The sequence below is a fragment of the Nipponia nippon genome, unplaced genomic scaffold (genome assembly GCF_047370975.1).
Source record: "Nipponia nippon isolate SJK-2023a ecotype South Korea unplaced genomic scaffold, ASM4737097v1 scaffold_3, whole genome shotgun sequence".
NCBI classification, from domain to species: domain Eukaryota; kingdom Metazoa; phylum Chordata; class Aves; order Pelecaniformes; family Threskiornithidae; genus Nipponia; species Nipponia nippon.
Genome location: NW_028262347.1, coordinates 105,304,486 through 105,365,902, shown reverse-complemented (window position 1 = coordinate 105,365,902; position 61,417 = coordinate 105,304,486). Strand labels below are relative to the sequence as shown.

The 61,417-nt window shown below is 42.8% G+C and overlaps 3 protein-coding genes across 4 annotated transcripts; all 3 read left to right on the top strand.

Annotated features, from left to right (window-relative positions):
• Window positions 1-1,503: 1,503 nt before the first annotated feature.
• Window positions 1,504-18,726, top strand: LOC148054818 (uncharacterized). Of its 2 annotated transcripts, XM_087767170.1 has the most exons (11): window positions 1,504-1,638; window positions 6,685-6,818; window positions 7,409-7,462; window positions 11,128-11,603; window positions 12,563-12,601; window positions 12,707-12,820; window positions 13,733-14,358; window positions 14,598-14,736; window positions 15,338-15,476; window positions 17,416-17,594; window positions 18,610-18,726. In XM_087767170.1, exons 4-9 carry the CDS (start codon window positions 11,318-11,320, stop codon window positions 15,469-15,471), a joined length of 1,338 nt encoding a protein of 445 aa, XP_087623296.1. In that variant the 5' UTR covers window positions 1,504-1,638; window positions 6,685-6,818; window positions 7,409-7,462; window positions 11,128-11,317; the 3' UTR covers window positions 15,472-15,476; window positions 17,416-17,594; window positions 18,610-18,726. The 2 variants fall into 2 exon arrangements, with proteins under 2 accessions (XP_087623296.1, XP_087623297.1); XM_087767171.1 differs by lacking the exons at window positions 1,504-1,638; window positions 7,409-7,462 and having other exon boundaries at window positions 6,575-6,818.
• A 1,833-nt stretch (window positions 18,727-20,559) lies between these two features.
• Window positions 20,560-33,317, top strand: LOC148054817 (insulin-like growth factor 1 receptor). The gene is made up of 7 exons (XM_087768123.1): window positions 20,560-20,603; window positions 21,389-21,407; window positions 28,162-28,356; window positions 29,001-29,116; window positions 29,682-29,835; window positions 30,685-30,848; window positions 32,555-33,317. The coding sequence occupies exons 3-7, from the start codon at window positions 28,222-28,224 to the stop codon at window positions 32,898-32,900; spliced, it is 915 nt and encodes a 304-aa protein (XP_087624249.1). The 5' UTR covers window positions 20,560-20,603; window positions 21,389-21,407; window positions 28,162-28,221; the 3' UTR covers window positions 32,901-33,317.
• Window positions 33,318-47,092: 13,775 nt separating this feature from the next.
• Window positions 47,093-57,326, top strand: LOC104013389 (cytochrome P450 2H1). The gene is made up of 9 exons (XM_009465891.2): window positions 47,093-48,427; window positions 50,588-50,750; window positions 51,626-51,775; window positions 53,589-53,749; window positions 54,159-54,335; window positions 54,773-54,914; window positions 55,204-55,391; window positions 55,872-56,013; window positions 56,493-57,326. Exons 1-9 carry the CDS (start codon window positions 48,248-48,250, stop codon window positions 56,672-56,674), a joined length of 1,485 nt encoding a protein of 494 aa, XP_009464166.1. The 5' UTR covers window positions 47,093-48,247; the 3' UTR covers window positions 56,675-57,326.
• Window positions 57,327-61,417: the final 4,091 nt, after the last annotated feature.

Below are 61,417 nucleotides of genomic sequence, written 5' to 3'. Positions count from 1 at the left end.
TTGAGTGTGCAGCTTTGATGGCCAATATTAGCAGTCTGATTCAACTGCAGGAGAGGCTGTGGAAACAGGTAAGGAAGTTAAAAGTAACATTGGCATCAGAAAGGAAGCAAATACACACAAACAGTAAAGTGCTTATTCTTCCAGGGGGTCTGGGCACATGTTGCTGTCCCACTGCCTGCTCCCTTTTCAACTGGTCACCATCCACCAGAAAGTCACCGTCCTGTGCATGGGCCATGAGTTCCTCCCCTACCTCTTTAGCCATGAATTGCACAGAGGTTTCCCCTAAGTCATGCAATTAAGGTAGAGTGTCCACTCACAGGATCACTCCTAGGTGGAAATGAAAGGATCAGCTCTCTCTGAAGTGAGTCATGCACTCAGCTTTGTGATAGATATTACTGTTCGTTGTGCATCATCCCATATCTAATAGGGTTTCACAGCCAATGGCATGTGTCTTGGCTGGATGGCTGTTGCTGCTGGCCAGTCCAAGGGAATTTAGCCTGTTTTTTCCAACTCGAGCTTTCTTGCTGTCTTTTCCAATTGCAGTGATTCTCAATCAGCTGGAAGACTGAACTGGGAGACGTCCCCTTCAGAGAGCCCTGGCAGTAACTCTGGAGGCTCTGGCATCTCAGCCCTTCCTCTTGGCATTTGGTCACAGAAGAGGGCACTTTAGCTGTAAAAATCCATTCATGCTAATGAGAAAGAAACTGGGAAGAGTTGTCCTAAAGGACTGTCACAAATAGAGGAGAGACCCTAATGTTTTCTCCCCAAGCAGATTAAAAAAATCTCTCCTTAAGGAGAAAAAGAGGCCTTGAGACAGAGAGACCATCAACAAGGGGACAGGGCAGCCATTTCCCTGTTGAAGTCTCTGACTTTTGGGGTTCATCAGCAGCACTGAGGATTTAGCCCTCTGCAGCCAGCCCAGCTCTCATCACTGATCTCCCATGCTTTCCTCTTTTTGCAGGGTGAGTTTACCCCTGTAAACTCTTTTTGGTACATTCCCTTCACCAACCCCCAAACATCCCTTGCAATAATATCATGATTCTCGCTGCGCCTGGAAACAAAGAGCAGATACTTCATAGTCATCCCACATGAAGTAAGCTACCCTTTTTTTTTTTTTTTTTTAGTCAATCCTGATTTTACTGGTGGGGAAATGGAATAAGAGCAATGAAATCCAGCAGATCAGCTCTGATTTGAGGTGCTTCCTTTGTAGAAAGATTATGAGAAAGTTTTTTACCTACAGCACGCTAATTTTAGCCTTCTAGAGAGTAGACAACGTGTTCTGGCTTGGCCACTCAGAATTATTTGCTCTGTTGTATGTAGGGCAGAACATGGAATAGACCCCAGAAGACCTGTTTCTGACTAGAACATTTTAATCAGCAGCTGGCCTTTCATGCCACAGTAGTAGCTACATGGTATTTAGGAAGTAATTGCACACACTGAGATAGTAGCACAAAGTGCTTAGTTTGCTTTATTTGTACTATAAACAGGAAAAAATATTGCACAATCAGACACGGACGGTAAATTCAGAGGTTAACTGAGTCATGGTTTTTTATGGCCAGAAGATGCGGCTATGATTGCTTCGACTGAGCTCAGCGTCACACAGGTCTTTGGATTTCCCTGAAGCGTTTCCTCTTCAAGGTCAGTATGAGGATGCTTGATCTAGGACACTATCATCTTCTGTGAAAACATGCACTCATGATTTACTAAAATACACCGTTCACCCTAGTGCTTGAGTCACTTGTCTCACTGGTGAATCCCTCTTGCTGTGAAAGATATGTGCTGTGTTTCTAGTTCTGCGTGCATTCAGTTTTTGCTTCTTGCAACAGACATCTTCTTGCAGTAGCTTTGTGTGACTGAAGATCCTTCTCTGACCAGTTCCCTAATACATCCTTCCCCTTTCTTTTGGTAAACTGAATTAATTTCCTGGAGCCTTTTGCTCTAAGACTTTCTTTAAACCTCTTATCCGTTCCCGCTGCATCTTTATTAACACTGTGTGGACAACATGTGGGTAGTTGACAATGACCATGATTCAATGGCTATTTCAGATGTTATTTCATAGGCTGCATTTCCTCCTGCCTGCAACTACACGTCTGCAGTTTGTCAGTAGATTTAGGTCTCTGACAAGTAAAAACAGAACAGGTTGTTTGCTTGCAATCAGCAGCTCGAGATTCAGACTGGATGCAGATCTCAGTGGCCCAGCCTTACTGCTTCCAGTTACTGGAGGACATGGGTGTGTTTCTGTGGTTTATCAGAAACCTCTTCATTGGACCAGCTTTGACATTCAAATTTAGCTGTGTTGCCTCCCCAAGTCTGTGATCTCTGCTAAACGGGTAGGTGGTAGGAACCAAGTTTGAATATTGCAGCTAACACAAGCATTGGCCTCTGCAGAAGGTGTGGGGAAGCAGGATGGGCACATCAAGAGCACAAGTCTTAAGAGGAGCGACTGAGGGAACTGGGGTTGTTTAGCCTGGAGAAGAGGAGGCTGAGGGGAGACATTATCGCTCTCTACAACTACCAGAAAGGAGGTTGTAGCGAGGTGGGGGTCGGTCTTTTCTCCCAAGTAACAAGTGATAGGACAAGAGGAAATGGCCTCAAGTTGCGCCAGGGGAGGTTTAGATTGGATATTAGGAAAATTTCTTCACTGAAAGGGAAGTCAGACACTGGAACAGGCTGCCCAGGGAAGTGGTTGAGTCTCCATCCCTGGAGGTATTTAAAAGACAGGTAGACGTGGTGCTTAGGGACATGGTTTAGTGGTGGACTTGGCAGTGCTAGGTTGACAGTTGGACTAGATGATCTTAAGGGTCTTTTCCAACCTTAACAATTCTATGATTCTATGATCAAGGAAGCCTTGTCTCCAGGGTCCTGCCAGGGGCAGACACATGCACTCACACAGGTGCTGTCATCACTGGTGCAGCCAGTGTACAGGGGAAGGGAGGAAGTAGCTGCTTACCAGCTTCACTTAATTACATACACACAGGTACATGCATACAAGGATATAAATATATCATAAGGGCACAGGCAGGTGATATGACTGGAAGTGCGGAGTAATGTGGTAAACCATCACAGACACAGGAGGAACTTCAGCTGGGCAGAAAGTTGTCACCTGCATTTGGGTTTTGGCTGGAGAGCCGTCTGAAAGGCTTAATAAAAGGTTAGCCAGGCCCTTTCACGACTGTGAGAAATTACTGCCATCTCAAAAGGAGGTGTCTACTGTGCTAGTAGACATCACAGAATATATGTCAACTATAGGAACAGAGCGAAAATATAATCTATAGAGATTTGTCCATAACCACTCAGAAAATTAGAGGCAAAACTCAGAAAAACAAGGGTGTCAGTTCTGTGATCTGACCACAAGGCCTGAATTTCCTTCCCTTACTGCTAGAGTTTCTTTGCAAAGCAAAAGCTGATGTTGCAGTTGTCCAGATAAATGGCAAAAGAGTGGATAAGATGCTGATTGTCTTCAGCAGTGGCAGGGGAGAAGAGCTTTACCAGTTAAAGAATTTAATTCCAGCCTGAATATGCCTTTATCTGGCAAAAACTGGGAAGGTTAATTGCCCTATATAGTGAGATGGGGATGCTGGAGAAGGTGTTGCTGCTTTTGATAGATGTCTCCAGAGGCTGGAAATGTACAGTTTTCATTTTTGTGAGGTGAGTTGTAACACAACACATTTTTTAAATGAATGGATACACAATAAATTGCTTTGGAAGGGCAGGGGGGAAAGGTAGCTGCAGTAGTAATTTTGAGCTGCTTCTCACAGACCTGTGCTATCACTTTTAAAATCAGAAGCAACAGAGTGGTTTAAGTGTTTGTTCATTTGTTGGTTTTTTTTTAAGCAGATGTGAGTAGAGATTATTCTGCACATAGCTTATTTTAATGACCTTTCTTCAGCCACAGAACAGGAGCAGCAAAGGCAGAGGTATGTGTATTTTGAAGCCCATGAGGGATGTTCTGACTGCTGACCTGAAGTTGTCATTGAGGTCAGAAGATAATTTAATATCTATAATATATTAGAGTGTCCCTGTACCATCTATCAGTTTTAGTGTCAAGAGCAGTTTTAGGTGTTGTAGATTATTAGCCATTGCCACCTTACCTTCAGCAACTACCAATCTCTTGATGAAAGCCTTTGCCTCAATATACAGTAAAGGGAAGGCAGAAGACCTATTTGTTGATAGTCTGTTGATACTGGAAACAAAAATGGTCAAGATTCTAGGGATGCTCTACACTGATGTAGCTAATTTGAAATAATGGATGGCTATATGGATTTATACCCACTCAGAGCTGTCTTTAATCTTTTCCTTTATAGATATTGCTGACTATTTTGATCCTTTCCTGTTCATTCCTGGAAATGGCATGCTTCCTTTACCTAACGTCTGTTTATGGCTAGTAATTGTGGGCAGATTCTTTTCCAAAGCACTAGAGGGTGGCAATAGTATATTAAAAATAAATATCTTTATTTTTAATAAAAATATTACATTTAATAAAGATATTATATTTAATAAAAATATGATATCACCCTGGACGGTACCAGTATCACAAAGATGAGCCCTGGTTTCTCTTTCTAGCCCTCTTCTCCAACAGAGCTGGTAATCTTGTTGAATCACAATTCTGATTGCTAGGGCAAACACCATATCACTGATTTTTTTAAATTTCTTTTTAATGAATTTTAATTTTAATTCATTAAAATTTTTTTTAATTCATCCTTTGTTGTACTAAAGCAGACTTTAAGCGTGTGAAGTCTGCCACTTGAGTATGGTGTGCTGGCTTGTGCTCAGTACCTCTGCCCTTGCATTAGACAACTGGTTGGTTTAGATACATGCTGAGGTGGAAGGGCATGAAGAAGCTCCTTCTGTGCACAAGCTGCTGTACATGAGATCTGCTTGTCTGAGGCTTTCTCACTGTTCCTGCTGGCCACCTCCTGGCACATGGGCTCTCTTAGCAGCACTGTTAAAGGACAGCCCTTACTGGTACTGAGCAAGAATGTCATAACTGGGCTGTTGCTATCTATTTGGCCATCTCAGACATGACTGTTGCCTTGACATATTCAGTACTTGTGGTTTTGCATGTAGGATTCAGTTTTACTTGAGGCAGGAGGTGGGTGATTCTGACCAGGGTGTTCACGTGTCAGCTCTTGATCTGGAGGGAGTAGACTCTTATCCAATGCTTCTACTCTTGAGATTTCCCAGGAGGAGACTAGATGCTTTTCAGGTTATTTGTCATTACTCTCTGGAAAGCAGACCTTTGAGAGCTTCAGCTTTTTCTATTTCTTATAAAACAAAGAGAGATCTCTTTGACGCAAGGCCAAAGCAGTAAGAGTTCAGCATTTTAGACAGAGAAAAGTGTATGTGATTAGAGTTCCTAAACACTGCATGGGTCTGTGGATAATTGTAGTAGGTTTCATAAAGCCTGCACTTACACCACAGTCAGTGAGAGCAGGAAAAATCAAGTTGGATTAAGTCCTTTCAGCTTCAACAGATGACTCAACATGTCTACCATTGTAACTAGCAACAGGCGTTGGTTCAATGGGTCAGGGGCCAAACCCTCACTTTTTTCATTTAAAGGAGGTATGTTTTCTTGGCTTGCAGGAGTAGTGCAGCTAGGTGATGTCAGGGCAAAAGGCTGGATAAGATTAACTGAATTTAAGTGACTAATAAAAAAAGCAGAAGCATGGATGAAGGCCCTAGATCAGAACTGTCATGGGCTTTGGGTAATTCTGTCTCCAAATCCAGAGAAAGTCTTATTTTCAGGTCCATCTCTAACTGTCTACTTATCTCCAAGCTTCAGAGCACACGAGAGTCCCTACCTAGGTAAAAGAAAATCATCATGTTGGTAGGATAGCAATGTATCGGCTCATAGTTTTTAGTGCCTCCTTTGGAGCTGTCCTCTACTGTTCATCTCAGGGATTGTGTCCTGCGCTAGAAAGACGGTTAGTTTTGTTTCACAAACCACACAGCAATTATCTGTGTTACTGAACAAATTTCCTGTTTGTGCATATGCAAGCGGTAGACAACGCTTGAATACATTCAGTGCAGTGAGAGAAATATTAAGTAAGTAAGTAAGTGAGCTGTTTTTCAGATGTTTCAGATGTCAGAGTTGAGTTGGAACCTAATAACCTAGTTTTAACATCTGGCCTTTGGTAGGGCTCTTTCCAGCTTCAGCTTTTCTGGTGAGCACAACTAAAACTGTACATCCAGAAGCCTTTTAACTTTAGTTTTGTGGTGTTTAAAATCCAGTACTTGGTGATTAGGCCCAATCTGTAATTATATAGCTGAGTTATCACCTCATTAAAAAAAAAGAAGAAAAAGTTATGTAAGAAGTCAGTAAACTCAATTGTTCATAGGCTTCCTTTTTGGAAGACCTCTCCCAAAATCAAGGAAGTGCCGCCAGACAGCAAGTGGGCCTGCCACGATTTGTTTGCCTATTGCAGGAAGAAACAAGGCACTAAGCTTCTTGATGTGAGAGTGCAAAGTTTGTATCTCCACCTATTCCAATAATTAGCTGGACTGATGCCAAGACTAGGTGAAAAAGCTTGAAATAAGAGCAAAGCCATGCCTCAAAAGAGAGGTATGCCCTGAATACAACACAACCCAGGGCTGAAGCCTCCAGTGGATTTGCTAGCAGACACCAGCATTTTCTACCGCATTCCCAGACAGCTGCTGACATAAGAGGGATTTGGCTTTGTACAGGGAAGAAGCAAAGAAAAGGAACTGGCAATGGGAGAAACCAGGAAGGATGTTTCATTCTGTCTATAAAATTCACATTCAAGACATAAGAAAGGGAAGGACCAGACATTCTGGACCAGATTTGCGAGCACCATGTGGTAAGTCATGTCACTTTTCTTTCTTGTGGAGGCAGTAAAAGATATATTTCTATCCTAATCACTGAATTACCCAGCGATTTTATAGAAAAGGTGAGTTTGTCTCTGGCTTTGCCGGCTTTTTTCCTCCTTTCCTTCCTGACATACTCCCTGTGGGATGAACTGCACTGTTTGGCTTAGCTCCCCAAATCCAGGCAGCTTTTACTGTTGTATTTGTTTGGTAACTGCAAGACAAAAGTGCTTGGGAAGAATGTCACCAGGCAAGACTCCTTGGCAGGTTCAGCCAGAGATCCTATTTTAATTAGATAGGCATTTGATGGTACAGGTTATGCTTTTCTTTCTTTTTAAACCTTCTAGCTGCAGATGGGTTACTAGTTACTGCTAATAGTGTATTCACCTACTCAGAATTATCTACTGCTAGATCTATTTTGCAGGTGTTTCTCCTGCAGTTTCTTCTCCTTTCCATAAGTAGCAGACCTTGCGTCTGCTGATTTCTTCTTTTCTTTTTGCTTACCTGACTAGAAACAACATCTAGAAACAGAAAATCATGAGAAAAAGCAATTAGTACTCCCTCATGTTTTCTGTGTTTCCAGGCCAATAATGAAATCCAGTTGTCTAGGAGAAAGTGAGAAGAGGGATTCGATGTGGTAAGAGATGCTCTGGAACACCTGGGGTCTTCTTGATGCTCTCAGGGTCTTCACCCTTACTAATATTTTCTCATTCCAGACTGGGCTCAGTGAGACAACACACAGGAAACCACCATGGTTTGGGTTGCAAGTCTTTATTCTCAGAAGTGATGTGTGTATCTGCTCTCGCATATCATGGTTATCTTTCACATATGCCCAAGCAAACACACTTGTAGAAACTAATGTATCATCTATAATGTTCTTGATTTGCCTGTAGCAGAAGAAGCTCTCTGCCTGACCTTGTTATATCACCACGTCAGAGCAGTTGCATGAGGACTGGTACTAAAGATTGACTGCTTAGGCCAGGAGTATATGTGGTGGTTAGGACCGGAGCCTGCATTTGATGGGATATTCTCCAAAGCTCAGTGATCTTGGGATGCATATTGGTGCTCAGTGGCAGGTGATTTGTGTGGAGTACAAGGATGCAATATATTGCTCACATTCAAAAACGCCACTACAAAATGTGTCCTTCTTGGAAGCCACCCGTGTTTTATGTCTCTTGGCTTTTCACAAGTTCTATGGTGGGGACTCAGAAATGCTAATAGAAATGATTCATGTAGTGTTGGTTCCTGAGCAGAACTCTTTATTCATCTACTGGCAGAACAGGATTGTTTCATCTGCGAAAGGGCATTAAGCATTTAGTACCCACTAAGAACTAGCGGGAACTGAAATTTGGTAAATTTTGCATATAAGGACTTGTGGAAAATTCCCATAGACCCAAAGAGGGCCCACACCAACACAATCCTACTGAAACAACCAATCACCTACAAAGCAGGAATTAGGGTCTACAGTGATTGGTCTGTATTTCTGAGTTGCTGAACATGCTAGACAAATATCGGCCTTTTAAATAAATCTTCAGTTCAGTTACTCCTGTAACTAGTCCTCTTCTCTATCAAGAAGCTGTGTGGTGCAGAGAGAAATGTAGAGACTGAAGAGGTGAGCTGTGGTACGATATAGCAAGGCAAATCAGCTTTTCTAGACAAAGCGTTTGTGGTGGTGTTGGCCACAGTTTGAGGAAGCTTCTCTGGAGAGGCTGGAGAGAAGTGCCTGGTGGGGAGGGAATAGAAGGTGGCTGTGAGAAAGTCCTGTGCACCAGAAACTGGGACCCAGCAGGAAGCAGTTGGATAGTTTCACTATTTAATTTTGAGCTTCATGTTACTAAACCGTGATCCTAGTAAGAGGAGGACTACTGGAAAAACCCTTTCAGGCTGCAGCATGGCTAACAGTTGGAAAAGAAAACAGGCAAAGTAGCAAGCATACCTGCAAATGTAGCAGTGATACATCCTACTATGATGATCAAAAGGAAAAGGTCCACTTTGCTATGTTCTGTTCTGTAGCTTTTCAGTTGCTGGAAGAAATGTGGATTGTTAGATGTGAATGAAAACAACAGAACATCGTTTTCTGAGTGTTTTGCACTGATGCATGCTGATATCCTCAAGGACATGAAAGTTACCACCCGGATATCTGCAAAGAAATACTTGCAAAGCAAGGGAGAAGAACAACTGAGACTACCCTACCAATGCTTCTAGGGGAAGGCAAACTGAGCCTCCTATGGCAGTGGAAGCTGCCATAAATATTTGTGGAACCTGATCTTATGTTCCCTCCATAAAGGCCTCAGTGATATCATGGTGCAGGAGCTAGAACGCATAGAAAAGGTGATAGCCTGGAGCTGAAAGGACTCTTCCTTGATCACTACTGCCTGTTAGGGTCTGAAATCCTGCAAATTATTCTTGTAAGAATTCTTCAGCTCCTAACAATTACTGTCTGACCTTCTCCTTTAACCTGTCTGATCTCCAGGCTTGATCCTGATCCCTGGCTCTGGCCTGGCCATGGAATATGAAAGGTCAGTCCACAATGACCTACTTCAGCTTAACAATTGTGCCTGATTGAAAACAGCACATGTGAATGCCCTGTCCATTTGCTCTGTGACTCTACAAACACCCTGAGAAGGATGAATACCAAGTGTGAGACAGAAACCTGCCAGCAGTGTGGAGAAAGAAAATGTGGTAAAGGTCTCCAAAACCAGTCTAGCTAAGCTGCAACCCGCAGCTGGTCTGCAGGGTCAGAGCATTGTTCTCTGAACTGGGATCATCCCTCAAGCCCTCTATTAAAAGGTCAATGTTGTCCCCGGTCTGTGGAGGTAGATCAGAGGAGATGGAGAAAGGGAAACTCTTGGAAGTGATCATTCTCTCTAAACAAATAATAAGCATGGAACTTTAGAGCAAACATTAATTACTCAAGTCTCAAGGCCTCAATGGCAAAAATTACAAATGCACCAAGTCTAATTTTCAACAAGAACCAAACGTGAGAGTGACTTAAGTGAGTAAAGCCGTACCCTGAAATACAGGTCTGTTTTCTTCCAACATTGGAGTGTGTGAAGAACCTGAACTTTGCTCGAGGCTGCTTTGGATTGCTGTGTCACTGCTCAGATTTGCTAGTAATGACATCAATGCCTCTTAGATCAATGTTCACTGAAGGTAGCGAGTATTTTTACTTTAACTTCAGTTAATTTAACTTTGGAATTAGTCTTTTGAAGTCCCTTCATAAAGCACCAAGAGGAAGCCATTTTTCTCTCCCAGAACATTATCTCAGTTTCCGGTTAAATATTATGAGTGTATAGAATAAAATGGGAAGAAAAGAAAATGACCTACTTCACCAAAATCAGATCTTGGTCCATACTCAACCTTTTTGCTAAGCTAAAACATTAGACAGTCCTGAGAAGAAATGCAAGAATCTCAAAAGCTTATCCAGAGACTGTGATCTTCTAATACGTATCTAGAGCATAGTGTGGACTAGCAAATACTGTATACAGTAACAAGGACAAGTGCAAAGTCCTGCACCTGGGATAACAACCATATCCCATTCTACTTGGTGCTAGTCAGGCCACGCCTGAAGTACTGTATCCAGTTCTGGTCCCCACAGTTCAAAAAAGATACAGACAGGCTGGAGATGGTCCAAAGAAGGGCCACAAAAATTATCAGAGGGCTGGAGAACCTGCCTTTTAAGGAAAGACTGAAGGAGTTAAGCCTTTTCACCCTGGAGAAGAGATGGCTCAAGGGGGGAATCTCGTCACAGTATTCCAATACTTAAAGGGCAGCTACCAAGAGAATGGAGGCTCTCTTCACAAGGAGCCACATGGAGAAGACAAGGGGCAAGTAATGGGTACAAATTGTACCAGGAGGGGTTTCATCTTGATATAAGAAAGAATTTTTTACAGTGAGAACAATCACTGGAACAATCTCCCCAGGGACATGGTAGACTCCCCTTCACTTGAGGTTTTCAAGGTGCAATTGAACAGGGTGCTAGATAATCTCACCTAGGCTCCCTTTCCCACAAAAAGGCTGGACCAGGTGATCTTTCGAGGTCCTTCCAGTCTGGGCTGTTCTATGATTCTATGATCTTTTTCTTTCATTCAAAGTACAGAATTTCACTGAGACCCTAATACCTGTTTATACATTGCCCAAATATATCTGCAGTAGGCAAAACTAATGCTCTTCTTCCTAGTGAAGGAGCAGTCATTACACTGTGAAGTCAACTGGATTTCCTGGAGGGATGTTCCCATGTGGAACCAATATTCCTGACTGAGTGGAGTGACCTGTACTACTACTCATCTTGTATCATTTCAGGTGACCTCATTTGTCATAAACTGTATTGCTATGACCTCTACATCCCATCTGCACCTGCACACGGAACAAGGAACAGATAGCCGTTGACAGCTTTATTAACGAGAAGATTGTGGAAGTCCTGGAGAATGATGATTACTGCTGTTACCATGGTTACAGGAATTTTCTTGGTGGAGATACCATCATACATGCCATGCAGAAACCCATGAAAATTATCCCTGTTACACTTATACCAGTCTACAAAGACCAATACTTCCGAACTCTTTTAGACATGCTTGTAACTGAAGATAAGCTGAGGAGAATTGTACTGCTTTTGTTTGATGCTACTTATACTTTTCCCAATCTATGGCAGTGTTGTTTTTCAGTAGAAGTCAACGACCCACAACTTTTGTGCAAAACAAAGAAAACCACAGATCTTCATAGAAGACTGATTCCATTGAGCAGAAGGAAACAGATAGTATTGAGGGAAATAGACACAGGTAAGACCACAGGTCTTGTCATGGCTGACTGTTGGATCCACCTTACTTTAAAATGTCTAAGGCTATGTCTACTCAATCAGACCCCATGATGAGACAGAACTGTCTAATTTGGGCACAGTTCTATGCTCATAAGTGATTTCTAAAGTAGACATAGCTCATGTTGCATCAACTAGAAACACAGGCAGAGCAAAGTCACGCTGTCTGCACTTGGTGATGGTAATATATCCTGAGAGTTTTACCAAAATGATCCTGTGGCAGTTCTTTCAAAACTCTTCTATCTGTGAAACCTAGATCTTTGGTCCCAGAGGGAGAGAAAAAAATATATTCTGCTTAAAGGTAAAACCCTTCTAATGCAACCTGAAATAACATATTTAGTTGGCCTAAAATATCTTGCCTAAAGAATGCCAAGAAATCTTAGTGCTCCAGTGAGATTTGCATACCTTGAGGAGAAGCTGAAATAATTTCTTTCCAGTAGTACGAAACTCTCGAGATAGATAGCCAAGGGGATGTAGGACATTCAAACCACTGCTGTATAGAACTGATCGGAACTTTCTGGCCACCAGTTTGGTATTCAGATAAAGGACACCTTTCTTGTGATAGATTTTCACTATCTGACCTGGTTTGTCAGTAGTGGAACACAGGCGTATTTTCTTCAGTGCCCTTCACTGTGCTGAACACTTCACAAAACAGATGGATAGGCACAGTTTCTGTCTCTAAAATCCTAAACATTCTATGACACCTGTGTGTCTGCATACTGATAGAGAAGCAGATCTGCACTGATTTGGGTCTATGCACCCAGCAGCAAATACACACATAGGGCCAGATACTAAACGTCAATCACAAACCGGCTTGTTTATTCCATGTCAGATTAGACAGGATTGTGCCTTTTGGTTGTTTATATTTTGTCTTATCCTAGAGAAGAGCTTGCTCTCCTTAACTGTCCTGCCTTCTCTTTCCAGAGTCTGCTTCACCCTTCTCGTTGTCCACAGGCAGAGACTGTAAGTGATACCAACATTTTTGAGTATGCATTACTGCAGAGTGTCTGCAGGATAACAGGTGAATTTAGCCAACTAATGTCTCTGTGCTCCATCTTTGTATTACAGCCCCTTTCAGGAGGTCAGATAGATCAAGGGAGTCATTCAGACCGTACTGGAGACATCACTACACCTCTTCCTTCAGCAACTCATTCTTGCAGCACAAAGTGCTTCCCCACAGAGGTACTGCTCCTGCACATACAGTCCGTACACAGACTGCTCCCACACACTGGTGATGCTCTCCCAGCCAGGGTACTCACACTCATGTAATAGTTCCACACAGCAGCAGCTGGGAGGACTCTGTTGCAGTAGCCTTTAGGAACTTCCATGTCCCACACAACAGACTCCTGCATTTGTAGTTGTGCTCTTGAGCTGCAAAATAAAGACTATATTTATCTGCATCAGCGTAATTACTGGAAGATGATACTGGAGCTGCTGCAAAGGAAAGAGCTGGTGGGGAAAGCAAGCATGAACTGCATGTCCCTTGCTTATGGCATTAAGTGTACGTCTGATTTCCTGGTGAAGCTAGCTGAACTATAAAGCACAAGCAAGATAAGAGAGGTGTTACAATTCAGCTTGAGTCTCATAGGGCGGTATAATCTTAATGGGCAAGAATCAACTAAAATATGGATTGCCATTCATGTCTGTGCAGCATTGCTTCTGCAATGTGAGCCAATTTCAGTTCTTACCATAGTCAATAGTAAGACTTCACCTCTTCCAATTTATCTCTTCAAGGGGGCAATAGACTAGCTGTTTCTTTGAAAACACAAGCTGTAGTCAGGTTTTGACCAGTGCACCTCTTTCAGAGTATGTATATGGCTTTGTATTCTGGGATATCTTCAAGGAGCATTATGTGCAAGGTTTGGTTAGGATGCCTAACAAAATAGTGAGGAGTGACTCACTTCTTTTCCTTTCAGATTTCTGGTAGATTGTATGTTTATTAGTACGTTCATAGCACCATCTCAAACCACATCCTCTTCTCTGAGGACAGACAAACTGACTAATGGTCCCTGTAGGCTGTGATCCAGTACAGAAACCAGCTAGAAACTCTGTGAAGGTTCCAGCTGATATATGTTTATTTTGTTTTCTGTCCAGAAACTGAAGACATCCTGAAAGAAATGTCCCACCTATCTTTTCAAGAGCTGGATGATTATTATATGAGATACTGGGATGCTAGCAATGAGCGGATCAGACAACAGATCTGTCAGGTTTTGGTCAAAGACATCAAGAGGGACTTTCTGACTTTCTCTAGGTTGGCAAACCTGGAGAACTTAGAGCTGAGAGTAAGAAATCTCATCCAATGCAACAGCTCTGCTTCCAACCAGGAGCTTTGCGTTCAGCAGGAGAAACTACACTGTTGGATTCTGGCAGCAATGTTTGTTCATGTCTCCACAGCAAACAATGGAAAGCTGAAGGCTCTGTTGAAGGGAATGGTCTTTGCAAAATGCGCTGTCCCTTCAGACGAGAGAAATTACGAGTATCTGTGCTTTAGTGCCTACCAGAAAATCAGAATGGCCATCTCCACTGCTGTGAAAAAACAAATACCCTGGCCAAATTTCATAGAAACGTACCTGAAGCGCTTGGAAAGTTTCCTTAAAACACTGGAGAAAAGAGTGACTTGTGCAAACCAGGGGTTCGTGCAGTTCCAATTCATCCAGAAGCAGCTTCAGAGAATACCCTGGATGATAAGACATATCTTTATCCTTGTTCTTACTGAAAAGGTGCGTAACAAACTGATCATGCTATCCTAGTATTGCTTTTGTAACTCCTGACTTGTCCATCTCTCACTGGTGTGACATTACTATGTGAGCAGCAAATACACAACCCCTGGGCAAGAGACTTGTTTTATGCATCCTTTTAGTTGGATGTGCAGTCAGCTACTTAATATGAAAGTAAGCAAACACCATCAATGAAGCTCACAGTAAATGTGAGCAAGTCAGTTACTCTGTGTATTTTCCAGGTGTTTGCAGAAAAACTGCTTGCAGTCAGCCAGCCCTTCTTCTTCCATGTGTGCACAAAGTTGGGGAAAAAGCACTGGGAGATTCTACTGGAAATCACTGAGCGTATCACTGAACATATCCAAGCCAGCCACACACAAGGTAAGGAAATGCAGGACTGGCCTGAGGCATAGGCAAAGCCAGTACTTGCTTTGGGCATCAGATTTCAGACAATGGCAAAACAACCACTGCTTGGCTGGTCACTATTCCAAAAGGCCTCAGCTGCTCTATTTATTAGACTGTATGTCCAGTTATTATCCCCTTTTGTCTAGCGTTCACCCCTGACTGACTTGATTGAAGAAGGTGATGACGACAATGGCAAAATTATAACCTTTCAGAAAGAGGCAGGACTGGGCTTTCAGTGTTTTACATAAAGCAGTGGAGATCTTCACTGTCTGATTTTTCTGAGCTGATTGCTTTTCTATCCATTGAACTGAGCCCTGTGCTGCTGAGACAAAACTCTCACTGGAGATGTAAACCAGCACTCCAGTTGGCTACAGATGTCCAACCTGGCACGGCTTTGTCAATGAGATTGTGGTGACTTGGCTCTGCTTAGTCAATGCTACAGCAGATAAACAGTATTTTTCTTCTCTTCCTGTCTCAAATCATTGTACCATGGTGCCGTGTTCTTTTTAAAAGTCTGCAATGTATAGTTATGGTGGCTCCTCTGCAGTGACGTTAACAGAGCACTTCTCTGTCACAGGGGCAGTAAAAGAGTGCCTGCATCTTCTCCAAAGCCTGTGGGAATGGTGCATGAGAACTGCCATTAAAGAGACGAAGACTTTGGCAATGCTCATCCTCAATCATTTCTTCCAAAAGTTGCTTTACAACCGCTGAGTGAGGTGAGACACTGCATTGCACCATTACTCTTTAGCAAGGATGGCACTTACACATGTGCTACTGAGCTGGGAAACAAAGTGATCCCATCTGATCCCAGCCATGTGGAGGCAGCTCTCCGAGAACATCTGAAGGTCACCTTCCCTGATCTTACCCTCAAGGGACAGATGAAGACAAATGCCGGTAGCATTGTTGTGCAAGGTATCACACCTGTAGGGAATGCAAAGATCTACATAGCCAAACAACAGACCCTGAATGACATCTTGCAGACGAATGCCACTGACAGTGACTGTGAAAGGTTTCAAGAGGTGATCAAATTAGTGGCTCTGTGTCAAGACAGGGAGTCCATTGCCAAGCTGCAAAAGTCCAGTGCCTGTGGAGTGCCTCCGCTGTACATGATGGAAGATGGGAACCTGCTCTTGGCTTTCCTGCAAGAAAACAGAAATAAGCTCACCCAATCCTTTATAATAGATGTTTTAAAAGATATTGCCAGAGCTGTTGCGTCATGTCACCAGAAAAGGGTCTTGCTTTGCAACATCACTCCAGCCAGTTTCATTATGGTCACAGGTGGACGACAAGGAACCAGAGCACTTCAAGTGCAGGTCAAGCTGTCTGATTTCTTCCAGGCCAGGCTGGCTCCCCCAGAGGATGACAGATAGTATTCAGCTACTGATTGTCCCTATGAAACCATCAAATCTCTGCAGCTCAGAGGTACAGACATGCAGAGCTGGTGGGGTGAAGACAGGCTTGGGAAAAGTCTGTGATTTTCACCGGGCTGCTATTCACTGAACAGCTCTTCTGTGACTCATTTCTCTGCTCTGAGGTTTAGTATCCTCAGGGAAAACAAGGTTCATTTGTCCTTCCCCATGTCTTCAAAGACCTTAGAGAGCCTTGATAAATGCAAGCTAACACTATTTATGATATGAATATGCAAAAAGACCAACAGTGAAATGTAAGAAGCCTCAGGCAACACGTTTTCTTACCCTGACTGCTATCAAAACAACTGAAATCAATTGCTAGGACTCCAGCTTGTCCTTCTCCTGCTCAGTTTTCTGCTGCAGTCTGGCAGTCATTCTGAGTACCTGGATAGGGCTGGCTGACTCTTACAAATGATTTATATGTGCACAGCAGCAGTAAGCACTCAGACTGCTGTAGATAGGGTTAATCATGTGCTTCTTATAAGGAAATGGTTTTAACAAAAACTATCAGTTCAGGAAGTACATAAAAATTCAGCAGTCTCTTCATTTGACACCTGTTGCAACTTTGCCTGGGAAGCTGTCATAACAGAGTAAGATTAAATCACTGAGTCATCAGAAATGATGGAAAACTCATGCTGTAAACAATGCTAGTTGAAGATTAAAGAATGAAACTGCCCCAGAAATGCCCAGGAGTATGTAAACTTTGAAGCCTTGCAGCTCATCCTAGGCAAAGCCCTTACTAATTCACTCAGTTTCGCACCCTGGTACTGGAGCCACACAAGCCTGGTGGCCCAGGAATATATTATAAGGGTGAGTGTCTATGTGGGTTCTGGTATGTGTAGTAAAGGCTGAGTTGTGCCATGGACTTCCTTCAATGAAGACACTATAAAAAAGCCTCCTTTTTTAACACCTGTCAGAACTCCTCTGAGACCTCCATCGCTCAGTCAAATGCAGTTGCAACTGGTCAAAACTTTTCTAAATTATTAAGCTGTGATAGAAACAGTCTCACACAGACAGTGTGAATTATTTTCCATATTCTGCTCTCTTTAGCCTCCTTATGAGTAATTTGTAGGCTGTCTAGTAGTTGTTGCTAAGATCAGTTTTCCCTCTTTTATTTTCTCATTGGCCATGTCCAGGTGCTGTGAGGATGGTTACTGATGGTTACAAAGATAAACCTATATCCATAGCAAGGGCAAGAGAATTCTGGTCTTGGCCTTTGTCTTGATTCATCTCTGTCTTAACACAGGAGACAGTGAGGAGCCACTGTCCATATACTTCAGTGCTCCCGAGTCCCTGCAGTATCACATCTTCTCTGCTTTCTCTGATGCATGGGCTGTTGCTGCGACGTTTTACTCCATTCTTCTGTATGGTGGGCAAACATACTTTGAGCTCAGCTACTTGCCTGTGTCCAGATTCATAAAAGAGGTAAGTGGCCTTCACAGGGGATCAGAAAAACATCTTTTTTACCAACTGGGGGATGTGTCCTTAATGCCAGAGGGTGTTAAGGGTGTGAACAGACACTAATAGTGAGAAATGAACAGGAGCCATGAAAATACAACCTATTTCAGCCTGAGAAACTGAAGTTCACATTTAATTTGGTCTTTCAAACCTGTGGACCTTGATTAAACATCTGAATCTTGGAGAGTGCACAAAGAACAATCCTTGGCCACACAAATAGGCTGTCCTTACCTGACTGGTTACACATCCATGTGTGTAGTCTGGATAAGCTCCATTTTCCCCAAGGTAAATAGGGAACTGAAGACTCCAGAGGGGTGATCAAGTCATCCAGAAAGGGAGAGGAAATTGCAGACATCTATGGGAACCAGAAGGAAAATCTGCATATTGTTAAAAGAAATCTGGTTAAAAAAGCATAAGGACTTGCTATAGCAGCTTGTGTAGGGTAGACTAAAGCTGAAGTTTCTGCTCTGAGTACTGTACTGAGTTATTGTATCAGAGCTCAGTGAAAACCACCTGTATTTGAATATTGTCTCTACCTTGGGATGGGAGTAGGGTCTGATACCCCTGTGCCCGAAAGATCTATGACTGCTGTGTTGGAAACTGGTAAAAAGAAAATCAGAGTGGGACCAGCTACGGTGTAAAGGGACTTAATTACAAGCAGTAGGACACCGTTGGGTCTTTCAGGGGTGAAGTCATCAAGGGAAATGTTACATGAAAGCCAGATCAGCAGCAGTTCAAAGATCTCAACGGTACTGCACAGTGGTGGGAACTGGAAGAGTGAAAGGGCTATTTAGATAGGTCAAATTCTGCTCCATTATGTTGGTGGAATCCTGGAAATTAATAGTTGACTCATTTACATTGCTGTAACCTCTGATGTCACCTTGAGATAGTAGGATAAGCATTGCCCAGGGCTGTTTTGTTTTTCAGTCAGGCTCAGCTGCAGTCACCATGGTTGGTCTTTTTCTTTGTCTTCCCCTCTTAGATCTGTGGCGGTCACAGGGCACAAAGACCAGACTCAATTCCTCTGAAACTGTGGGATGTAATAGCCCCCAACTTGGAGCATGATGAAACAAAGCGGACATCCATGGAAGCACTGATAGAGCACTTGGAAAACTACAGGAGGACCCTGGATGTGTAACTGTAACTGGCTAGTATCTTGGTCAACATCACTGTAGCAATGACTACTTAATGTAGTACTGGTCATGTGTAGCATTGTAGTACCCAGTCAAGGGGCTGTGCTAGGGCTGTACAGATGGAGAGTTAGAGAGCTTACAGTTTTAAGCTAAATGTAGCCATGAAAAATATGTGTCTGTTCCCTCCTGCAGAAGGGCAGAGCCTTGCAGTTGAAGGTTCTTCACCAACTAGAGAGCTAATCTTAGGGACACCCTTTCCTTTATTCCCAGGATCCTGCTTGTGATCCTTCCTTTTACCAGCAAAAATCCAGGCCAGCAGTGTAAAATTCCTTGTGCTGTGAAAAGCTAGGTCAGAGGAATTCAGACAGCAGTATGGCCATACCTGCCACCTTCCCAGCTCAGTTACAGCTTCTAGAGTGACAGTAACAGTGACCAAGCAGACTGTTTAATGTATTAAAAACTGTATATGGTATAATATACCTGACTGATAAACTCTCTCTTCATTGATGCTGTCAGGGTCTGGGTAAACTTCTCCACCAATCCTGCCCCGTTATTGTACCCTAGTTTGTTCTGGGTATTTCTCCTTCAAGTGAAGGCTCAGGTCTACCTCTGTGTTTATAATGTCTTCCACAGTTGGACCTTGGCTTTTAGGCAGTGGAATATGGTTTCATTCATCCCATTTACGTAGTGCATTGCATAGTCAGAGGGACAGAAGTCTGTCTCAGCAACATTTGAAGAGTTGAACTAACAACAATTTTGGCTCCCTGGTTGAATTCTCTTTCATTACAGAAGTTATTAAATAAGACACTCCTCAGATGATGACAATGAATTTTGATAGCATGATGTCACCAACCTGACACTTCCAATAGCCTGGAACAGCCCTACAGAGTTAGAGGCAGGAGGTCCTTTCCCAGCCTCTGGTCCAATTCCCTGGTTACAGAGCACACTGATGGATCCATCTGTTCCCACATCTGGGAGCGTTTTCGAGTCTTCTCTTCACAGAGGAACTTGGTCTTTGGAGGGGCCTAGACATTTCCTGTAATTATTCATAGTGCTCACTCAGAGCACTCAAACATGCCCTCAGTGGTTTCTGCTGCCTGGTGGTCACTGTTACAGCCCTTTGATTCAGAAGTTTTAAGACATTTTAATCAATAGATGTTCGCGTCCGATGCTAGAAATATTTAGCCTGTATTTCACTTAATCAGGGTTCACTCTAAAGTTAATTCAGGCTTTTGGCTGCCTGCATATACCAGTATACAGCAGAGGTTTCTGGGAATTCTTGCCAGCCAGTTCAGCAGAACTGCACAGATACAGCAGAGGAATGCCTTACATTCAATGTAATTACCACAGTTTGTGTCAGCGGCGAGAACTAGACTGAGATCGTCCTTTCATATGGGTCACTGAAAAGTCATTTCTTTCCCAACTTGGTGATTGTCTGTAGAGCTCTTTATTCACTTTTCAGTACCTTGTTTGAGCACCTTCCTGGAAGCACAGCAATATAAGAGCCACCGTCTCTGGCAGGGCTGAAGCGTATGGGTGACTCTCATCTTACTTAAATGACTGTTAGATACTTTACTTATAATACATTGTTCTTTGGTTGCAGCCTGCAGCTCTTAGACAGATTTTTTTGTTTCAGTTCAGCAAAAGCTGAGCCATACCATTTGCCTCAAAGATACTGCAGCCATGACAGCGAAGGCGGCTCTATCACAGCCCTCAGGGTTTGGGTAGTATGAAATACAAATTTCAGCCTTTATTTTCTTTTCTTTTTCTAGGGTCAGATCTGGACAAGCTACATGAGATAACGAGCCAGTTCTCTCCCATCTGCGAGGAAGATATTATAAGGGTAACTGTCAAATCTGCTAAGTAACTTTTCCAGATCTGCCAACTTTGTAAATATCTTTTTTTGCATGTTCTAGAGCATGGTGTTTATGGCACTGGCTGCTGCCACTCACATTATATGTACTAATGGTTAGTAGCAGTCAGTGTTAATCAGTAAAAGCTTTGAACAGTCTGGCTTTGTCCAGCACTTGCCTGGTCACTGCTGAACTTGAAATGGGAGGAAAGCTGTATATGGCCAGGCCTAAAACAAGCACATCTGGTTTCTCTGGCCCTGTGGAAAAAAAGGGTCAGAAGCAGAATTGCTGGTCCCATGTGTTAATGGGAAGTATGTAAGTATTGCCTTATTTTCACTTGGCCACTGCATTTGGCCCAAAGTAAAAGTACCCATTTAACAGACTTGATAGTGGACTCCAGAAAATCAGGTTGGTGTCAGACATGAAGAAAAATGCTTTTTTAAAATTTTAACCTAAAAGCAATGGATTTACACCACTGGGATCCTACTTAAGCCTGGATTGTTTCAGTATCTTCAAGCTGTTCTAGCAGCAGCATCTCACAGCAGGCTTTTCTTGTTTGGGGAATGAAAGGCCATCTGGAAGCCTTCTTCTTCCCAGGATCTGCACTGCTGAAACCTGATTTTTCTGACATCGTTAGATCTCAAAGGCTAATGAGTGCTACGTGATTTAAAAGTGGGAGTACTGCTATTTCTGTCTGCATAGATGGAAGTAAGCGGAAATAATAATTAAGAATGGTCAAGATTTAGTTATGTTTCTTGTCCTTTTTGTTTTACAGGGCTACCTTGACAGCAAAGGTATGAACTAGTTTTCTGAAAGTATGCATGACAAATGTCCCTGGCAAGAAAACTTTCTTAATAGTACTTGTGTCTCAAGAGGAAATCAACAGATGTAATAATAGGAGGATGCAGGAGGCTTTGCAAAATGCATGTACTGGAATCAGGAGGGTCTGAAGAGAACAGTGACAGAGCAGGCTGGGCTGCATTTGGGTAACCCACAGAAAGGTCAGGAGCTTTGCTGAAGTAACCAATCAGTTTGCGATCGTATTCAGAAGTACGAATTGATCCAAGCATCTAATGACAAAAGGTCTTTCCATAAGGTTTTTCAGAGTTCTGCAGATGGGGATCCAGAAATGTAAGTTTGGAGATAAGTTAGCAGTTCACCCACAGTCTGGATGAGTTCTGAATGAAGGTTCTGCTTGGTTCTAACAGTTTATGTGAAAAGTCTCCCAGAACAGGTGTTATCAATCATGAAAAGGGAATCTGTGCTTCAGCAGTTAACCCAGCACGTGGGAAACTGCCAAAGGAGACTCAGTGGGACTGAGCACAGGTGATTGGACAACACTAAGAATTTGAGGCTTTATAAACACTGAAATCTTGTGAGATCAATTCCTGAAAGACCTCAGAAATGATAAGAATAAAGGGTGTCGCAAGCAAGTCGCTGTCTGAAGGCTTCAGCTGCTTGCAGAAGCACACAGTGCAACCTCACTGCGTGGGTTTTGAGTTTCCCCATTCCTATTTCCTTCACCTTCGGCTGGCAGAACATGTTGTGCTGGAAATGGGAGCCCTGCGGACGGGAGGAGGGAGCTTGTCCTTTTGGTGAGAGATTGCTCTGCACAAGTAACTTCCCTGAGGAGGCATTTTTTTGCGAGAGCACATTCTGGTGAAGCAATTGTATAACTCAGCCACAGTGGAGAGTTAAACACATTTTATTAAAAAATCTGAGGACTGATGCAGATCTTCCTTTGGTAGGGATAAATTAGGAGCAACTTTTCAGACATCTATGCCAGTATGTTAACATACAGCTGGTATACATATGAGGAGAAATAGGCTTACTTGTTTTTTGTCTTGCTGTTTCGTCAGCAAACTTCAAGAAGAATGATCCACCCAACATATTTCCAGAGAAGTGTGAAGACACTGTTGAGTGAAAAGTAGCACTTTAGTTTCATTGTTATCACTTCATCTCTTCTAAAACTTTATCTGCTTTATCGCTAGAAATACTTACACCTTGCAGTCAAAATCATGTCAAGAGCCAGTAGCTAGAGAGAGAAAACGTCAGATAAAAGTAGGACTGGTGGTAGAGTTATCATCACTGGCAATTTTTGAACTCAGCCTGGCTGAATCTTTAAAGATTATGCTGGCAGTCAAACAAGCAAAAATTCTTTGTCTGTGCTGTAGACGTGGTCAAGTCAAACTGCATTAGTTGTTTATGGCTTCGTCATTTGTAAATGCACATTTTAACAAGAGGAGGCAGTTTAAGATCAGTCAGAGGAATAAGGCAAAATCCTTGGACAGCTGGAAAAGAAATATGATGGAAAAACTTACACATCCGCAGCTTTTCTGTGACACTTCTTTATGATTTTGTTTATTCATTTTGGTATAGTTTGACCTGTCAAAGTTCATCTCTCTCTGGAACTTTCAAGATGAGCATTTTCACTATGAGTAAATTGACTGACAAAAAAGTGCATGTTAATCTGAGTTTCCTATAAGTAACATGTTTTGCATAAGTAACAAATGGTCTTTTCAGACCAAATCTCGTTAGGCCAATAACATTTCAGAATATATTTTAGATATGTGGTTTTGGTTTTCCAAATTTTGGGGCACTTAATGCTGGAAAATTTCCCTTGTTTCTTCCAAATGCAAATTAAGTTAAATCATCAAACAGTTCTTTTACTCTTCAGTCATTCACAAAGCTAATTAAATTGATAGGACCAGTAAATGCAACTTTCTTCCATTACAAAGACTGTAATTCTTCAGTCATTCCTTTAGAGTCAGTTGGGTTTCACTAAGGTTATTGAAGGAAGAGCTTGGCTTTTCATTGCCGTAACAGGTAGGATTCAAATTCTGTCCTTTCCTCCATAAAGATGGTGGCATCCTGCTGCTGGTGGTGGTTGATTTTCAGGCTCTCTTACAGGATGACTGCTTGTGTGAGTTGGTGTCATTCAGAATGAACCATATGACCAAGACAGCCCTTCATGCACTACAGCATGAGAACATACTGCCAAGTAAAAGAAATCATGCACTACTTCCCCATGACCACCACACTGGTGAGTGCAGCAGGAATAATTTGTGAGAGCTTTGCCAGGGCTCTGTGTCACCAAGCAAGCAATGTTTGTGGCCTGACTTCCCGTGCATAGAGTGCCAGTGGGGGGGTGACTGTGCATTCAGACCTGGAGGGGAGATAAGAGAGGGCAGATGTGATGCAGACATAGGAGGATTTTAGCTTTTGAGGGTTTCAATGTGAGCCAGTGAAGAAAGCCAGAGAGAAATATCTGATATGAGTATGATGTGAATTCTGATATGAATCTTACACCTTTAATACTGTGGGTCTTCCATGGGTTGTCACTGCTATTCTTTTGAATTCCTGAAACCCAGCTTGTTTCAAGTGGAAGGTAGTTTGGTTTGGAGGTAGCTTTGTGACTAAGTTTAGATAGTCCACTGTGCTCTGGGAGATCATCAGGAGGGCCAAGAAAAATAAGTGCTTTCTTCATAGCAAAATGATGAGATCTGAGTTTTCTAGAGTGTCTTACAATAGATTTACAAAATGAGATTCGTAGTGGCCGTGACCTCTCAAATTCCAGGTGTGGGTCATTGTGGAGGATGGGAAGGGGTGGTGGAAGACTTGGAGTGGGGGTCATGGAGCAGGCACATCTCTGGGGAGGTCCCACAGAGTGTGGGGCAGGCAGGGAGATGTACCTGTGATGGGGCTCCTTCCACCTCGGGCGGAGGGGGCTCAGAGCACAAGCTGTGAGGGTCGGAATGGCCACAGTGTGGGCAAAGATCACACAGGGAAGAGTTGAGGTAAGTATCCTGAGAGAAGAGTGGAAGTGAATCAGGACCCAAAGCTGAGCAGCCGGAGAAGGGAAGCAGCCTGGCAGAGATGCAAAGGGGAGTCCTGGAGAGCTGTCGGAACTTTGCAGGGTGGAGGGGACTGCCCTGGCCAGGGTTACTCTGGGCTATGAATAAGTTAGATGTTGTTGTGACTGATGCCCTCTGCTGCTGCTAGATCACGTTAATCACCTTAAGCATTTTTTAGAAATATCGCTTGTCCCTTGCCAATGTTGTAAATCTTTACCTCCTGGTAAAGGGAATGTTCTGGCATCTCACTGCAGTATTTCTAAGAGAGCATATGTAAGCATGTGGACAGGATTTTCTTCTTTGATAGAGTTTTACTGCTGACAGCATCAAGATCTCCCTTTACATCTCAGCAAGTTGTGGAGTGATCCCTAGTGATCCCTGCTGGTCTGATTTCCCTTGGAATCACCTCTGATCTCAGATTCAGAGTTTCTAGGAGCTTATGCTTTCACCCAGACATGTCTGACATTCCCTGGGTACAGTGATTTTTGCAGTATAATCACACAGACATGGCTTTACATGACTGACTACTACTGACTTCATCTCTCATTCAGTGGTTATCAGTATAAAAACTGAGTCATTTTGTGAAGACAGCATTCCCATGCCCTGGGTGGGTACAGTATCTTTTTTTCCTCGATGAAACCCATTGACTCCTCATTATCTGAGATCATAAAATATGTTGGTGACATTTGCTGAAGTTGTCCACAGCACTTCTTCCAGTTACAACCACACAGAAGACTCTCCCTTTCTCAGCCACAGCAGAAACAGCAGAGCAGTCATTTCTGGAGTGAGTTAGCACAAGGAGACGCCCATGGATGACAATAAAAGCAGTCCTACAGCAGCAGAAATGACAAGATTACCCTAATTGACCAAGGGAAGCCAGTCGATGTAATCTTTTTGGACTTCAGTAAAGCTTTCAATACTGTCTCTCACAGTATCCTCCTGGACAGAATGTCCAGCATACAGCTGGATAAACACATAATGCAATGGGTGAGCAATTGGCTGACGGGTCGGGCTCAAAGGGTTGTTGTAAATGGGGTTACATCGGTCTGGCAACCGGTCACTAGCGGGGTTCTGCAGGGATCCATCTTGGGGCCAGTGCTCTTCAAAATCTTCATAAATGACTTGGATGCAGGACTTGAGGGTTTATTATCAAGGTTTGCTGATGACACAAAATTGGGAGGAGCCGTTCACACTCTCGAGGGCAGAGAGGCCCTGTAGAGAGATCTGGACAAATTAGAGAGCTGGGCAATCACCAACCGTATGAAGTTTAACAAGGGCAAGTGCCGGATTTTGCACCTGGGGCATGGCAACCCTGGATGTACATACAGACTGGGGAGCTAGAGGCTGGTGAGCAGCCCCATGGAGAGGGATCTGGGGGTTCTGGTTGGCAGCAAGTTGAACATGAGCCAACAGTCTGCCCTGGCAGCCAAGAGGGCCAACTGTGTCCTGGGGTGCATCAAGCACTGTATTGCTAGCCAGTCAAGGGAGCTGATTGTCCTGCTCTATTCTGCACTGGTGCGGCCTCATCTTGAGTCTTGCGTGTGGTTTTGGGTGCCACAGTACAAAAAGGATACAAAGCTACTAGAGAGTGTCCAGAGGAGAGCCATGAAGATGGTGAACGGTTTAGAGGGGAAGCCATATGAGGAGCGGCTGAAGTCACTTGGTCTGTTCAACCTGGAGAAGAGGAGACTGAGGGGAGACCTCATCCTGGTCTACAGCTTCCTCACAAGAGAAGGAGAAGGGGCAGGTGCTGATCTTTGCTCCCTGACAACCAATGATAGGACCCGAGGGAATGGCAGGAAGATATGTCAGGGGAGGTTTAGGTTGAACATTAGGTAAAGGTTCTTCACCCAGAGGGTGATGGAGCACTGGAACAGGCTCCCTCTGAGAGGCAGTCGCGGCGCCAAGCCTGACAATATTCAAGAAGCATTTGGACAATGCCCTCAGACATATGGTGTGATTTTTGGGGTTGTCCTATGCAGGGACAGGAGTTGGACTTGATGATCCTTGTGGGTCCCTTCCAACTTGGGACATTCTATGATTCTATGATTCTAACTGATGTGGCTGTGAGGTATAGGAATCAGTGCAGGGTCTTCAGATCTGTTGCAAGCTCTGTGGCTACAGGACTGCTCTCCAGGCACATCATGTCACCTAAGCTCTCTTTACATGCATCTCTAACATTTTGCAATTGCAAGCTTCTGCTACTTTCTTTGTGTGGCTTTTGATAGTGGCAAGTGTGCATGCATTAGTGTGTGCGGTGGCAGAAACAAGAGGCTTGAGGAAGCATGAAGTGTAAATTTGCTCCTGTTAGAAAGGCTGTGTTTGTGCAGATCCCTTGTGAAACATCTGGTCAGAGCAAAGCAGGCAGAGAAAAGTCATTTTTCTTCTCTCTGAAAGCAGAAATGGAGACCTCAGAAAAGGAATATCCACTGTGGTAATAAAGAGCTACTAGTTATCTCTGTACTTTTTACTTTTCCTGTAAGCAAAGGAGGTGGAGGCGTAACTCCACAGCAGAATGATTTTTAGCCTGTTATCAATGGGCTTATTTCTCTGTAATTAACTGACTTGCATAATCACATCAGAACTGTGTCATAGATCGTCCTTTCCCAGGGGGCTGCCACGCTAAGGTTGAAAATCAGTTATCATACCATGGAGAGGTCTTTTTGCAGATGATGAAGGCATTACTGAATAATTCTGCTCTTATTCATTCCCACGTTAATCAGGAGTGATTCTTCTGAATTCAAGAGAAGTTCTGCATATTTATACCAGTGTGGTGGAGGAAAGACTAATTTCTCTGTACAAAGATTTTCTTTGACATATTACCTGGTGTCTGGGTTTGTCATGTCTTGAGCTGGGATCCTGGGCAATGTACAAGGGGAGCCTTCTAGGTAGATAGAAGAATGAGATTGTTATCTTTGCAGCCTTCCTGCTCCTGAGTCCTTCCTTGAGTAGGGAAATCACCATGTAGCTGTAACTGTTTGCATGAAGTGTTTTGTGGTACTGGTTGTTGGCTACTCTGCCGTTCATGCATTTCAAGGAGCTGAACAGCAGTGGAGAGAGCTGCCAGCTTCCACTGAGAGATTGTAAAGTGTTTTACAAAGCATTTAGCCACAGCAGGGACTGAAAGAGCTGCACAGTAGTGAGTGAAGAATTAAAGAAACGGTCAGTTTGTCAGGCGATGGACTGTAAACTCTGTGAGTAAGAGACCTCATCTGAGTTTGTGTCTTCCCAGTCTTTTGCAAGGTGGTGCCCTCATCAAGCACTGCTACAGTGTATGGTTGTGATTGCTGTACTACTGTTTGCAGTGTCTGGAGAGGGTGTTGTTTTGAAATCCCATCAGGTGAGGGTGAAGTATTATCCCCCCTTTGCCACACTAAATACATTCTCCTGAATGCAGACAAGTTAATTCTGTGCTGACTTGGATGTATTCCTCCAGCTTGCAGAGCTTCGGGTTCTGCCTGTTGCTCACTCAGAGCTGGCACAGGAACCTCTGGACATTGCAGCTGTGCACAAAGTAGGCAAACCACATAGATCCAGCACAAAATACAGCATCTTGCTATTCACTCCAGGCAGATGGGAAACTGCTGTGAGGGGCACACATGGAGGCAGAGCTCTGTTTTGTTTGTGATAACTTGCTAGCAAGCATTTGCCCTTTGACTCCTCTCCCTAATTTTCTCATGTATTCTTTTTGCAGATCTCCAAGCCTCTTGATGACAACCCAAAGTCCTTAATAGAAGTTGCTGCAAGTCCTAGCATGGATGATGTTAAGCTTCTCATTTGCCTGGAGCAGGTTGCTTCTGCCATGGCATATATTCATTCCAGAAGGATCATACACTGCGACCTACAGTGCAGTTATGTTTACATTAACTCTGGTCACAGTTGCCCAGAGGTATTTGTTCTTTCTACTCATTCAGTCTTGTTACAGATTATTCCCTAACTCTGCTTGAACTGCTGCTGCCTGAAACCACAATCCACTTCCATCCAGGTAGACCCCTGTACAAAGAGAGCCCTTGGAAAATCATCAGGAAAGTACACACAGATAGATGTTAAGGAGCAGAGCACATAGATGGTTTGTCACATGTTGAAGGATGCATTTTTAGTTACATTAGGACAGGGAGGTTTGCAAAATCTTTAGTCCTTTTTTTCTTAATCAGGTGGTAATGCAATCAGGTAGTAATGCAATCACCCCAGAGAGAGATTCATCATATGCCAGGGTAGGTTTCTGGGTAAAAGATGTCTAAGTGTTTGCTGGAGGTGCTCAGGTCTGTCCTGTGAGGAAGGCTGTATAAAAAGCTTATATTGACTATCTTAAGTTCTGAAAGGTTAGCTTAGATGAGTGTCAAGACAGGTCAATCCATCATTACTCATCCCTGAACTGGGAAGCAGTGATGCTAGTCACTGCTGACAGAACACACATAAACTGTCCAGCAAGCCCTGCGCTGTTATAACTACTGAATTCTTGCTGCTTTTGCTGAAGAGTAGATAAAAGCTGTGGATTTAAATCCCCCCTCTCTTTCCCTTGTCTTCTGAAAGGTGATGGCAAAAGTTGGTCGCTGGGGAAGAGCAGTCTGTCTGCCACATCCAGGGACAGATTACAACCTCTTTGAGTCTTACGTGCGCGAAGTTATGCCAGCTGATGCAGCCAAGTGGTAAGTGCATTGTTATGTTTCGCTTCCCCTCTCTTTTAAGCCCATTTTCCTGGCACATACTCTGCCTTATCCATCCACAGCTTTAGCCACCATCTTGTTTCACAATACCCACATGCTTCTTACAGCTCCTATGAAAATGAGGAAAATGCTGAGCGTTTTCTCTTAAAGTTGTGTTTTCCATATTCTACCTCACACCTGTCCAAACAGCAAAACATGGTTGTTTCTTTGGTTCAGAGAAACTGTCTTATAGCTTTTTATCCAGCAGAAAACTTGGACATTCTGGCAAAAATTGAATTCTCCTGTGACTCTGGACACGGAAAAAAATGCTGCTGTGCCTTGTGCCCCCTTTCTCTTCAATAGCTGAGGTATATGTCCCATGATGCACCATTGTCACCCCACTTATCTTCTCTTACTTAGACACTTAGCTATAGCCACTAATGCAAAGTGTGAACTCAAGTCTCTGAATCCACAGTGAAAAGCATGGACCACTCTGCTTTGCCTTGCCCACCAGCTCTATGGTATATAGAAACATGTTAGACCAATAACCTGTTCACTTCTTCAATAGGGCTACCCCAGAAGTGAGAAACAATGGGCTCTATTCCCGAGCATCGGATGTCTTTAGTTTTGGGATTATGATATGGGAAGCTTTAACGGCACAGCTGACCAACCTGCACATGTACAAGCCACTGAAACCTTTCCACTCACTGAACAGCAGGGAGGTAAGGACAGTAAGGGTGTTTTGGGGGGAAACTCAGTATCAGCCTCTCTAACTCTGACATTGCTAGGGATGGGAAGACCCATTTTCCAGTTTTTCTCTTTCGTATGTGGAAAGAAACCCCCACCCCAAGTGTGGATGTTGCCATTTATCAGGGAGTCATTATTTTCTCCTTAATTCAGTCAATATTTGGACTGAGAAATATTCCACCACATTCTGAGTGTAGCACGTGCAATGCTTGCTGGTCATGGGACTCCCTTCTTAAACAGGAAAGTGTATTTTACCCATAATCTGTTCTTCTCTTCATCTACATTTTCCCATATGAAAGTTGTCTTCAGGCTTCATGGAAATCTCTCTCCTTCCCTGCTTATGCATTTACCCTGGTCCTGAGGGCAGGAGACCTGTTCGATTGTGCTGTGCTGTCTGCCTGCCCATCAGTTTGTCAGCATCCTGGTCCCTTCTTCCACCACAGTGACTTTTGAACCTGTTGACTGGGTGTGATGGCTGATTACCAATCTCAATGCTATTAGGCTCCTGCAGCTTTTTTGGAGGTAGATTCCCTCTGTAGAGGGAAGAAACACAGTTTATCACATTCAGTAATAAAAGGCTGCAGTGTAAACTTAAACACATCGCTGAAGAATTTATACAATTTCATACAAAACCTCTTTTCAAGGAACTATTTATTCCTACTAACTTCAATTAACATGTAAAAATTACTGTTTGTTATACAATTATTATGCAATTCAGTGCAAGCTTAACCATTTTTACTGCTAGCAAGTTTGTTGTGGGGCAAAGTTGTACATCCAGAAAGCTAACGTGACATTGTTTTAGTTGTCTGGATAAATAAAAACAGGTTCTAAAATTCACAGAGTTAGGAAGTATTCCTGGTGATTTTGGCTTTCCAAACCTCGCCAGACTGATCGAGTGCATGAGAGCCTGTTGGAATCACAACCCCACCAGGAGATCTGCATTTTCTGCCATATTAAAGATGATCAAACAGGAAATACAAGCAGTCAGGTAATAATATTCACTTGCACTCCTTTTTTTGCACAGCTTTCTAACTGGACATTCAGTCCCACTGGTGAGTGGTTAGTAATATCCATAGGGGTTGCTTTTAACCGAGGGAAGTCTCCCAGCCTTTAGCTTACAGCCTCAATCAAGGCCAACGCTGATTTTTTTTTTTTTTTTGCTGGAATAGTTGTGTTGCTAAAGAAGTAATTTGTGTGGGAGGAGCAGGTGAGGAGGAAATAGGAGACAATTTTATGTAAGTGCCCTTTTGTGCTTTGGCTGACATTTTTGGGGGAGGTAGAACTGTCTCAGGTAGGGCTGTATTAGAACAGTTAGACAAATTCTTTGGTGTCTCATCAAGACTCAAGAGTCTTCTGCACCACACACTATGTCTGAGAAGGATAAATGAGGCAGCTCAGAGCCATATATTGCTGTGGTGATTGCTTGCAGTAGGAGAGCAGACTCATGGTCTCTCAGGCACTGCTATGCTGTCTCACAAAGACCTAGTGTTACGGCAGAAGAGCAGCAGGCGGGGAGCCTGGCTTGCGCACACCTCTGCCGTAGGTCTTGGTGGAGTGGGCCCAGTGTGGCGGGAGGTCTGTGCCTCCCTGTGTGCACACCCCCAGTGCAATCTGCCCCTTCATAAATTTTGGAAAAACACTCAGATGGAGGCTTCTCACATTATCTGCCCAAAGTTTGTTACAAATTCCTGGATGGAGGAGGAAGAGCAGAAGGAGAGTTGTTCAAGTACCAACAATGTAAGAATGGAGTTAATACTCTGCTGTCAAATAAGTTGTCCTGGAATGCTCCGTTTGCTGCACTTGCCTTCACAAAACTCCCCAAGTTATAGAGACTTGCTGTGTGCTTCCTAGGAAGTTTATATTGTTTCCTGTTAGCCTATGTAAAAATAATGTAAATCAGCAGAAAAATGCTTGCCAGCCTCCTTCACTTGCTAGCTCAGAGAGTCACTGCAGAACACAGAGCTCCAAAGGGGAAATCACTTCCCTCTGTAGGACAAACCCCAGCTTCAGCAGCATCATAGGTAATGTGGCCATTCTCTTCAATAGGAGAGAGATCTGGTGTCCGTGTAGGTACTCCACAAGTGTCTTCATTAAAAGTTTTAAAGTGATAAAATATGGTAAATTTTAGCATGTATTTTCTAAGGCATGGTCATGAAACACAGTCCTACAGAGTTGCCTGATTGAGGAAATCTTTAACCTAGTGGACAGCAATAAAGATTTTTGTTTGTATCTATCTGTGCTTTTCATGGAAAATGCCTCCTAAAATCTGAGTGTAGGGTATGGAAAGCAGACATAGAGAATTGTCTACAGCAGAACACCTCTGATCTTAAAAAAGAAGCCCTGAACTAAAAGACAGCGCATAAGGCTGCTGCATTGAGATTAGCACAGCTCCACATCACCCATCTTGTGCTATGTGACACTCGCTGTCAGCCCAGCAGCTTGCTGCCAGTGGAACAAGGCTGAGGCAGCGTGTGGCACACGCAGTTCCAGAGCATCCCGCAGCTTTCCAAACTGAGGGGAAATCATGTGGTGCTTCATGCTAAGAGCAGGCAGATGACAGTTTCTGATGCTGAATGCTCCTGAATAATGACGGGAGCCAGCCATGAGTCCAGCAGAACGGGTCAGCGCTTGGCATAATCACACCCCAGCAGCAGGCTGTGGGTAAGCATCACTTTTTCTCTCCTCTCTCCAAAGGGAATCGGAGGCTGCCAGCCTTGCAGCAGTGCCTTCTTGTGTTGACATGGAGGACTACAACTCAGATTACTTTGGGGGCAAAGCCCCAGAGGAAGACTCCCTCAGCCATATTTACGATATGGTTCCAGAGTCAGACCCTGATCTCCCACAGGCTGCTGGCAATGTGTTGGACCCTGGTGAACTCCTCCAAGTCCAGCTGTTGGAAGGAAATGATCTTTATTTCTCCAAGCAAGACAAATGGGGACAGATGGTTTATGAGTTTGAGGCACAAAGAGGAATAGATAGGAGCCCAGCCGCTTTCAAGGAGACTGGATGGTATGGTGATACTGGCATTAACTGGCATTAAAAAAAAAAAAAAAAAGATGGAAAAAACAAGATGCTGGACCTCTGCGAATCCCTGATTCATGGCAGATGAAAATCCCAGCATGGCCAGTACCAGCCAGGAGAGGGCACTGGGATCTCATAACACTCAGAGGAGCCTCAACACTTTACATAATCACTGGTGGAACCAAACAGCAAAAGGACATTCTCTCTCCTGCATCCTCCTATTCTGATCAGAAATTATTAACAAACTAGCCGAACAGCAGAAGTTGTTCATTTCTCAAAATAACACAGTATCAGTTAACACAGAGGATTCCACCAATGGTGGGGTCTTTTTTTTTTTTTTGCCACAGGGCACCTACCAGCTTTTCAAGGGGCTGTTTAATAATGACAGTATTTCCAAACACTGTTCCACACTATTTCTCCTCTGGCAAGGAGAATGCATCAGCAGCAAGCAGGAACCCAGCCACCTCCCTTAAACTACCTCTGCGACTGTACTGCAAGGGCTTCACTTCTGTTCACTTTTAAAAAGCATTTTTAATGTTAACATATGAGTACATGACCTTTGGGAATAAAACTGGGTGATTTTGTTTACTGAAATACAACTGTGATAACAAACAATGTTGGTTTGTTTGTTTTCAAAAAATTGTTGGTGGATTTGGATGAAAACTAGAATACAAAACCAGAATTTACTTCCTGCTGGAGAGTTATGCTTCTGTCCCCCCACTACATCAGTTCTATCATTAGGTGAATTAAACACATCCTAAATTGTATAGCAACACACAGCTGGAAATGTGTGCAGAAGGAGCATGAAAAGAGCCAGCAGCCAAGCCTGGGTCAGACCAATGCCCTGTCTATGCCAAAGCCTGTCTGATAGGGCTGGGGAGTGCGAGTATGTGAATGTGAATGGCATACAACTCTGGCTGCTTGCAACATACTCTGTATTGATAATCAAAGAGTCAAAAAGATGGAGTTTGGGAGAGAGGACAAGGCTTTCCTCCCCTCTCCAGTCCCAGTCCTGGATGGGGACGAGGAGAAGACTGAGCTTGTGTGAGGGACTGTAGCAAGGATTTCAGTTGCACAGCTCTTGATGGAATTAATTGCTGAGTCCCTGCGATTAAGGGTGTAATTCTTAGGTTGAACAGAAGATAAAGTGTTGTTCGGCATTAGATGGCAGCACTGAGAACAGGCCTGAAGGATAAGTTGCTGTCTGACTTACTTGTCTTAGGAACAGTGTGTGGGATAGAAAGAAAAAATTCTGGATCTTAGGTGTTACAACATCTGTGTAGGCATTCAGCTTCAATGGGTACAAAATGATCAATCTCTTGGTACAATTTCTCTGGCAAGGAGTATCTGATGTTTAGCACAAGCTCTAAATGAACATCACACAGATTTGCCCAAATTTCTGTAGCCTTGCCATAGGCATGGTGCATATATCCCAACATTGCAGGCTCAGGTATATCAGATATGGTCCATGTGACCCTCCCCACTGATGTAATCACATTGCACCTGGCCGGTTAGGTTGTACAACACATTGCCATCACTGGGGCAAACAATATGTTCAGCCAGAGGCCTGGGAAGAAAGAGGGTCTGCAGAGCATCTGAGAAAGCAGCAAGTTTGCAGCACCTCGTCCTCTCCAGCACAAACCTCTTGTTGGTGAGCAGCGATCTGGAGGGATCGGTTTGTGTATCATGATGATTTGAACCCCAGTAGCTCTCCTTGGATCTGGGATAAACCAGCCAGCAGTAGAAATGGAGTGGAGGAATGTCCTAGACCACCCCTAGCTCATCTCTCCCTGTCTTAGGGACTCCTACCAAATGGCCCAGTTGCAGAGGATACAGATCTCTCGAGCCCAGCTCTCAAAGTGACAGTTATGGTGACTTGTGTCTCTGGGTAGTTAGGAGTACGAGGAGACCTTCCACTCCAGTTATCCTTGCTCTGTGCTCTCTCCACACAGGTCTCTTGCTCAGTCTGGGAGCATTGAGTCGATCTGTGATTACACAATGAAACAGGACTTTCCTCTATGGAGCAAACAAATCTCTAGGTCCATAAGCAGTGTAGTGCAGTACAGAGCCCCAGAAATGTCCTGTTGGAGATTGCCTTGCTGCATCTGTAGGGCCCTAGGTCTGCAGGCCCTTGGGGATATTTCTTCTCTTTTAAGAGGGGAAAAATGTGACATATACGTTGCATTGTCCTTGTGCAGTGCCACCTGTCACTGAAGCTTTTTCTCATTTATGGTTTTGATTTGAGAAGTAAAAATATGTCTTTGGGGAGCAAAAAGAAGGATAAGAAAAGCAAATATTTGTAGCATGACTGATTGGTCTGCTGTTGATGCGCTGCAAGGAAGGCCTTCCTCTGTGTAGGAAGAGGTAGAACAGCAGCCTACTGATGCCACTCCAAGCTCTCCCACATCAGTGCAAGACAATATTGCAAGAAAATTCCTAGGCAGGGTTCCTTAAAGGGTTTTTTTGGCTGTAGATCGTTGGCTGTGGGTGTATGACTTGGTCTACTTCTCTTTAGAGGTTACTGCCAGCGGTGACATTCTGCTGCCGGACTAAAATGGAGAAAAAGTGGTTAACTGCAGAGGTTAACCTCAGAGTGCTATGGTCACTTGGTTCCTGTTACGTTTTGAACTCCGCTTTTAGAACCAAAAATGTCTCAATACAAATATTGATTGTTTTGGCCCTACGGTCATCAGTGGAGTGATCATAAATGAGTATTTCAAGGGTGTAGCTAATCTCAACTACAATTCAATCCCCCAAGACATGCCTGTCTGATTCCATTAACTCTAGTGGGCACGTAGACAATCATCTAGGATGTAGATGCATTGACTGTGGAGCCTGTTATTTTGATTTTTGAGATATAAGGAAAGGCCCATATTTTTTGCCAGCGGACAGTTGAAAAAATGGAGAGAGGTGAGAGGAGAAGCATGTAAAGAAAGGAATTCATATTGCTTTTTTTATTTTTCTTGTATTTTGCCAAAAATTTACTTAACCCAGCACAGCCATAAGCAATTTATCAGATTATTACTTGTCAGATTATCACACTGATAGAGAAAGACTATATATCCATGAGACCATTAGGTGACAAATTTCCATATATCTCAATAAAATTAAATGGAAAAGCAATTGCTGAGGCAAGTAGTTTAAAATCCTTTTAAAATTTGTGTACCATGGTTATAAATTATCCAGATAGCGATATTTGTTTTTATAAATACTTGCTTTATCTCATCTAAGTTTGTTTGTTATTTTCAATTGCTCTTTATATCAGCCAAGGTTTATTTCCCTTCATGGCAGAAGGGGAAACACCTCAGAAGTGCCTCTGACCTTTGTAAATTCCTTGCTTTCCAGCAGTAGAGTGCAGCTGGGTCTAAGGAAGGAAAGGGGACCCCTTGACTGGACACCTACCAGTATCTCTCACTACTTCTTCCTCCTCTGCAGCCCATAGTCCCCTGCAGGCTCCCAGAAGTGGAGCTACTGCCCTCCTCCCAAGAGACCTGCTGCTCACGGTCTGCACCCTCATCCTGCCTTTATTCTGCCACATAGTGCCTTTTAACCCTGTCTACCGCTACCCCCAGATAGTTCTTCCTTACTGACCAGGTTTTTGTGCTGAGGTTTCCTACCAGCAGCGCCTTGAGACCTCTGCCTCTGACACATCTCCTTCAGGAAATGATGATGGACCCGTGCTGCTTGGAGCTGCCTTTCTGGGGTCATATTTTACCTAGAGGCCCCTCTCCTTTTGGCCTGTGAGTACGCAGCCTGTGAGCCAGTCAAAATTCAGGACTGCACTTAGTGGTTGGGCTGATGATTTTCTGCCATAATGTCTCATTTTCCCAAAGGGAGCAGTCTGCAGTCTGCAAAATATATAAAGATGGACCCATGGAAAGCAAAACAAATTACTCTGCCTCTAATAGTGGCACAAACCACAATGTCATAAGGATTAATCCAGTATTGAGGCTAGGGCTTGGGGAAACTCAATTCAGACTTAGGAAAAACACTTTATTATTTAAAAAGAGGGTGGTGATGTTCCTTCTTTTTTTTTTTTTTTTTTAAATTTTCCATTATTAAGGCTTAAGTACTTTTAGGCAGTCCTTCACCCTCACTTGACCTATAGGTCCCCTCAAGTACACCTGGATCAAATAATAAATAACAGTCCTTCCTTAATAGCTTTTAGTCTGAAGAGTCAATGTACCTTACGTTGAAAGGTACAATGAAAGAGGTCATGGTACATTGGAAGGTACATTGAAAGAGGTCATGGAAGTTCACTCTTCATTTTCAATGAAAGCTATTTAGAAAGTCTGATTGTTGGACTCTTTCAGCTGATGCCTGGATTAACTGAGTTCATTAAGAAACATTTAACCAACATATTTGCGCTGATAAATCAATCATCTTTCTTGCGAAGTCCCTGTGAAATACCAGATAGGCTTTGCAATCTGTCTGGTTAGTTCTTATTCATACTTTACTTTGCTTCCAGCAGCTGTATCATCTGAGCTATTGAATACTAACAGAACGTGTTGTACTGTACCACACGTGGATCACTGTGCATCTTTTGCCTTAGCACTACTGGGAGATTTACTTCAGTGAGTAACTCTATTTGAAAGTTACATAGGAAGAAGGCAGGGGTACATACCCAGATTTTTTTTTTATTGACAATTTTTCTTTGAAAAATCATATATTTCACACCTCCCAAGTGGGAAAAATAAATCATAGCTCATGTTCTCTTACGCTATTCTAAATGAGTTTAAGCCAAAGGATAGGGGAAATCTTTCATGTTTATGAGAGAGAAGGCATTAGGCACCATCATTTCCAGAGGAGGTGATGTGTGCAGGAGAAGATAGATGATGGCTAAGAGGATGGGATGGACCACCTTTCACACTTAAGGGAGGCACAGATGAGAACTGCAGCAGAAGAGTCTTTACATGGGCCTTGTTCACCATGTGGTCCCACGTGTGAAACGTGTAGTGGAGGAGGACTGGAAGAGCTTGCTACATGCTTTGGCTGTGGGATGGGCAAGAGAATCAAGACCCGAATCTGGACAACTGCCACAGAAGAGAACGGTCCCTGTGGGCTCTGAACCAATCACGATCAAACATTAAATGAAACTACCATACAATGATTGGCTTAGAAAATCTCACTTCAGCATGAAATACACATGTATTTTGCTTTAATCAAGTGAACTCCATCTTTGGTTCATTGACAAGTTCATCTTGCATGTAACCTTCCAAGCTATTGCCATTTGTGTCCTGCCAGGAAAGCACTGCCTCTTCATCTGCTACCCAGGTACTGCTTGTGAGGTCAAGCAAGTTCTTATTCCTTGTGGGTTGCAGGTCATGAAAGGTCAAGCTGTGTCAGTTCACCATTCGCTGCCAGAGCATTTCATGGCTGGTTTCCACGGTGATGAGTGGAGAAGATGTCCTAGAAACTCCCCCTCGACCCTGCAAATTCTTCTTTTCCCTGTGTCACCATGTGGCTGGTGTAGGCCCTCACAGGGGGAATGACTTGAAGTCTTTGGCCAAGGCAACTACTGGTCCCCTCGTCTCTGCCCTTGTGCCCCACAGCCCCGCTGCATACTCACCAGTTTGGCACTGACTTCTCCAGAGAAAGGCCCATCCCAGGCAGTGTCCTCCACCCTGTCCTGGGCTCTCTGCACTTCTTTCTAACTTGTAGTATATTAAACACCCTTCCCTCACTTTCTTCCATTTTCTGACACAGCCCTTCTTTCTAAAGTTATTCTACCTTTCCTTGGTTATCATTTAGAGTCGAGAAACATGATTTACACTTTTACTGCACTTCCAGTATTTTGGCATGGTTAGAGAGAAGCCCAACTGACAGATACTAATACCTGTAAACTTGAAGTTAAAATGCTGCTGGTTTCTGGAATTTTCTCCATTAAAAAAATGAAGCCTCCCAAATGGTGAGAAAACATGTAAATCCATCTGTGGGACCTTCTCTGGAAGACTAGGCTGATGAGAAGAATAACCAGTAGTGTGTTCTCCTGCAGACATTGGTGTTGTATCATGCTAGGGGTTTCTTGCATGATATTGAGGAAATTGCTATAGCCTGACTTTCTACGCAATCAACAAGGACATGGTGTCATCACAGTGAAGAATCCTCCTCCATCACCATCCTCCTGCTAGAATGGTCCAGTCCTGGCTGTGCCACTGTGTTGGGATCACTTCTTAGGGATGTTCTGTTTCTTTGATTTTCTCCTTTAACTTCCCAAACCACTCTGCTACTTTTGCACTTCTGTATCTGGCAGGACTGAAAAGCATAGTGAAGGCATACATTATAGCACTTGGCATTAGCATCAGTTACTTTTTTCTTCACGTTTTAAATGCATGATTTCTCATCTGTTTTTCTTATCACTGTAGTTACTTGACACCACCAAGTGTAACCAAAGGTTTTGTTACTTGATGATTGCTGAATTTCTCTTGGCTTTTATATTGTCAGTTGGGCTTTTCCATAATTTTTCTTCATGATATGCACTGTTTTCAGTATTTATAAACTATCAGCAAGTTACGTGTTTCCATTATCATTGTGATGATGATAAGCAACATTTTAAAGTTGCTGAATGCCTCTAGTTAAGGCCCTAGCCCAAGTTTCAGCAGGTCTATGTTCAGGCCCTCTTTGTACTGCAGATTCCTGACTCAGCCTTTGGAAAGGCAGGGTGGCACTGTGCCCTGTGATGATGATGTTACAGTTGGGGACATCTGATAAAGTTGCCCCTTCTTTATCTTCCAGGGCATGGACCTTTTGGATAACCTGCTATACACCGTGGTCGTTCTGCAGCTGGCTCAGGAGGAGCTCCACTGTCCATGCAGCCAGCTGGGAGCAGCAATCTCAGGAGCCCTACTAAGCTCAGCCATCATCTTTACAATTTGGCAGCCTTCACTTCCGTGCCTCTCTTTACCACATATAACACTGGGACAGACTTTTCCCATTTCCTGACTTTTTTCTGCCTGGCATAGGAAGGGTCTGATCTTTATTAATGCTGACCATAGTCTAGAGCTAAGCATCTTGGCTTTATTCAAAGATGATGGGTTATAGCAGCAACATAGTGATGTACTGTTGGTGGAGTCACAGTACAGGTCACAGGAAGGCTGTTATCATCAGCTTAATTTCATTGCTCTTTTGGAGACTAAACAAAACAATTTGCTGTGTATTGCAAATGACTGATGAACTTCATTGGCTTCATCCTTTTCAGGTGAGTTATGTTTTGGGTCCAGTGAGTTCATACACAAATATTTAACCAATTTTTTTTTTGAGCTGGATGGCCAAATGTCATTTCTATGATCTGAAAACTAATGGTGTGGTTTGTATCTTATCTCTAGTACTAGTGTAGCATGTTACAAATGTGGGTGTTACGCAAATTGTTGAATGCTGAAGTTATCACTGAACCTTAATACATGCTGATCGCAGCAGATCCTTTGTCAAATTGCTGCCAGAAATAAGGCAAATGTTGATACTGTGATTTTCTACAAGGCACTAAGGAAAGTCCTGTGTGAAAGTAGTAAGAGTTTAGTAGCTGAGATGTTATTCACAGCAGAACAGGAAAGATGATTTCCACAGGCTATTCTGCTAATCTGCTCAATTAAAATGTTCAGTGAAATGTCACATTATAATGTAAGGACATAAGAGTCTGAGGGTGGATGTACTGAATCATGACAATAGTCAAGCCAGCCCAGAATCCTGTCCAACAGTGGCTTAAAAATGAATTCTCAAGGAACAGAATAAAAGCATGGCAATCACAGAGGAAAATGCTTTCAGACTGCTCCAGCCTCTAGTGATTCCTGAGCCATCGGTGGGATCTTTGTGTTTGAATACCATCAATGGATTTTTCTCCCATGAATTTGCCAGGTTACTTTTTGGACATGTACATCTTTCAGAATGGTGTTCCACAGCTCAAGGGCATGGTGTGTGAAGAACCACTTTCTTTTGCCTGTTTAAAACCTGCCAGTTGCTATTTTAGTGCTCTATAGCTCTATACAGGAAGAGAATATGAGCAGTCATTCCCTTCTTACCTTCTCCAAACCCTTCACAGTTTCACAGATGTCTGCTATATCCGCTTCATTCATATCATTTCCAGCCCAAGGACGCCTAGTCCATTTAACCTTCCAGATTTTAAGTCATCCTAAATGCTTTATTTTAAGGTTTTTCAATGTCCACCCCATCCTTTTAGAATCGCAGCTTCACACAGAATTCCAGCTAAAGGTCCACCATAGGCTTGTAAAGAGGTACCCTTTTTGTTCTCTATTCCTTTTTTAATAATAATGCCCTAATGTTTGGTTTGGTTTTTTGGGCATCCTACTTGGCATAGAGCCCCCTTAATATCCAGCCTACAATGCAGGAAAAAATAATGATTAAAAACTCTGACACAGTCTCCTTTTCCATGACCTCAATCTGCCAAAAAGCAAAGGTTTCGGGATGTTATCTAGGAGTGCTGGCAGATTTCCAGGCTTCAGCAGTTGTAAAGCCTCTTGCATTTGTCTGTCCAGGGGCTGCCCTCCATGGCAGTAGGAAGGAAGGCTGCCGCAGCACACTCCTTTTGCACATCTTGTTTCTCCCAATCAGCTCCCAGCCTCCTCCTAGCAAAAAGAAAGGGTAGAAAGGCTTTGTCCTTGTAAAGGCTAAGGAAAGTTGGGAAATTTAGCCTATCTAAAGAGATGCTAATGTTGCTGATAATTTTGTAGTTTGATCTACGGTTTTCATGAGCTCAGGAAGACCTTTCCCCACCAAAACCTGTTGTAGCCAGCCAGCCTTCCCTGCCTATTTCTTCACTCATTAAAGTGTGTCAAACATGTAGCTGTGTCTCAGGGGTGAGAAAAGATTCAAATGCTGGATATCTTAAGGTGTACATACAAATATTATCCAACATTCACAAAGTGCTTGACTGGAGTAGATAGCCCAGGAGACCTTTGAAAGAGGCTGGAGCTTGCACAGTTGGTGATATAGAATAGAATAGAATAGAATAGAATAGAATAGAATAGAATAGAATAGAATAGAATAGAATAGAATAGAATAGAATAGAAATAGAAATAGAATGGAATGGAATGGAATAGAAATAGAAATAGAATAGAATAGAATAGAATAGAATAGAATAGAATAGAATAGAATAGAATAGAATAGAATAGAATAGAATAGAATATTTTCAGTTGGAAGGGACCTACAATGATCATCTAGTCCAACTGCCTGACTACTTCAGGGCTGACCAAAAGTTAAAGTGTGTTCTTAAGGGTATTGATGCTGGAAATTTGATTGCACCTCCTTGCTTTTCAACTTACTGTACAAGATCCCACTGCCTGGGGTTCAAGGCTAAAGCTGTCCTTTTCAGAAGCTGGATCTGGTCTCAGTTTGTTTCTGGTACACATGTACCTGTGTAAGAGTTACACTATGTAAAGCTGTTCTTAGAACCTTTGATACCCATCAGCTCCCCAGTGCATAATTACCCAGAAAGTATATATTCTGATGTTCTAAATGTTGATAGCCAGATAGCTTCCTTTGCTGGGCAATATTTCTGAACATTGAACAAATATTGAAAATTGTTACTTTTTTTTAGTATCTGGAAGCCAGGGAATAGACACTGGCTAATAGCCTGCACACAGCTTTCCACTGTGGAAATTCTGGATCCCTCTCCAGCAGGATGGGAGAGAGACTTGGAAGAGCAAAAGTGAAAAAAACATCTGGGTCAAGATAAAGACAGTTAAGGAAAGAGAAGGAAAAAAATAAGAAACAAGTGCTGCAAAGACTCACCACCTCCCACCAGAAGACTGATGACCAGACAGTCTCTGAGAAATGGCTACATTGGAAAGAGAACTCCCCAGTTTTTATTGCTGAGCATGATGTTAGATGACATGGATTATCTCTTTGGTCAGTTTGGGTCAGTTGTCCCAACTATGTCCCCTCCCAACCTCTTGCCCACCCCCAGCCTGCTACCTCAGTTTGGGGGAAGAGTGAGCAACTGAGAAGGCCTCAACACTGTGCAAGCACTCTTCAGCAAGAGCTAAAACACTGGTTTGGTATCAACACTGTTTTAGTCACAAATCTAAAACACAGCGCCATACAGAACTTTACACTGCTGTAAAGAATCCAGATCCAGTACACCCTTGAAGGCTGTTGTCGTGGTTTAACACCAGCCAGCAACTAAGCACCACACAGCCACTCGCTCACTCCCCCGCCACAGTGGGATGGGGGAGAGAACTGGAAGGGTAAAAGTGAGAAAACTTGTAGGTTGAGATAAAGACCGTTTAACAGGTAAAGCAAAAGCCATGCACGCAAGCAAAGCAAACCAAGGAATTCATTCACTACTTCCCATCAGCAGGCAGGTCTTCAACCATCTCCAGGAAAGCAGGGCTGCATCACGTGTAATGGTCACTTGGGAAGACAAATGCCATCACTTCAAACATCCCCCCCTTCTTTCTTCTTCCCCTGGCTTTAAGTGCTGAGCATGACGTCATATGGTATGGGATATCCCTTTGGTCACTTGGGGTCAGCTGTCCCAGCCGTGTCCCCTCCCAGCTTCTTGTGGACCCCCAGCCTGCTCACTGGTGGGGTGGGGTGAGAAGCAGAAAAGGCCTTGACTCTCTGTAAGCACTGCTTATCAATAACAAAAACATCCCTGTGTTATCAACACTGTTTCCAGCACAAATCCAAAACATAGCCCCATACTAGCTACTCTGAAGAAAATTAACTCTATCCCAGCCAAAAACAGCACAGTTGTGAATATACTTGAAGGGACTGTTTTGGAGATACGAACGTGTCTTTTTTCTCACAGACCCAATCTGTAGGATAACAGAAGCAAGTGAATTAAACAGTAAGTTCAGGTCCCAGATTAAAGGCTATGTATAAACACAGGATGGGATCCCACGAGCTGGCCCATACATGCCACTAGGCAGGCCAAGCAAAGCAACAGCCTCCAGAAGACATTCAGAGAAAGGCCTGGATTTTAAAAGATCATCTCATACAGTGGCATCCCACCCTGTCAATTTGAGCTCAAATTCACAGGTGGAGCCAGAGAATGGTGCTATTTCATAACAAGGCCAGAGGCCCCAGCATCTGCTTTCATAGCACGCTGGGAAGAAAGCAGTCTTTCAGGTGCTTCTTTTGAATGTGAACTGTATCAGGATGGGTCTTTCATACTCAAATAAGTCTTTCATACTCAAATAGCCTTTCATACTCAAATAATTCCTGTCTTTCTGTCATCAGAGGTGGCCCAAGACTTTTGGGAGTTAAATCTCTTTCCAGTGAAACTCACGGATCCCTCCAAGCAGTTCTGGCTTTATCCCAACACCGTTTTGAAGCCCTTCTTCAGGGATTATGTGAGTAATTAGATAAATAATAAAAAAGCCATGTCCAGATGTGGGAGTGAAGCTGCGAGCAAAGCCCTGCTTTTCCAGCACATTAGACTTCACAGCAGTTGTTCACCCTCAGGGCTGCCAATAGAGGAATGCAAAGCACCTTATTTGCAAAAGTAAAGGGAAAGAAAATGCACACAACTTCAGTTTTTTCTTGATGACGATAAAACTGACTGTTCTCAGTGATATAATCATCCCTCCAGACACAGCCTAGAAGGCTCTTCTCAATTTCACTCATCTGCCCACTTCTGGTTTTAAATACCCTTAGTGTGCAGTATTCAGAGCAGTGCCTGTTATACCAGAATCTGCAGAATTTGTTGCTGATAAAAAACATCATTAGGAGCAGGAGAGATGTGCAGGGAATCAGAGTAATCTGCCTCAGAACAGATCCCTAGCAGTCAGACATGTAAATCTGTACAAGTCTCCTGAGGCTCCCTTTGTAGTCATGGGAAACAAATAAACTTCTTTGGTGACTGACTCATTTCACACTAAAATAGGCACATAAGAAAAGTCAGATGACCTGTTCTCTGGAAGTATCACTGTTTCTCCACTAACAGGAGAGACTAGCTGATTTGTACACCTACCTTTTTAATATCTAAATTTTGGTGGGAAATATTTCTTTCCTTGCTGCTGCAGAATCTGCTAGTCCTCAGCTAATTGGGATAAAGATAAAATCTGCCCATCCTTTAAATCCCATTTTGACAGCTCAGTAGAAAACAAAGGCTGATGTTCACAATATATCTGTCTATTTTTGTACACATGAAAGTGCAGATGTGAATGGTCAAAAACTGATTGAACCAACGTGGACTCAAGTTCTAAGCCAATGAGTTGGTGCAGGAAAGAAAATGCCTTTCACAGCCCATTACCATTACCTGAGAGACAAATAAGAGACTTAGATATATATAAGATATATAGGGGTATATAAGAATATATCTGTTTTAACACTTCCTTCCAGTGTCACACAACCTAAGGGGTCTGTATTGTTTTGGCTATGTATCTCAAAAGATGTAATGGGATGGGCTGAGAGCTGGCAAGTGGCAGAGCCTGTTTCACTGGCTCGGAGGAACTGAAATGGTCCCTGATGTGGTCATTTGGGTGGGATCTGTCTCATCTGACATTAGTTGTCTGAAAGTCTGGATGAGCTCCCTCTCTAGTGTGTGGAGAGAAACAGGCACTGCCAGAGGACACTGACACCCATTTAATGCTCATTCACTATTGATAGGTGCTGGACAGAGGCCCCCAGGTGTCTGAGGCGAAAACTGGGAGACTGGTCAGACTGTGACCAGACCCTATGGGGTGATGGGGAAGGGCTCTTCTGTGGGGCGAGACCTACCCAGACACCACAGAAATGGGGATTTATCACCCCTGCTGGGGATCTGGGGCTGTAAAACACAAAGCTTCTCAACAACAGAGGGAAAAAACAAACAAACAAAAAAAAGCAAAAAAAAAAAAAAAAAGCAAGCTGTATCAAACAGAGCTGTCCAGAGAGATTTTGCTATAGAGCAACTCTGTTTGACCCACTTCATTTTTCTTGCCAGCATTATCCGCTGCATTGTCTTTGAGCACCAGTTTCATAGACAGGAAATATCTGACCTTTGTTAATCAGAGATAAACATGAAAATAATATCCTTCGGCACTGATTCTCATTGAGAATGAGTTTAAGAGTAACTTCATGTATCTTTCTTAGTACACAGAGATGTCCTTCAGTGATGAAACTTAATCGTTTTTTTTATTCCAGTAATGTTCCCCTTCCCTTCCTTAAGCTGCAGTTGTTATCAGCTTCCATTCTCTACATCCCATGTCCTCTTTGCTCATTTGTTTGTTTCCCTACTGGGGCTTCACTGGGTCTGAATTAATAGTCTTTAGGACTATTACATGGCTCACAAAAGTCAAGTAACATCCATTAACCTTAATAACCAAAGAGTAATCCATGCTCTTGACACGTAAACAGTGTCAGAAAATAAGTATAATTTTGCACCTACTAAATTCCTTTTTCTCACCTTGTACCTACTTCACTGGTTTACTGCACTACAGGCTTCCCGAAACCTGAGCTATGCTATTTAGTAATTATGTGTCTAGTTTAGGAAAGGTTTACCTGTTATTCAGACTCCTTCCCATACCTACTTAGTTTTAAGAAGACATCATCCACCCAGCCTTGGCCAGCAGCAAGCCTGAGTGCCTGCTGAATGCGCAGCCCCTTTCACATCCCCTTATACAGTGATGTTTCCTCTAAGCTTCCCTGACTTGCTCTAGTCATCTCGCTATAGCTACCATGTTCAAATGTCCAAGGAAGGATCAGTATCTCCTTACACAAAGTCACATAAAAAGGAAACACACAGTCTAATGCCGTGCCTTTTAGTTGGGGCTGAGTGGAAAGTGGGGGAATGGTGGATGTGCTGGTTTTGGCTGGGGTAGAGTTAATTTTCTTCAGAGTAGCTAGTAGGGGGCTATGTTTTGGATTTGTGCTGGAAACAGTGTTGATAACACAGGGATGTTTTTGTTATTGATAAGCAGTGCTTACAGAGAGTCAAGGCCTTTTCTGCTTCTCACCCCACCCCACCAGTGAGCAGGCTGGGGGTCCACAAGAAGCTGGGAGGGGACACGGCTGGGACAGCTGACCCCAAGTGACCAAAGGGATATCCCATACCATATGACGTCATGCTCAGCACTTAAAGCCAGGGGAAGAAGAAAGAAGGGGGGGACGTTTGAAGTGATGGCATTTGTCTTCCCAAGTGACCATTACACGTGATGCAGCCCTGCTTTCCTGGAGATGGCTGAAGACCTGCCTGCTGATGGGAAGTAGTGAATGAATTCCTTGGTTTGCTTTGCTTGCGTGCACGGCTTTTGCTTTACCTGTTAAACTGTCTTTATCTCAACCTACGAGTTTTCTCACTTTTACCCTTCCGATCCTCTCCCCCATCCCACTGTGGCGGGGGAGTGAGCAAGTGGCTGTGTGGTGCTTAGTTGCCAGCTGGTTTTAAACCATGACAGTGGGGAAGGCATTAGACCCAAGGGGCTGTAGGAGTCTGAGTACAGTGTTCACAGTAGCTCGCTAGCACTTTATAGACACTATGTTTGATGTACAGACAAGATTTGGCAACAGAGTCCTGGGATCTTCGGTCTCAGGTGACTGAATCACTTTTCTGCTCTACTTCTCTGCCAGAAAACACACACAGTTCTTATGTTGTTTGCAGGGGTTTGGATTCCTGTAGGGAGGAGGAGTGGGAAGCATAATATTTCTTTTAAGATTTTACATTCTATTAAATACTCAACATTAATTAAACCAATCATTCTGTTAAGCTCTGTTCGGGGTGCCTTTACCTTTCATGGGCCTTCCCACCTTCTATGGATCTTCAACTAGTTTCTAGAAACATCAGAAAGGAGACTGCAGGTTGCTGCAGGGATTTGTGGTTTGGGGAGAACCTGTGACCATGAAACTGCTGTAGACAGTATGGTTTGTTTGGTTAAAATATCAGATTAGGATAAACTGAGTCTGTTCCTCAAAATCTTCGTGTGTGGCTTGGGTACAATTACATAAGTTCATTCCAGACATGGAGGTGAAATACCTAGGAAGAACTTGGAGTGATGCCCTTTTTCAACCACAACACCTCCCTCCACTGTGCCCGGATACTAGAGGGGCTGGCAGATATCAATCTATGTATGAGGGCAAGCAGCAAGAGTTTAAGCATATACACAGCAGTTAGGCTCTAAATATTTCTGCATTTTGAGTTTGTTTGACAGCATTAGAGCATGATTCCTTTAGTCCTACATGAATGATAATCCAAAGGAACACAAGCTGTAAAGAGGTAAAAAATCACTATGCAAACAAGGAGTTCATCCCTAGTTTGTTCATTCTTATCTTGGGCAGATTAATAAGTAATCTCATATCTCGGTAGGAATAGGGAGGCACTATTGGCTAATTTCATTCATGTGCTTTGGTATCACAGCATATAAATAAGCACAGGTTTACAGGTCAAACATCATGCTCTTCTGACACTTCACTTCTCTTCCTCAGCCCACCATGGAGCTCCTGGGAATGACCACTATTTTTTTGCTGGTCTGCATCTCATGCCTTCTTCTCTTTGCCACATGGAGAAGAATATCGCAAAAAGAGAAGCAGCCTCCTGGTCCCATCACGCTCCCTATTGTTGGAAACGTGCTCCAGCTGAACCCATGGAACTTGCCTGAAAGCTTGAAGAAGGTAAGATACTGTCTCCTTCTTTCCTATGTTGTCTCCATTGCACATAAAACAAAGACTGGTCCAGACTGTCTCAGCTTAATTCACAACCTTAATTTGCATTGACCAAATGTCAGACTCAGACAGAAACAAAAGGTTTTCCATAAATACATGCTTTTGAAGTCTATATATTGCAATAATCTATATATCTAAGTCTATATATTGCAAGTCTAAGTCTATATATTTGCAATAATCATACTAATGATGACTCCTGTGCTGACCTCACGGCAGTACTGCAATTTGCAGTGGATTTGCAATCAAGGCACTGATGCTATTGCAATATTCGCTATACTCCTCTTGTGCCCAAATCCTCACCACGCTGGCAACATGGCCTGGCCCTTTTTTGGAGAGGACCCTGCTCCATTTTGCTGCCTCTGCTCCCTAGCAGATAGGTAGGATCTCCTGGCAGCAGAAGTAGCGAGTGAAGGGGTTGAAACAAAAAAGTTTGGAGGTGAATTGTGCTGTCTGTTCCTGCCCCTGGCTGGTGTCACCCATCTGTCAAACAAAACCAGTGTGTTGCAAGGCCTGGAGGGGATAGGTGGAGGGAGTTCAGCTGAAGTGCCTGTTCCTTAGGAGATTGTGAGGGGATGGTGGCAGATGGATGGGAAGGGTGGGTGTCCTTGGGTTCTTCAGAGCAAAATTGTGGTGGTGGCTGACATCACCATGTATCGTCAGATGCATGCATACCCATATGAGCTCTTTTTTGCCTTGGTGCTTGTGAATGTTGAGAATCATGAGCACCCATAGGTATTCTGCTTTGTTTCAGAGCACTAGGTTGTTCAGTTTCCCACCATAAAAAAAATGGGACTATATCTAGTTTGCTCTTAAAAAGTGAGTATGAGAAGAAGTGTTACAGGTTGGATCAAGTAGCCCAAGAATCTTTCTACAATTGTAGCCAAAAGCAGATGCCTGGGAAAGAGTACGTGATTAGTGCAAGGATGCAGTGACTCTCCGCTGATGTACTCGCCCAGTTTCCAGAGATCTGTGGCCCAGGAGATTTTAGAGACAACTGTGGTATATTTGTGCTCAAAAACCCTTTAGGCACTTGCTTCCTCCCATAAGTGTATATAATTGCTTTTTGAGCCTATGTAAACTGTTATCCACTGTGCCCTGCAGAAAGGCATTCCAGACTGTTTTGCCAGCCCTATGAAAAACTGTTTTCCTTCCTGGGATTTGGACTTGACACCTGTTGTGGTTTAGCCCCAGTGGTTTAGACTTCACACAGCCGCTCGCTCATCCCCCCCCCCGGTGGCATGGGGGAGAGAATCTGAAGAGCAAAAGAAAGAAAACTCATGGGTTGAGATAAGAACAGTTTAATAATTGAAATAAAATAAAATAAAATAAAATAAAATAAAATAAAATAAAATAAAATAAAATAAAATAAAATAAAATAAAATAAAACAAAACAAAATAAAACAAAATAAAACAAAATATTATTATTATTATTTAAAAATAAAATAAAATTAAATTAACAATAACAAACAGTAACAGTAATAATAAATTGTAATGAAAGGGAAACAACAAGAGAGAGAGAAACAAAACCTAGGAAAAACAAGTGATGCAACCGCTCACCACCTGTCAACCAACGCCCAGCCAGTCCCTGAGCAGTGATCACTGCCCCCCGGCCAGCTCCCCCCAGTTTATATACTGAGCATGATGTCATACGGTATGGAACAGCCCTTTGGCCAGTCTGGATCAGCTGTCTTGGCTGTGCCCCCTCCCAGCTTCTTGTGCACCTGGCCGAGGATAATAAGCTGAAAAGTCCTTGACTAGTGTAAGCACTACTTAGCAACAACTAAAACATCAGTGTGTTATCAACATTATTCTCACACTAAACCCAAAACACAGCACTATACCAGCAACTAAGAAGAAAATTAACTCTATCCATCCCAGCTGAAACCAGAACACACGTTGCCATTTCTGTTCATATCCCATATTTCTTGTATAATTCCCTCTTCCCCAGCTGTAATTCATAGTTGAAAGATCTCTGCACTGCTGCTAATCAATGCCAATTCTCAGTGATGCTGGGACAATGGCACATCTCCCCTCAGACCCCTTTGCTACAAACTTCTTTTCATATGATTAATTCAGACATGTTGTTCTTTGTGTTCCTCTTTCCTACAGCTCAGCAAGAAGTATGGTCCTGTCTTCACAATACATTTAGGCCTACAAAAGGTTGTGGTGCTGTATGGCTACGATGTTCTGAAAGAAGCTCTGATTGATCAGGCAGATGACTTCAGCGGAAGAGGCAATCTACCACTGCTTAAAAAACTCTTCCAAGGCACAGGTATGTCCCTGGTAATGTTAGCATAAAAAGCTGATGCTTTCAGTCCTTCAGGAGCACAGCTGAGAGGGCAGTGGAGGAGGAAATGGTGGATTTCATTTGCTACTTTCATGCATACAAATTAGCAATAAAAGACTAAAAGCCCAACTCGTTACTTGGACCCATGAGTAAATTGGACCCCTGGAGAACTGTTTAAGGTCCCAGGTTGGCTTCACTGAGTGCCTTTCTATTATTTTCAGCATGCTTCAAATTCTGGCTAAAATTTTGTTCATTAAATGTGCCTCTAAGATCTTATGTTCATTCTCCCATTTCTGAAAATATTGACAATATACATACAGCTAAGCAACCAGCAAAAGGAAAGTCCACAGCACAACAAAGACAAGATAATATAGGCTGTCCCAGTAAGGGCCACATTCAAGATTAGGCCCTGACCTTAGTCACCAGGGCAGTTCTCACTATGGCATTTATCTGGGTAAATAGTACCTATTCCGTGGTACTATAGTACAGTATCAATGGTATTGTCAATAATGATACGCTGTGTGAAGTGCATAGCAGAGTATTTGAGGAGTTATGTCAGTGCAAAGGCCATGTGCTTGTGGCCAAGATCAATTCAGTACCAGTGTTACCTTCTTATTTAAATCCTAAAGTAGTTTTTCTTGTTCTGGGAATAAACTCAGCTGTACTCAAAGTGCTGTGATAGATGGATCAGATTTGTCACCTCCAGAATTGCAGAGAAATTAGGTTTTTGGACATACAGCAATCACAGTATAACTCCACAGAGAGGTGTCTTTGCATGTTGAGTACTTACTGTGTAGCTCCCATTCAGGGGAAAAACAATCTGTTTCCTCATGGAGGTCTATTTTTCCTTCCTGTGTCAGGCATTGTCACGAGTAATGGAGAGACCTGGAAGCAGCTCCGACGATTTGTACTCACCACCCTGCGGGATTTTGGGATGGGGAAGAAAAGCATTGAGGAGCGAATCCAGGAGGAAGCTAATTTTCTGGTGGAGAGGATCAGGAACACACATGGTAGGACATGGGCTTTGAGCCTGCTGGGACACCCTGCCTATCTGCAATGAGACAATGAGGGGTGTAAGCTGCTTCACCAAATCTATGACCCAAGAAGTGGGCATGTGTTTGCTGTTTCTGCTCCCTGCTCCAACAGGCAAAGTTATCACTGCTGGGAGTGGGTCAGTCAAAGGCACTATGACAGTATGGAGGGATAAATGTAGGAGACTGATGTTGGAAAGCATCCTTTAACCTGTTCTGCTTGAGGAACAAGACAGGAAGTGGCAAAGGGTATGGCTTGGCCCCAAAGCCAAGGGTTTGGTGGAATTCAGCCATGGAGACAGGGCTGGGCACTGCCAGGTAACCAAGCAACATGCACTTCCTTGCCTTGTCTCCTGCAGCTGCAAGTAAACAGATCTTGAAAAAGTGGGTGACCAGAGAACTCATTTACAGATATCTGGGGTTGGGTCCAGTCCGTCTGAACACTAGACAATACCTCCCAGTATTGGTGGGGGTGTGCAATGGGAACAGGGACTATAAGCTGCTTTTGAAGGCAGGGCATAAGGTAACCCCCTTGGTTTTAACCTATACATATGTTTTCTGGTAGTATATAAGACAATATTACTTCTAAGTACTTCCCCTGAGAGTGGCACAGTACCAGCCTGGACCAGAGGCTTCTTTTCCACAGCGAGCCTTCAATGTGTGCTTATTCTGTAAGGAGGAAAAAGCAGATGGATCTAAAAGGATGCTGAAGCATCACTGTTTCCCATGAGCCACTAGAAAATTCAGTCATAAACATTCCTGTAACAAATCAGAGAAAACACTCTCACCTGCATTGCTCTTATCATTTCACTAGCATGGTAATACTGTATTTCCTATGCCCTACTGCAAGCCTCCATCTCTGGCTCACCTTGTTACGGCATCTTTTACTGTGTACTAAAAGGCTTTGCAAAGGCTTTGCAAGCAAGATATGAACAACTGAAAAGTATAAAGCCATTATTTACTCTTAATGCAAATAATAAATAGCTAGGAATAGTTATCTACTAGGTTTAGCATTATATGCTCCCCACCTCTGATGAGACATCTGCTGAGTCTTCAATGGCCAGGGAGTCGTCAGAGAAGGGTTGGTGCCATTGCTCCTTGGAATAGTCTGATCCTCAATGTTGCCAAGTTGCCGTTTTCTGAATCCTTGTTTTTATTTTAGGATTTTATAACTACCTTTTCATGCTGTTGTTTCTCTCCCTGAAACCTTGAGATGCACCCTATCACTGCCTGCAATTATACCTTTCCTTTCTTTCTTGGGTCTAATCTCATTTTTTTATCACACAGTAGTTCTCTTCTTAGAAGCTTATGCAGCTGTGCTATCAAAACTAGACTTTGATCACAGGCATTTGAACCCCTAGGAGAGGCTTATACAACTGAGGTTACGCTAATAGAGTTCATAAACAGGGTGCGATAACCTGAAGACATGGCTCAGGCAAAGTCCTTATGGTTTCACTGGCTTTTGGTGGGAAAAAAGGCCATTTCGAATAAAGGCCATTTCTAATAAACAGTCTATAAGGCAGACAGGCATGTGTCAGCTGAAGAGAAGCCAAGCCACTCAGACCAGTGTTCTGCTGAGAACAGTACAAAAGAGATACTTAAACCATTCAAACAGGGAAATTAGTTCACTTCAAGTAGAGGAGAATAAATTGGATAAGCCCTTCACCATCCTTTCAAAGGACTGCAAAACTCTGGGTCTCAAGAGGACACAAAACTTCCCTGTAGTACCAGAGGAGGGGATGATGCCTGAAATACTGAAAGCAAGATACCATTTTTGTTGTTGTTGTTGCAGAGCGACCCTTCAACCCTGGCAACTTCCTAGTCCATGCTGTTTCCAATATCATCTGCTCCATCGTCTTTGGGGATCGGTTTGACTATGAGGACAAGAAATTTCTAACTTTAATTGAGTTGCTAGATGAAAACAACAAGCTCCAGAACTCTATACAAACACAGGTGTGTACAGTTTTATTTAATAATTTGTTAATTATTATAATATTTTATTAATGAATATTTATTCATGTTATTCATTTTTAATTGGAGTGGATTTTCCTAAATTTGGAGAAATTTTTTTGAAAGCCAAAAAGGCTGTTAAATAACCAATTCCTGTTGTTTTTTTCTTACCTTATGGAATTGCCATTGTATGTCCAAAGAAGGATATTATTGCAAAAGTTGCTCAAGTGAAGTCTATTCTTGAATATAGTAAAACCATAAAGTAAAAGGCATTAAAATCCAGTGGAATAAAAAAGACCTACTGTTCCAAAACAGTTTAATTGCCCCATTTTCATAGTTACAGGTAGGGGAACATTTTATTGTATCCACATTAATCAGAATGTGCTTTCCCTCCATCATTTTATTTTTACAGCTATACAATTTCTTCCCAACTGTCATGGAGTATTTGCCTGGGCCTCATCAAAAAATGATAAAAAATACTGGAAAAGTTGATGAATTTACTTTAGAAATCATAGCAGAACACCAGAAAACCCTGGATCCCACTTGTCCTCGAGATTTTGTTGATGCTTTTCTTAACAAAATGGAACAGGTAACGTAAGAGCGAAAGATTTATTGGATTATAAGAAAACCACTGCTTGAATCCCAGCTTCTTTTCAGTTGTGGCAAGGCCCTGGGTTTTTGCAAATCCAGAGGGGAACTTGCTTTTCTTGGTACATCAACTTCATTCTATCCTTTCCATTTTTTTTATCAAGGATTTTTAAACACAGAATTAACATCACTGGCCAAAGTTAGGAAAGCTGAAGACCAATCTGGTTGATGTAATTCAAAGCTCCTCACATATTAAAAAAGGTTCATAGTATTATTTAGTAAAAGTACCATAAATGCTGGTGTTCTGGAGAGTGAATGTCATATTTTTGAAAGGACATTAGATGTGTTTAAAAACATACATTACGGGTACAGGACTTTCCTTTTTAAACAAGCTGCTTAACTTTGTCATTCAAAACATTCTGCCAAATCTTCCTCCAGGAGAAAGGGAATGGTCACTCAGAATTCACCGTTGAGACCTTGAGCAGAACGACACTCGACTTGTTCCTTGCAGGAACAGGGACCACCAGCATCACACTGAGACATGGCCTTCTGATTCTCCAGAAATATCCAGAGATAGTAGGTAATAGAAAAGGAAACAAATAATTGAAAACTTTTTAATAGGTCATGGGATCAGTTTGGACAATTCTTGTCACTACCACATGTGGCAATGGTCCCCCGACTAAGGAAACATGTATTTGCCATGTGGAAATGTGTATTAGTCTTAGTTCTGTTCACAGGAAAGAGATATTAGTAAAGTACATTCGTATATTCGTGGTGTGCTAAAAGCAAGTTTTGCTGTAAATATGGGCAGAGGTTTAGGCAAACAGATGGGTGACTTGCCCATTCATCACTTACTTATTTCCTAACAGAGAAAATTCAGAAGGAGATTGACTGTGTGATCGGCCGAGACCGAAGCCCCTGCATGGCAGATCGGAGCCAGATGCCCTACACAGATGCTGTGGTCCATGAAATCCAGAGATTCATTGATTTCCTTCCACTTAATGTCCCACACACTGTGATCAAAGACACCAAGTTCAGAGGCTATTTTATCCCTAAGGTCTGTTCCGCTGTGTCTGAGAAAGGTCATAATCTCTTGAAAACAACAATGTGTTCTATTAATTGTATTTTATTTTATTTTCAAAACCACTGAAATGTGATATAGAATTGGAATAATTTTGTTTGGAAGGGGATTCTGGAAGTCATTGAGGCTAAACCCTTGTATTTGAAAAAAAAAAAGACTTTTCATCCTCTATGTGAAGAGGGAGATAGAGCTTTCTATTTTTTTCATGTAAATGCAAGCAATCAAAGTTCTAATTTATTTGGAAGCAATATTAAATACTCTCATCAGACTCACCATTAAAATTCATTAAAAAAGCATCTTTGCCATACCAATGGCACACATTTTTATTCATTAAATGCTCATTTTAAACTGTTTAATCTTTGACTACCCTTCTATTCAGCTCTGGGAACTTCTCAATGTTGCTTTGCTTTAGCATGTCTCCATTTTAACTTTCTTCTCCTCTCTTTGTTAATTCAGGACACTATGATATTCCCTGTGCTGACTTCTGTCCTACATGATAGCAAGGAATTTCCAAATCCAGAAAAATTTGACCCAGGACATTTCCTGAATGCAAATGGTACCTTTAAGAAGAGTGACTACTTCATGCCATTTTCTGCAGGTAAGACGTCTTTCTATTTCAGATGCTAGACTATCCTCTCCTAGGACCTCTTTGAAGATTTTAGTGGCTCCATCACCATGGTCTGTACAGTGATGTCTGGTGATCTGCTAGAGTCACTTCTGGGCAGTCGAACCCATGTACTAGAGTTTCAGTTGACTTCCTTTTTTAGCAATCGCAAAAGCTCCTCCAACTCATTCTATGAGAAGAGATGTATGAAGAGGGACTCGGCCATGCAACTTCTCCCTCTCTCCAAACTTACCATCAGACAGCAGGAGAACATGAGAAACCGAAGCCTTCAAACTGCCTTTGCCCACTGAGCACTCTCATTGTTGTAGACAATTAGCTCCTAGTTTAATTAATTTGCTTCCCCAAAATGCTGCAGCGCTGCCTGTCCATTCTGATGTCTGAACAGTGGTTAAAATAAGTTACCAGCAAAATACTCCACTGTCACCTCACATTTTATTATTTTTTGCTTGCAGGAAAACGCATCTGTGCAGGAGAAGGTCTGGCCCGGATGGAGATATTCATATTTTTAACAGTCATCCTGCAGAACTTTACTTTGAAATCTGTTGTGGATCACAAGGACATAGACATTTCCCCGATAGTCAGCACTCTGGTAAATATGCCCCAGCCTTATGAGGTCTCTTTTCTTCCACGTTAGTCAAGTGAAGATAGTCGCCAGCTCCCAAACTCATGAAAGCTCTGGTTGAATGACAGCCATTTCCCAATCTGTTGAGACTCAAACACTCAGATCATTTGCTAGATATTCTATGGAGAGAAACATGCTTAGAAAAGAAAATTGTATGGTGCTTTTATAATCACCACAGCCAGCTCTAAACAGAGACAGAGTAGGCAATTGCATGGGGAAGGAGACAGCTCCCTGTGCAAAATTATAAAGGCTCTCCTCTGCACCTACCTCACCTAGCTCAGGTTCCTATCTGGCTCCTGATGTCCTGACATGTCAGGGTGTGTGGACTAGTGCTCTGAGAGCCCTGCTGCTGCTGTCCCTGTCGCTTGATCCTCTCAGAACAGCAGGAACAGATGCTTGTACTCCAGGGTTTCCGCAGGCTCTGCTCGAGGTACCTCTCTCCTCTGTATTTTAAGTTTGTTTGTGACCTATTTGTAAAGGTATAAAACAGTTTTTTCTGTTAGAAGATGATCATTTACTGTATTCTTGCCCCAATACATATTGTCTCCTGTGGTGGGGATGGAGTTTATAAGTGACTGGGCATATGGGTCCTCTCCTGTGTGATTATAATGAAGACTTGTGAAATTACAATTTATATTGCAAAATAAAGAAGTACTACACTGAATTGTTGTTTTTCTGAGATCCCAGAAGAACATGTTTTAGTAAAAACCTGCCTCCACAAAGCTTATACTCCCAAATGTCTTCCAAGTCTTGTACATATCTGACTGTTTCATTTCACTCATTTATATGAAATGTATTATGGCTTGAAGACTCAGCAGGCCAGTGACCTATAAAACTTCCATTCTCAGTGACAATGTGGGAGAAGGCTGGACTGACCTCACAAGACCTACCAGAACCACAACTGTGGTTACAGAGCTGTCCCTTGTGGCAAAAGAGAACATATTAAATAATACTGGGATCCCCCCAGTGCCATTTACTAGATGAACAGCCACTTGCACCTTCCCATTATTTTATGAAGCATGTGAAGATCACTACAGGAATGTTATAATCAGGCAAAAAAAGACAAAAAGAGTTTACATGAATTGCCAAGCATACATGTACACATACAGGACTGGTGTTTCCTAACTTGATCACATTCCCTGCAAGGTACAATTTATAGTGATTACAGTGAAGACAGAGAGCTGAAGCTGTGCTATGTGGAAAAAGACAGCAACTGTAATATTACCACAATGCCATTAACTATGTGAAAAAGGCACAACTTCTTTCCTTTCAAAGTATTAATAAGATAGATGTACCATGAGTTGGTAGCATGACATTGCAAAGGCAAAAGTCACAATTGTCACAGAATCATGTAAATATGAATGAAAAAAAGATATATGAAAATATCATCTAGTGTATCACCATGTACCAAAGAGGATCAACTATTACAAGTCTTCTCAACAGATAAAAAGAAGAAAGCACTCCCTACTTCCTCTTCAGCTGTGCCATGACTAAAATAGGTAAAGCAAATGGCCTGGCGGCAGCTTCCCTGTTCAAGACATCTTCCTCCAAGCTGAAAAGACAAGGAGGCAGCCAATGCAAATCAGCAAGAAAACAGCTTTAGCTCCCAGAGACTCCACCATAATATGCAGCAGGGCTTTGAGATTAGAGGAGGACTAAAGCTGTGTCCAAGAAGCCTCACTTTGTGTCGCCTGTGGTACAAAAAGCAGTGCAATCATAACCAATAACTGCTCACAATTCCTCTGGGTTAACTTGTTCTAGCACCAAGTAATATTACAACCTCCTGGGAGACTAAGGATGAGATTTTTAAAAATTACAATGCTTAATGAATAGGATTTAGCTTATCACCCTTTGTTGACCACTAAACTGAAAATCATCAGTTTAAAAAATTAACCATCATTGAAAAGCTCTACATCTCCCACGAAGCCATGCTGCTCGCTCTCTCCCTGCCTGCTAGCACTCAGCGTTGCCTGGACTTTTTCTTCTGCTGGGACTGTACAGACAGTGCATTGCTTGCTCACGTGCAGGACTAGGCAGGGCTATATGAATTGTCTGCGGCAAACCTGACACAATGTCCTGTCACTTGGCCACATGAATAAACGGCTTTCAAACTCAATTAATCCATTCCACACACTGTTGCTATTAGTCCGCAAATACCTCTCACAGAACATAAGCAACTCTGTGAGCTCAAGTTTCTAAGATGTTTCTAAGAAGCTGGGAAGCAGCTACAGAAGCAACAGTCAGCTGGGCAACCACTCACGAAGAAAAGAACTGGCAAGTTCTCAAACCCACTAAAGTTGTCTCCAAGTGAGGAACTCGGTGAAGAAATCCATGAAGCAAACAAAGGTGCTTGAGCATTTTCCCCATAACAGGACAACAGCACTTACCTGAGCTGCTATTATAAATTAACATGACATACATCATAGATTAATTGCATGTCTGGACATTAAGGATAGATGTGGATCAAGGGAGATGGGGTGATCAAAGGTGAATACAAGCAGTTTGGAGTAGCCAGGTGTAAACTCAAATATCTTTAAATTTTTTGTTGAAGAGGAAAAAATCGCGAGCAGAATGCATACCAGAGCCTCATGTGCACATATATGCTACATAACCCTTGTAGGCTGCAGGGAAGGATGCTGAGACATTTGTGAATTCCCACGCAGAAGCTGCATTTAAAAGGCAATGTTATGAAAACAGTGGTTTTATCCACATCTGTCCAGGTTCTTAGTGATTCTCCCAGCTACAATTTCAAAGATACATTTTGACCTCTTGGGAAGTCAGTGCTCCCTTGGTAACTCTATACAGTAGCATGTTAAGCCATATATGACTGTCAAGAGACCCAGGAGTTGAAAGTGGCTTTGTATCACATAAAATATACTGAAGTTCACCAGCACTGCATTATCCTGAGGATGAAGCTCTCTATTTGATTACTGATTAACACTGAAGAACTTCGGTTCTGGGACTCACCTTTCTAAATGGATCTTCTTTTTGGCACACAAATACACCAGAGATGTTTTTCACACGGGTCATAACGGTAACTCAAAATAATTGTGTGCTGTGGGATACACACACACCCCCCAACAGAGACACACACACAGAGCAAAGGTTCCAACTTTCTTGCTGCTGAGGGACCCAAGAAGAGTTTTCACACTTGTGCTTTTGCCTTTTCAAGCTCTAATATGGAAGCCTCACTTGGCTTCCTTCTTTCACTGAAGACTCTCAGTCCAAGGAGTACAGCTTTTCCACCCTTTGCAATGTGTGGCCTTCTTAATAGTCTCCCACACACATGAACACACTTTAGCTGCACATTTTTCAGATCAAGGAGATCACAGAACTGGTGTCAAAGGATAGGTGACACATTATACTGCCTAGCTTCTGGCATCTAATTTCTGTTCCAGCTGACTCCCTGCCCCAGCTTCCTGATGTGTTTAATTTGCAGCTGTCTGAAATACTGCTTGAAAAGGAGAAACCCCAAAACCCTGTACAAGGGGATTAATTCCCTAAAACCGATGACCTTGAGACCCTCTTGTCCTGTGTTCACACACTGCAAGAAATAACAAGCTCCGAGAGCTATACAGGCTAATCAGAACTCTCTTCATAGGCTAAAATGTGGCCTCTTTTATAGAAACAGCATATGATAACCATCAGAGACAGAAATTGTACATGCTGTAGGTTAGAAGCATGAGTAACCAGTATGGGCAGTTGAGCTTTAGCAAGGCTCTAGGTTGCACGGTCCAGGGAACATTAGTCGTAAGAAACTTCATAAGGCAAAAATGAACTGGTCTTTCCATTGGGTTTTACCCTTCAGATGAAATTTGGCCTCTATAATTAGATAAGGTAGAAAAGATTTCCTGCCATAATTCCCAGATGCTTTTTAGCATCTTTCAAAGCAACCTTTACCTTTAAATTTGAACAGCTATTCACTCTTCTCACATTGATTCTCATTTTCATTTTATATTATATTTCAAATTGCAAACAGTTCATACTATTTTATTGCATGGATTTCCTATATCGTGACTGTATTGCATTGCTCTCTTTAACTACTCCCTATAAGTAAAATTCTTTAACTTGCTATCATGTCAGAGAGATGCCTGGTTTCCTTCTGGCAGCTTGCCTGAACTTCCTTTGTTCCTAGTTCAACTGTTTGGAAATGAGGGAGAGAGAGGGAGGGCAAAGGCCCCCAGTGAAAAGTAGTCCTGGCTATCTTAGGATACACTTGTCCCACTGGGATGACATACCCAGTGGCTAAGGTGGAAAGCCATTTGAGGATGTCACCACAACCATCTGCTCTCCAGGTCATAACCCAGACCTTACAAGGTGCACCAGCTGTCATCTACAACAGCAAGAGACTAGGACCATTTAATGCCAGTGAGCCAAAGGTCTCTCCAGATTCTGCCAGGCTTTGCTCCTATACTACAGGAAACAACAGCTCTTCCCACTTCTGACTTCTCAGTTACATCCTCCCCAAAGAACACCTCTACCTAGGGAGAATCTTGCAGAAAAGTACCTGTCCCTCTGGAGAACTTTTGGGAGAGTGGCATAAGTCCTTTTCTACTGAACGCTACACCTTTGTCAATCAATCAGAGCTTATTTCACAATATGGGGTCTATACAGCACCACTACACATACTAAGCCCAAACATATTGTGAACATAGGACCATACTTCTTACTGAGCTGAAACAATTTATCAAATTTACCAATTTACCACGGCTTTTAAGTTACATTCACTTGCCTCAGGCAAGTTATTCCTCAGGC

What these genes read in the sequence shown, in the direction of transcription:
- LOC104013389 (XM_009465891.2), top strand. Translation starts at nt 48,248, where the DNA reads ATGGAGCTCCTGGGAATGACCACTATTTTTTTGCTGGTCTGCATCTCA. An exon ending in GAGGATCAGGAACACACATG is followed by an intron (nt 51,776 to 53,588) that starts GTAGGACATGGG and finishes TTGTTGTTGCAG; the next exon opens with AGCGACCCTTCAACCCTGGC. An exon ending in GAGGCTATTTTATCCCTAAG is followed by an intron (nt 55,392 to 55,871) that starts GTCTGTTCCGCT and finishes TTGTTAATTCAG; the next exon opens with GACACTATGATATTCCCTGT.
- LOC148054817 (XM_087768123.1), top strand. Translation starts at nt 28,222, where the DNA reads ATGGATGATGTTAAGCTTCTCATTTGCCTGGAGCAGGTTGCTTCTGCC. An exon ending in CTGGTCACAGTTGCCCAGAG is followed by an intron (nt 28,357 to 29,000) that starts GTATTTGTTCTT and finishes GTCTTCTGAAAG; the next exon opens with GTGATGGCAAAAGTTGGTCG. An exon ending in ACTCACTGAACAGCAGGGAG is followed by an intron (nt 29,836 to 30,684) that starts GTAAGGACAGTA and finishes AAATAAAAACAG; the next exon opens with GTTCTAAAATTCACAGAGTT.
- LOC148054818 (XM_087767170.1), top strand. Translation starts at nt 11,318, where the DNA reads ATGCAGAAACCCATGAAAATTATCCCTGTTACACTTATACCAGTCTAC. An exon ending in ATTGAGGGAAATAGACACAG is followed by an intron (nt 11,604 to 12,562) that starts GTAAGACCACAG and finishes TTCTCTTTCCAG; the next exon opens with AGTCTGCTTCACCCTTCTCG. An exon ending in CAAAGTGCTTCCCCACAGAG is followed by an intron (nt 12,821 to 13,732) that starts GTACTGCTCCTG and finishes TTTTCTGTCCAG; the next exon opens with AAACTGAAGACATCCTGAAA.